The 72089-nt window shown below is 37.4% G+C and overlaps 1 protein-coding gene and 3 pseudogenes across 1 annotated transcript; 3 read left to right on the forward strand and 1 right to left on the reverse strand.

Annotated features, from left to right (window-relative positions):
* Window positions 1-9410: 9410 nt before the first annotated feature.
* Window positions 9411-37617, forward strand: LOC131769977 (relaxin receptor 2-like). The gene is made up of 21 exons (XM_066164804.1): window positions 9411-9499; window positions 17996-18067; window positions 18651-18722; window positions 19213-19284; window positions 19666-19737; window positions 20357-20428; window positions 20953-21024; window positions 24275-24346; window positions 25270-25341; window positions 25609-26608; window positions 26882-26966; window positions 27236-27304; window positions 27409-27468; window positions 27827-27895; window positions 27995-28054; window positions 28353-28421; window positions 28512-28571; window positions 29021-29083; window positions 30220-30280; window positions 30853-30948; window positions 37317-37617. The coding sequence occupies exons 1-21, from the start codon at window positions 9411-9413 to the stop codon at window positions 37615-37617; spliced, it is 2658 nt and encodes an 885-aa protein (XP_066020901.1).
* LOC131778455 (uncharacterized) lies at window positions 23115-24183 on the reverse strand (annotated as a pseudogene).
* Window positions 37618-37850: 233 nt separating the features above from the next.
* LOC136278118 (ficolin-1-like) lies at window positions 37851-38950 on the forward strand (annotated as a pseudogene).
* A 2210-nt stretch (window positions 38951-41160) lies between these two features.
* On the forward strand, window positions 41161-42770 carry LOC136280139 (uncharacterized; annotated as a pseudogene).
* Window positions 42771-72089: the final 29319 nt, after the last annotated feature.

Here is a 72089-nt window from a genome sequence, read left to right on the forward strand (position 1 = left end):
ATTAAAGAAAGACATGATCCTTGCAGGTAAGCTGCAATTTTACCAATTGCAGAAAAGGAAGACTAAAGGCCTATTTACACGGCACGACTTTGTCGCATGCGACAAGCTTACGACAGGCTTACGACATGACTTAAGAGTCGTAAGCGAGTTGTAGGTTTGATTTACACGAAACAATTCGTGTCGTAAGCCTGTCGTAAGCTTGTCGCATGCGACAAAGTCGTACCGTGTAAATAGGCCTTAAGAAAAATTCAGGCTCGGACGGGGTTTGAACCCAGGCCTCCCAAAATATTATTACCAACTGAGCTACAGAACTAAATGTCAACTCCTCCGCCCTTATGCCTATTTACTTTTATAGGACGCTTAATAGCCCTTTAATATTTGCTTCAGTTTTATTCTGGTCATTGTCCTTCAAATTTTTTTAAGTGCGTACAACAAAACATTTAGAAACATTTTATTGTCGAAATGAAGGCTCATTTTACTGCGCGACTTTTCGATATGAATTTGTGATGAAATAAGTTTCTTTTGACTTCCGGATTAAAATCAAATAAAGACATGATTCTCGAAGGTGAGCTGCAATTTTACTAATTGCAGAAAAGTTGACTAAAACAAAAAAAATCAAGCTCGGACAGGATTCGAAACCATGCCATTACATTTCAAGACTAATAGTGGAACAAAATTTTCCTAATTTCGGTTTTGTTTTTCTTGGACCTTAGCACTAAAATCCAAACAGGAGATGTGGACTTTTTTTGCCGTACATTTCCAATACACATCAGTAGATTCCCATGGGAAACGTAGTTTTCCGATAAAATGGGCAAAATTATATTCTTAAAGCCATAAAGCGAAACAGCTCATATCAAGCGCGAATGACTTACAGCGACTTACGGCGCTTTATTTGAGCAAATGCAGCAAGCGTGGTACATAGCTAAATATGCCTCGTTTTTTTAAAGCCATGAAGCGGAACAGCCCATATCAAACGCGAATGACTTGAAAGATACCTCGTTCTTCAGGCGCGGAAAACTTAAAATATCGTTTTTCAAGCCTTAAAAAAAAGAACGCGCTTAACACAAAAATATAAAGTACAGTATACGGGATATATGCCTCGTTCTTAAAGTCCTGAATTATTAAATAGCCCATTTCAAGCGCGAATGACTTGAAAGATACCTCGTTCTTCAAGCGCGGAATACTTCAAATCTCGTTCTTTAAGCCTTAAAAAAAACACTTAACACAGAAATATGAAGTACAGTATACGGGAAATATGCCTCGTTCTGAAAGGTCTGACGCAAAACAGCTCATAAACAGAAATCTGAAATTGCACAATGTCAGTTACCAGAGATCACTCTCTCAAACTATGTCTGCATTCTCCTGCATTCCTTTTATTTTACTGACAATTGATATGTCGAGTAGTTTGAGAATTGAAAATTTGCCGTCGAGTTACTCTTCCGAGTCAGCTGAGTGAACGGTATTGCATAAAAAAATAAATCAAAAACAATAAAAACGTTCATTTTCTTCTTTTTGGTCAATTTCACAGAATTCCGTCCATTCTGCATATGCTACAGGTCTGTTTCAAGAGGGGAAATTTGTCTAAATTGTATTGCGGGTATCTGTCTTTTTAACCTCTCGAGTTCGCGCCCCTTTTCATTCTGGCTTTGTTTCGGTTATTTATCTCCTCTGAATGTTTCATGATAAGAAATTGACCCCTTTATAATTATTTCCTTAAACCATACAATACAAAAGCGTTTGAACATAGAGTTGAGTTGAAATAGGTTTGCTTGTGAAGTGTCTTCAGCGGTCTCGCAGCCGAGGTTTAGTCAAGTAACCATTATCAGTACTTTTTATTCGGTTTATCAAATTCACGATCGTTGCGCGCTCAGGATAAAAACAAACAATATTACTGCTGTTTTCTATTTTTTCTTATTTTTATTCTATTATGCGATTCAAGGAAAATCCATTACCTGACTCGTGAATTCCACGTTAAATTGCACACGAAAACCTTGCTTCGCGATTCATGCGATGTCAGTTTTCGCGTGCAATTTAACGCGGAATTCCCTCGTCAGGCAATGAATTTTCCTAAAAATTGATTTAAGGTAGCCTAAACGGTGAGCATTTTAAAAATCACCTAGTTTTTTATAACCTTCTCTAACTCGTAGTCAAATAAAGGTTTTTTTTTTTCCCGTCGGATACACTGAAAGAATTATTTTATGCTCAACCTCAATGATATTTTGCTACATTTTTATCATATGGAAGTTAGGATACAACCAGCCAGAGAAGCTACCACCTGGAGTCTACAATAGCAATACTGAGTTGACCGAATTATAAATATAAATTATTATTAGTGATGTGATGTGCGATTTCTCTGGGGAGACCGATTTTTGAGCTTTAGCCCAAAAAATAATTTCATCCTTTAAAAAAAAAAACAGCTTGGTTTAAACAGAGTTAGAAGTGCCCTCTTCTAACTCTGGTTTATACTCTTCTCGTACAGTTCCATATTCGAGTAGAACGCAATCGCAAATTGACACGTTTAACGTGCTTCACTAGCTCCATGACTCATTAAATGTGTGTACTGAGACAATTGGATTCTTAATTATTCGTAAGATTGTTGACGAGCATAAGCTAATAACTGCAATTTATTGGGTTTCTTATGAATTAGAAATGCGAGTGTCGAGACTTCGAAGATTAACTTGCACTGCTTCCGCTTTCCCTAAACGGTTTCTTCCGATTGCATGAGTTGACTTGAAATCTGAATATACTGATTTTAAAATGAGGTTTTTGAAGAAAAAAAATTGTGAAGCGCTTCCCCGATCACAATCATTGATGCTTCGATGAAAAATTTTGATGTGCTTTTTAAAATTCGTTGCCAGGCGTGTCACCAAATTTTTCTTGATGTCTGTTCTCTAAATCTCAAATTCAGAACGCACAAAATTAAGTTGTTTGCGTGAGTGCTGTGGGCTAAATGCTCACTTAAATTATCGTTTTTACTTCTTAGTTAGATTTGGGTCGCATTAGATACCTCAGCCTCCTGTAACTGTTTTAACACGTATGTTATCCTGTCTAATCTTTGACCAAATTTTCATACACATCCATAGATCGTTAAGCATAAACGATATCAAGAAGTTGTCTAATGATTTGTTTTCTGAATTATTCAACCTGCAAACCTATTAGCTTTACTTTAACTGTTCCAGGATTTTACTAAAACGCATGTTCCTTCATGAATAATGAATATCACAAAGTTTCTAGAACTCTGAGCTATTGGCATAGCAGGTGGCGTAATACACAAACGATCGCAATGCTACATCAGTTAACAACTCAAGTTCGAGATAAAGACAAATATAATTGGAAACGAAGTGTTCTTAACAATATCAAGTAATCGGCAAATAGAGGCACTTTCATTCAAAAGAGCATTAAGGAAGCGTCTAAACAACCCAAAGTGGATAATGATGGATGGAAAAAGTCATAATATGATCCCCTCGCCTCCGTAGAGAGAAAAACAACAACAATAAGGACAACAAGGACAAAAACAGCAAAAAAAAAAAAACATTAAATGCTCATTTAAATGATCTTTGTATTCTTCTTATTAGGATTTGAATTCTATCCAGTTCTTTAACCTGCTGTAACTATTTAATCACGCTTTTTCATATACCTAATCTTTGTAGTTACTTCTCTGGCAACCAAATAGAAAATCTACCGCCTGGAGTCTTCGCTAACAACACCGAGTTGACTTACCTGTAAGTAAAACATTTGTAGCTTCATATTTGATACTACCGATACTAGTATTTTATTTCAAACTTTAAAAATTGTGTTTTTTACAACACTTATTGTTATATTTTGTAAGCAACTAATGTTGATTCCATTCCACCTATAATACAACACACGTTAAACTGTGAAGATCTAAATTCAGATTATTCAGAACATATTTTTACCCAGTCCAGGGTAGTAACATCATTAATAGCATTTCCAAAGTTATCCCTACCATTACTTTTTATATTGTCGAGAAGGACATGATTTATCTATTATCTTTAAATCACGTTTCTAAACTTCACCAGAGATCATATCTCGATTGTTCCTTATCTCGTTACATTTACCTAATTTTCTGTTCTGTTTTTCTTTGACCTAAGTAGTTAAAAAAAAGAAAAAAAAAGGTAGATATCGACTTTTTGACGTACATTACCAATATACACCAATGGGTAACGTAGTCTGCCGATGGAATTGGCAAAATTCTATTCTTAACACCTTCCAAGGGAAGCAAGATACGTTTGACGAGAAAAAGGTACCGGAAATCAGATGAAAATCAGAGACGGCACATAATGTTGTTCGATGGTATCCTTCGATACCTATTTGTCGAATGGAATCCGATGGGGTTTATGGGAATCCAACGGTGTCCATCCACGTTCACCGAAATTACTGGTCTTGTGGCTAACCTAACCTCAGACAAGTGTAGTATAAACGAAATACGCCTAGTTCTTAAAGCCATAGGGCGAAACAGCTCTTTTCAAGCGCGAATGACTTGAATTTATACCTTGTTTTTTCAGGCCTTTTAAGCAAAACAGCGCTTTACGTTAACAAATGCAGTATGCATGAAATATGGCCCGTTTTTTAAGCCATGAAGCTAAACAGCTCATATCATACCTCATTCTTAAAGCCCTAAAGCAAAACAGCCCATTTCAAGCTCGGAAGACTTGATATATATTGTGTTCTTCCAGCCATTTAGACAAAACGGCACTTAACGCGGAAAAATTGGATGCACCTTACGTAAAATTGCCTCGTTCATAAAGTCATGAAGGAAAACTACTCATTTCAAGGGCGAATCGCGTGAAGCATATCGTGTTCTTCGACCCATTAAGCGAGACCGCGTTTTGCACCAGCATGTGCAGTATGCGTGAAATATGCCTTTTTCGCCAGATCATGAAACGAGATTGTTAGATATTGAATTCGATAGAAGTAAAATCTGTTCTATTATCTTCTATTCGAGGTGAACGAAGCTGGTAAACCGAAATATGAAATTCCACAATGTCAGTCACAACAGATCACTCTCTCAAATTATGTCGGCACTTTCCTGCATTCCTTTTATTTTTATGACAATCAATATATCGAGTAGTTCGAAAATTGAAAAGTTGCCATTGCATGAAAAAAAAATGGCAAAGGTTCATTTTCTTCATTTGGTTAATTTCACAGAATTCTGTCCGTTTTACATACGCTACTACTTTGTTTCAAGTGGGGGAATTTGTTAAAATCGGATTCCGGGTATTGGCCTTTTTAACCTATCGTGATCGTGCCCCTTTTTGTCCTGGCTTTGTCTCGCTTATTTATCTTCTCTGGATGTTTCATGATAAGAAATTAACCCCTTTATAGTTACACTCTTGGACCAAAGTACAAATGCGTTTGACAAGAGAGATGAGTTGAAATAGGGTTTGGTTGTGAAGCGTCTTTAGCCGTCTTTCAGCCAAGGTTCAGTCAAGTAACCATTTAATCAGGAATTTTTTTCGGTTCATCGAATTCTCGATAGTGTCAAATTTGTCACTACCCTATATCACTCAAGGGGATCATTTCATACTGCCCAGAAGCCCAGCGCGTTCGAGGTTGCCTTCATCTGTCTTTTTCTGAAGAGACTTTTTATTTCCGTGTAGATCAGTTTTGCAAACTGGAGTAAATTAGTGAGTTAAAGGGAAGGATAGACTTCAAAAATTCAGAATACTCATTAAAAAAATTGAAAAAAATTGCTGTAAGGTACTTCCTGAAAATGTTCCTCGTTAGAGCTCGATGATCTCCAAGGGTAAAGGTCAGAATTCAGATTCCAATAATTCTGAAAACGATCGCCGGATACACCAAAAATGTAAGCCAGCGCCCTGAGTTAGATTTTATTTCAAAAGTTTTAGAAATCAATCACAGCGATGAATGAACATTGGGAAAACGCTAAGAAAAGAAAGGCCTAGGTTAATAAAATTGCCCTACGGAAATGTGATGTGCTTTTTCTCTGCGGAGACCCATTTTTTAGCTTTTAGCACAAAAACCATTGAATTGCGGTGTGCGGTGTAAAATAATTCTATCCTTAAAAAAAAAAAATATATATATATATATATATTTTAGGCCCTCTATTCTTCATACTATTAATCAACAATCTACCACTGCATGTCAGTTCACAAGTAGACCTCTGTGCTGATGATGCAGCATCTGCTCACTTTAATAATTTACCTGAACTTAAACTTTCTCTAAATATCTCTGCAAATGAGATACGTCACTGGGCCGACTCAAATAAACTCTCAGTCAATGAGTCAAAGGCTAAAGTCTTAACGATCACCGGAAAGTGCCTGGCTTCGAAGATCAATGATGAACTTGTTGTCACAATTGAGGAAAATAGGCTCGTAAATGCAAAAAGTGCAACTCTCACTCTCATTTTATTGTCATGTTGAAAACCTTTGCAAAAAGCTAACCTCGCGCATTAGTGTTTTAAGTAAAATTACAACCTTTCTGTCACTTAAATAGCAATTGTTGTTCTACAATGCCATTATTCGCCCAGTAATGAGCTATGCTGACGTCATTTGGCCATCATGTGACAAGGAACCACTTTACAGAGTCTTGAAATTACAGAGGCGTGCAGCTAGAATCATTTTATATGCCAACCGCCTAACACCCTCTGTGACACTTTTTTATAAGCTGGGATGGCTACCTTTTCATGAACAGAGTAAAATTAACCATTTATAAGCGCGTAAATGGCTCTCTTCTAATGAACACAACGATTAACAATACACAACATAACAGAAGCACGCGATATGCTGGCTACAATTCTATCTGTCCTTATTATAAGCGGGAGACTGAAAGAGGCCGTTCTTTTGCTGTATTAGCAACATGACTTTGGAATAATGTGCCTCTAAATGTCAGAAAATCAGACACCGTTAAGTCCGTAAAAACTCATTTAGGGTTTAACTTTTATATCTGTTTATATCTATATTTTGCAGAAGTTTTATTATTATTATTGTAATTCAACTATTCACGTTTCTCATGAATTTAGGTTTTTAACTTTTATTATATTATATTTGTATTCAAAGTTTAAAATTTTATTTTCCGAGGGCCACAAGTTTATTAGCCTTTGGCTATTAAGTGTTAACCCTCTTTAAATGAAGTATTTATCATTATTATTATAATCATCATAAGCAAATGGCACGTTCCTTTGTTTCTACCGCGCGAAGCAAGACAATGATTGCGATGTTAATGAGGCGAGTTACTGACACGCATCTAACGTGTTAAAAGCTAGTTCTTTTATTTTAGCGTGCTAGTGTACCGTGTGCGTGCGTTTATCTTATTCCCCGAAATCCCGTGGAGGGTCACAATTTGTTAAAAATGCAGTCAGTTAAAATTACTTAAAAGACTGCACGCGCGCAACACGCAAACTGCGTGTCCTACACGCACTTGCAAGTCTGACTGTGAGATGCGTGTAAATTACACGAAATCAGTCAATTACAATTCATTAAATGTGTTAACTGAGACAATTAGAATGAAAATTATTCGTAAGATTTTTGACGAGCATCAGCCGGTAACTGCCCTTTGTTAGATTTCTTATTAATGAAAATGCGAGTGTCGAGACTTAGAAGATTTAACTTGCACTGCTTCCGCTTTTCTTCAAACAGTTTCGTCCGATTGTCACGAGTTCACTCGAAATTTAGAATTTAATGATCATGGAATGGAGTTTTTGAAGTAAAAGCAAACCAAAATTGTAAAGTGCTCCCCCATCACAATCATTAAACAAATCACACAATATTGTGAGTCCTCAGGCTTCCCGTTTCATTGGTATGCACCACTTGCAGTTACTTGGCGTATTTTTGATGTCAGATTAAGTGCGCCAGACCACAATTCTCTAATTGTATCAGGCGTTTGAAAAACTTTTTGAAGTTTGCAATAGAAAAACTCTGGCAGATATTTCTACGTCAAGGAGGAAAACAGAATCCTCTCGCCTCTCCGATAGGAAAACAACAAATAAACTACAACCATAACAACAGCATAAAAGGAGTTGAATGATCACCTTAACTATCGCTTTATTCAATTCTTCTATTTCGATTTTGGATTCCTCGAGTACCTTAGCATGTTGTAGTCATCTAATCTAATCATTTTTAATTGATTTACGGCAGCCTGAACGGTAAGCTTTTTAAAATGTACCTAGTTTTGGATAACCTTGACCGATCTCTAATTCGTAGACAAATAAACGTTTTAGTCACCCATCGATACACTTTAAAATATATATTTTTTTGATACCTTAAACACTCAACCTCCATAAATTCATGCTACATTCTATTTCTATGGGACTTGTGAGACAACCAGCCAGAGGAGATACCACCAGGTGTCTACACTAGCAATACCGAGTTGACCGAATTGAAAAAAAATTAAATCACTATTCCAGGTTTTATGCGTAAAGAATGTCTACATTTCTATTTCTGTCGGGACACCTTTCTGTTGAGAGACTTCTTGCACATCCCCAATTCCCCATTCCCGCTTTCAACAACATCCCTCTTTCCACGGATCACCGCCGGTAGGCAAAATAGTGTATGATTGGAGAGTGGCCTTTACAGGCGTGAAGTGGAAACAAACGCCGACAACTCGTGAAATTCAAAGTCGCTTTTTCTTGCGCAGTGTTTTGGCTTGAATTCTGATCTTTGACGAGTTTACTCTCGGTCAACATTCAGACAATTTTTCATTCTCAAAAGAATGTCTGGGTTTTTTTGTGTTTTTCTTACTTCTGAGATACAGCGTTTACATGATTGAAAGCTTTGGTCATGAGCACCACTTTGAACTTACCAAACTATTTGAAAATAATGAAGCGTTAAAATGCAAATGTTAGACGCACTTTATGGTTCTACATGTGCAGATTATGTTCCGATCAAAACCAAAGGTGTTGATTTAAATGCATCGTCAAATAAACTCCAAATAAATAAGCTGCCATACTGTTAAATGGTCAAAATTATAAAAATGAATTAAATATGTGAAAACTGTGGTTATTAGGCCTTAAGAAAATGTCTACTTTTACAGGGATGGCGCAAATAATTTTCACGCCAGAGATTATAGACTACAAAAGCCGAAAAATGACAATCCAAAAACATTTTGCAAATCCGAAAAAAATATTTAGAATCGATATCGTTTAGATAAATCTCTTTTGAAAGGTTAGCCTACGTGTAGCCGTACCCTACGTCTACGCAAACCTGAAACTAATCGTGATCCGTGACATTACTCTTTTGCAAGAAAATGTATCATGACTTTTTATTGGTTAGTCCCTTTTGCAGATGCTTTCGTCAATTCTGATTGGCTAGAGTTGATAATTCATTTTCAAAATAGCGAACCAGACGGTTGACAAGATGCTTTCGTGGTCAACTTTTCAGGCAACAGTGATCCACGACGAGGTTTTAAAGAAAGTTTGCGCGACTTTTAGGATGGAGGCATTTGAAGAAGAACAGCAGAAAGCCATAGATATGTTTTTTGAAGGTATCGATGTCTTCGTTTCGTTACCAACTGGCTTAGGGTTAGGAAATATATCTGTAATATATTAAGCAGCGCCAGTGATCGATCGCCTCTCTCCTCTAGAAGAAACCGGTCACTATATCTATTGCGCCACCCGTTAAAGCTCTCGCAAAAGACCAGGTGCACTATCTTAATGGACTTGAGCCTAGAGGGTTGTCTGCCTTCAACCTTCTCTCTCTTTGCAAACGGTGCTGCGAAGCAATTAAGACCGTGTCTGCTGTACGTTTAGTCACTAAAACTAATGTTAGTTGTTTCTTGCAGTGATTCTTTCGACTGAGAAAAGACTCGCTTTTTCTTCGCGCTTGCAGCGCAACTATCTCTTAAAGAAATCTGTAAAAACCTTGAGACTCTGCAGCAAATTATCCATCTTCGTCGACCGTGGCACTGTTTACAAATGCAAGCAGAAACCGCGTGGACGTTGAAATCTAATTTTTCTTAGCGCGATGCTAATTGAACATCGTCCTCTTCTTACTCTATAGTCATTTCCTATATCCTTAAAATAGAATACATATTTGAAATCGGACGCTGAATTGCAAATTTACCCGAAAAACGGAAAAAGAATTCACTTCAGTATTGTCTTTTATCTCGATAACCTTCACACTAGCACGTGCTACTTCGCAAAAAGTATTATCAAATGACAGTATTTTGCATTAATTAGTGTGGCGTCATGGAACACGATTAGTGTTAGGTTTGCGTAGACATTCCCTCGCTTCCCTTTCACCTGGGGGGGGGGAGGGTACGGCTACACGTAGGCTATAAGATAACCGGAGATAATGACGCGAAAGAGTGTCGGAAGTGTTTGCTGCGGGCTAAACGCTCACCTAAATATCGTTTTATTCTTCTTCTTGGGATTTGGGTCGCACTAGGTACCTCAACCTCCTGTAACTATTTGATCACGTATGTTATCCGGTCTAATCTTTGAGCAAATTTTCATACACATCCGTGGATCGTTAAGCATAAAAAAATATTAAGAAGTTGTCTAATAAGTCATTTGCTGAATTATTCAGCCTACAAAACCTGTCACCTGTTACTTTACTTTAACTGTTCCAGGATTTTACTAGGTAGATATTGACTTTTTGCCATACCTTTCCAATACACACCAATGGGAACGTAGTTTTTCGATGGAATAGAAAAGATTCTATTCGTAACACCTTCCAACGGAAGTAAGATACGTTTGACGCCAAAGAGTAGCGGAAGTCAGATGAAAATCAGAGAGGGCCGGGCAGAAATGTTGTTGGATGGTATCCACCGATACCTATTCGTCGGAATCCGATGGGGTCCATGGGAATCCAACGGAGTCCATCCATTTCCATCGGAATTACTGGTCTTGTGATAAACCTAATCTAAAACAAGTGCAGTATAAACCGGGTATGCCTCGTTTTTAAAGCCATGAAGCGAAACAGCTCGTTTCAAGGGCGAATGACTCGAGCATATAGCTAGTTTTTCAAGCCTTTAAGCAAAACAGCGCTTTCCGCCAACAAATACAGTATGCACGAAATGTAGCCCGTTATTTAGACCATGAAGCTAAAAAGCTCATTTCAAGTGTGGACAACGAAACATACACCTCGCTTTTTTACTTAAAACACAGTCCAATGTAGTGTACGTGGGAAATGCCTCGTTTTTTAGGCCATAAAGCGAAGCAGCTAATATCGAGCGCGAATGACTTACAGCGACTTACGGTGCTTTACATAGGCAAATGCAGCAAGCTTGGTATATGGCTTAATATGCCTCGTTTTTAAAGCCATGGAACGAAACAGCCCATAAACGCGAATGACTTGAAAGATACCTCGTTCTTCAAGCGCGGATGACTTCAAATCTCGTTCTTCAAGCCATAGAGCAAAAATACGCTTTACACAGAAATATGAAGTCCAGTATACGGGAAATATGCCTCTTTCTTAAAGCCCTGAAAAAACAGGCAATTTCCAGCGCGGATGACTTGATTTATACTGCGTTCTTCCAGGCATTTAGTCAAAACGGTGCTTAACGCAGGAACATTGGATGCAGGTTACGTAAAATATGCCCGATGATTTCCGATTTCCTAACAATCGTCGTTCAGTCGACTATTTTTTTAAAATTCTCTTTCTACTACACAAGTTATTACAACGGGGAATAGCTCTGATCTCTCTAGGAAAGTGTGGGTCACCGCTTATAAAAGTGACACTTACAGAGCTGTCAATCTCTAACCTTCGTCATGCTTTTACGCTTAATCAGCGAATCACGCTAAGCTACGCAGAGCGGAGTTCGCATACTAAGTAGATACCTTCGCGATGTTTACGCTTTAGGAAATGTCTTTCTAACTTAAATCTCTTGGTCTTACGGTCAAGTTAGGGCAAAACAAAAAAACAAGATTGACAATAAAAATATTATAATAAGCTTACTGACAGAATTAAAATCATACTTGAAAAGATATCTTAAGAGAAAATAGTCCCTGAAGGCTGTTGCATAACAGCAGAATAAGCACAAAATTCGGAGAAGAAAGGGCGTACCCAAGGTACCGCCCCTAAAAGAGCTACGCAGAAGAGAGCAGAAGATGAAAAGTACTACATATTTACACCCTAAGTCACCCCTAAGAAAAAGAGGTGTCGAATGTGCTAAATTATAAATTAAAAACTATTCTCCTAATCGGGAATTCAACATGGATTTAGCCTAAAACGAGAGTGTTAAATGGGTAAAGTATAAAGGAGAATTATTTCCTGGAAATTCCTGCACGGAATCAATTTTTTATGAGGTAGAGTCATTTTCGCAACATAATGGAAATATACCCGCGATAACTAGCCGCAAACCGCAGTTTACGCAAAAACATCTGTCTCCATGTCAAATTCACGATCATAATAAGGAAAAGGTAGCCAAACTCTACCTGTAAGGTAAGACCACCAAAAGGAATAGGAAATAATCACCTGGCTTATTACAATGTTAACTGAATGGCTTATGCTAATATATTATTTCCATTTATTTTCACGTTCAAATAAGTCAAAAATCACCCATAATGAAAATTGTTGTTAGCTGACAATTTTGTCTTTTAGCAAAGATCAGAATTCAGATTTCGATGATTTTGAAAACGATCGATGCACACAAAAAATGTAAACCAGTGCCTTGAGTAAGATTTGATTTCAAAAGTTGTAAAAATTCGTTACAGCGATGCGTGAACATTGTGGAATTGCAAAGGAAAGAGAAGCCATGTTAACAAAATTGCCCTATGGAACTGTGATCTATGTTCTCAGTTTTTGTTTACCCGGCAAAGTCGCTAGGTTATTTTGGAAAACTTATAAAGCTGAATAGTGAGACATCAGAGATGTCTATAGCTTACTGTATGGCAACTATAATTTTGTATCCTTTAGAACTTTTAATAATGAAAAGCCGATTGAGGTAGCCATCTCGAGTAAGAACTTTGCACCTTATGCTACCTTGGCTCTCATACCTATGCATTTGTTATAATCGTTAGTGATGTGATATGAGTCTTCTCTGCGAACACCGATTTTTTTTAACTTTTAGCACAAAAACCATTGAATTACGGAGTAAAATAATTCTATCCTTAAAAAAACAGCTTATCCAGAACTTGTAGTCACCTCTTCTAGACCTGTCTTATACTTTGGTGGTAATTCTATTTAACAAATAGATTCCAAGTTGCCGTGCGTCTGTTCAGTAATAGATCATAGATGACGTCAAAATGTTGTAAGAACAAAAAAGTCGCACACGAGGCGCAGCCGAGTGTATCACTGATGTTCTTACCACATTTTGACGTCCTCTGTGATCTATTACTGAACAGACGCACGGCAACTTGGAATCTATTTGTTTTATATTAAAAGAATTAAAATATACGGAAAAAAGCCTTTTTATCTCAAATTTCCCCACTTTGACAGACACGAAAATAGCTTTTGACGTAATCTATTGTCTATACAAAATGAAGCGAACTGACTGGTTGCTATGCTTAGCAAAGAATTTTGATTGGTTCAAAGAATCACGCCACTGTCAAATTTGAATCGAGCGTCGCTTGTCCTGGAAGAGACAATCGCTTTGAAAGCTGAATCAAAACTGCGTAATCAACAATTCTGAAACAAAATGACGCAAAAAATCAAGTCACTTTTTGTCATCAGAGTGGCTCTGTAGGCCGAAAAACACCTGGACGTTGCCCTGAATATTACAGGAGTTAAAAAAGCCACTCGGAAAGCTTGCGGTTGCCTTCGACATCGAAACGTTGGAAGCCATTCGGTTCGAACTTTGCATGAGTGGAGCACTAGACTAAGGAACGGGCTGGCTCGAATTTTGGCAGGTCAGATGGTACAATAACTGGCTTATGTTGAATATTTTCTTTGCCAGCGCGGCGGTTGATTCTGAGCTTGGCGTCGAGAATTTTGTTGCTGTTTTGAAATACTTGGTTTTTTTGATATTTTCACTATAACACCGTTGTTGTTTAGGTGTAATTTATTGGAATTGCGAACACCGAGAAGAGCTGAACGACTGTACTCTTCGCCTTTTTTTCTTCTGGCTTCCACATAAAATCTTGCTAGGTTTTTGTCTAATTCCTTACTGTTTATTTTAAGAAGTGGTGTTGTGATGTTTCTCTCCTGACACCAATCTGTGTAAACAATTATTTTGACATTGAGAAAAGAATGTTTTTTTTTTTCCAAATAAATCAATCTCAGACAACTTTTGCTTATTGAGTTCGTTAATTTCGAAGCAAAGAAATGGCTTCTTACCGTAATTCGCTGTTGTGTTTTTGCCTTTCCATTTTAATCCATTGTGTGGCTTACCAAAGCCTCTTCGTTCTTCGCCTTTACTTGCAGTGAACTGCGATAATAACATCGTTGGCGAAGCCTTTTCTCACTCTTCTCCTCCTCTTTCATGTAATGATGTTAATGTTATTTTTGAGCCACATCTTAAACAAAACCTGTCGCCAGGATTGAGCCTATTACCTCACGCTGCGTAGAAATCCGCCATGTCTGACCAAAGCCTTCCACGGCCGGGCACAAATGTCACGTGACAAAACATTTTTCTCAATTTGGGAAATTTTTGGACTTAGGAAAGATTATTGGATTGTAGACTATTTTCGACTTTCGTGAAATTTATCAGTGGATCTATGAATTAAACCAGGATTTGAAATTGCTTTTTCGATTTGACAAACTTTTAAAAGCGATTTGTGTGTAAGATATTGATTCTAAATATTTTTTCGGATTTGCACAATATTATTTTTTGGATTGTCCCTTTTCGGCTTCCGTAATAAACTGTTTATAATATTTCGTTTTCACGCTACATCAGTTTGAATGAAAACGCTAATTTTCCTTCTGGGATACCTTAAGGTTGCCGTATCTTGTTCTTTAGATGTGCTTATTTATTAAAATGACAATTAGTCAAATTCTTTAAAACACTTATTTTGTAGATGGCTTGGCAGAAACAAGATTAAGAAGTTGCGTGGTGATTTATTTACTCCATTAGTGAAGCTACAGTCTCTGTAAGTCAGGAAGCTTACTTTTATATCGATCTACTTTAACTTGGCAGGATTTTAACTTTTGCTTCAAATTTTTTCAAGCAAGCTTTTTTTTGTTTTGTTTTATATCTTTGGTCCCTGGGGAGTTAAGTGCTCTACAGGAAATATGTTCACATATATCAAAATTCATTACATCCATTTTGAAATCCATTTTTATCCTTGCAATCTGGTTGGCTCTTATCGGTGCGATTTATTTACGAATCGCACCATTTTTTGCTCTAAATCGCAACTTTTTCCCAGTTCACAGGGAAATTTTCTAAAAAAAATAATTATCAATTCTATTTCAAGGCTTGATTTAAGAATTGAATTAGAAGAAAATGAAAGACAACTTTTGCAACTAAAAACAAACATACCCAAAAAAAGGGAAAACAACTGACTAAAAGTATAGCTTCCAAAAACAGATAAGAAAATATGAACCGGAGCCCTAGAGTAACGACCTTCTCGAGGAGTTTGACGCAACATTTCATAAGAAAGACAGAAGGAGATTACCAGAATGATGACTTTCTTGTGATGGTTACTGCTGTCGACGAATACCTAACAGGGAAAAAATACAAACGCTAAATTATTCTTGAGAGAGGTTTTACAAGTTTAAAGCAAGTTCTTGGGGCAAAACCCGACAACTCTGGCAACAAGAAAATGAAAGACAACTGTTGCAACTTTTTACAAACCAGCTTATTACTGGATCAATAAGATATTTTTTCAGAGTCGAAAAGCCTGTTTTTGAGCGACTGAATTCTGTGATTCCAAAATAGCTGCAATAAAGTGGCAATTGAAATTCGTTTCGTGCAATTTCGATTGAGATTGAAGGCAGAAAGTTGGGATTGAATTGATTGACAGGTAAGTCGCGGAAGCACAAGAAAAAAAATGGTGGAGGGAGTGAAAGAATGAAAACACGCAACGAAGCAAGAAAAAAGGGCTGAAACGAAAGTATTGAAGAGTACAAACCGAGGGCCTGAAAATAAAAATCGCGACAGTTCATAAGATCAGTTCAGAAGATTACGAGCGTGACAGCCTTCGTGTACTGGTTACTGCAATTAAGCGATACTTAACCGAGAAAGTAAGTAAACGCTCGATTTGTCACAACATAAAGTTAAGAAGTTTGAAGCAACTTCTTGGAGAAACACGCCGGCAGCAACGTGGCCGAGCAGCTGCTTAGTCTTTAAGGAACTCTTTGCCTTTAAGGACCACTACTGCTTCAAGATGTTTGAACAAATTTAAACGGAACCTGGAAACTCATTTATTTAGGACAGCTTTTTGCTAACTTGCTAATTTTTTTAACAAGAGTTTTTGTTTCTAACTTTTTAACTGTAGAGATGTATAAAATATGTCTTATGTACAGAGTAGGTCAAATATTTCTCTCTTTCATATTTTACAGCGCTTAGAGGCGTTCAATAACTGCTACATGAATTATATATATTATTAATCACCAAGCCATAACACGAAATAAACACGACTTAGAGGAAACAGAGTCAAATTTTGCATGTATATTAATAGAAAGTAAATTAACGATTTTTCGCATAATTCGCAAATTCTCGTAAATTTTTGTAAGACATTAAATGGCACTCACCCTACAGGCTAGTGCAATTTGGCTGGCCTTCGAAACATTTACTCGTGTTGATTTATCCCAAATTTCACTTGAAATCATGTAATAAGCTAATCCACTCATTTAGATCATTTAGAATTACTATTTCATATAAACATGTAAAGATTATGACAAGGAAACGGCACAAAGAATATGTAAATCCAAGAGAGGAATATATCAAATTGCTTAACAGCAACAGATCACAAGACAAAAGACTTTAAATTCAAATCCAGAGAAAATCTTCTCATAGGGACTTGAGTAACAACCAGATAGAGGAGCTACCGCCAGGATTCTTCAATAAAAACACCGAGTTGACTGAGCTGTAAGTAACACATTTAAAGGTCCATATTCGATACCATCGATTCTTATTTATTCTAATTAATAGTAACTATCACTACGCGTTTCGACATATTCATAAGCAGCTAGCTTTATAATTGGCTGCGTGAATCAGAGAATAGTAACCTGCCATAGTATATTGAGAGAGAAACCTCTCCCTGCTAGGGTTATGCGTCAAACCTTAAGATGATTGAGACAAAAAAAATTAAATTAACCAAAAAAATATATTTTACTCGTAAGACAGTGCTCGAGCTAATAGAGGGCGAAGTCAACCATGAAAATGGATTGTTTGTGGATGGACAGAGTTAAACAAACAAAAGTAAATAGACTCATTAAAGAATGCTTTCAGTTTCATTGTCAGTGCTCCTCGTTCTGTAAATCCCATTTCTATTCCCCCCCCCCCTCCCCCCTTCCTCTGATAAACGTGTTTTATTTTAATGCGCGTAGCCAGTATGCAGCCCTTTGCAAGTGTAGGTAAGGGTTCTTGGTTCTCGTAAGCTGGTTCCCTCTTAGACCAGTGCCTCAGTCAAAGAGAACGGGATTTAAATACCTCCCCATTTAATGACAAAATTTTCAACACGCATAGGTTTTTAGAAGGTAACAAGATCAAGAAGTTCCCTGACGATTTGTTTTCCCAATCAGTCAAGCTGCAGAAGCTGTAAGTGAAAGTGGTCCTCCATATCAACTATTGACAAGTGGCATAACACACATTTTAATGCAAATAATGCATATTCCATTTTCATCAAGCAGATCCCTGAACCTCTAAATATCTGCGTAGCACATAAACCGATTGAAAACGCCCACAATCAGTGACTGATTGAAAAGATGAATGACTAAATCTTAGGGGAGACAAGAAATGGTTTACAACATCAGGTGCTCCAAAGACCAAGCCAAATGTGTTATGCAGTAAAATTTAAACAAGGGTCGCACTGAAGTCGAATGAACTGAATTAGAAGTACTTTCGAGGTCACTGAGTACTTGTTAATTCCTAAATTATAAGCTTTAGACAGGTAATCGGTTCAAAGGATTTTGTTCCAACCGATTCAAATTAGATTAATTGTAACACTTTTTTTTTAACTCTTCTGTTCATACAGACAACTTAACAACAACAACCTGGAAAAGATACAGAAGGGTTTGTTTGACAGTTTAACAGCATTGACGCGCCTGTGAGTTTAGGAAGGAAACTTTCAATACAAAAAAAATAGTAGCTAAAATTGTTTTTTAAAATAAGCAGAACCTATGCAATGAAGGTGGAAAATTATGTGTTTTTGAGTAAAGAGGGAAAGCATGAAAACATATCGCTAAAGATGGCCGTACGCTATGGTGTAGGCCTCTTTCATAATGGCGGGCGTGATTGTAATTCATTTGAGTTATGCAAATAAGCCATCCCGGCTCCACTTTGGATCAAAACTTCTATTGATAGTGAACTTGTGGCGAAGGCCAGAAAGGCTCATTTACATTTATGCGTATTCTTATTGGATGAATGAGCGAGTTAATGCGCAGGGTGGTTGTTCCAAACACTAAAACAATTAATAACAGCAGTGTTGCACAAACAAAACACAGTAGGAAAACGAGGTTGTCAGCCTCAAAATTATCGAAAGCTATCAAAAATCAACTTAAAAAAAGTCAGGATGTTGATCAGTATTATACAATACTAAAGTAAGTATTGGAAACACACCAAAACCAGACGATGCAATGACAATTTAGCTAAATAAAATGGATTGTCGCATCATTCCAACTTTTATTCAGATGGCTGCAAGACAACAGAATTGAAACGCCACACAAGCAAGTTTTCAAAGATTTGACTAATTTGACGGAGCTGTGAGTTTAGTAGATACAATACAATGTGTTTCTAAAAGTGTTGGCTCTTTATCACTTTTTTGTAACCTATATCAGAGATGATAAAAGAGGCCAAGTGATTATGTCACAATCAAGTGCAACATAGCAATCCTAGGACGACTGTACATAATAAAATGCAGGTTTACCGAAAGCTTATAGCATCGAAATTCACTGGTCTCGGGTTCTGACCTGTAGGCGTTCCTCGGTAGTCTTGGGTTGCACTACTCTACACCATTTCCCTCCCATCAGTTGGTGTTACTTGAGTAAAGAGCATGAAAACTATCCACAGTAGCTTAGTGCACTTTCATCATAATTGTAATGTAACAGCAACATAGCATGCTACAAGTGCCTGTGAAACGCAGCGAAATAATTCAGAGTGTTTTCGCGTACTGTTTCACTTTTTATGGGATTTACATTTCGGCTGGCATTATTTTTTCTGAAAGACTAATGCATTTAACCTTGAAACTTTCAGGGATCTGTCTAATAATGAAGTTGAGGATCTCCCTCAAGAAATCTTCAGAACTCTGGCAAAACTCAAAATACTGTAAGTCAACAAGAAAAACAAATAAAAGAAAATTAAAAGCACGACGAGAAAGGGAATTTTCTCTCTAAAATTTTATCGAGTTGCAAAACTTTCCCCGTTTCTGTCTGAATTTCAACACACACATACACAAAATAGAAGTTTTGAACTTAAAATCGAGTTTTCATCAAATGTTATTACTCCATATGTCTTTCGAATTGATCTAATTAAACCTGTTCATTAAAACGTGTCTCACCGAATGAATGCAAAACACCTATATTTATACTACACAGATATGTAAGCATATCGTTATTGGGATCTTATCGGTTGCCATCATTATATACGGGAAACCAGTTCTGCTTTGCAGTTAAAGGTGGTGTGTGTTTAACTGTTTTAATGTTGCAGGCTTTTATCCAACAACCAACTAAGAGATTTACGGCCAACGATATTTGCTAACCTAACCAAGCTAAAGACAGTGTGAGTAGCGATGGATAGTTTAAAGGACTGAATAATTGTAAAGGAGGATTATCCTCTCTTGTTAATTAGTAGTCGATTGATAGATTGATGGAATGATGAATTTTTGGGGTAAAAAAAAAGGAAACGAAAACATTTACAGCACCTTTCAGAAGATACCCAATGTAAAGTACGAATATGTAGTTGTCTAGGGGGACATTCTAAGAATTGCTTTTGAATTCGATAATTCTGGAGCTTTTGCGGTCATAGACAGATTAATTCAGTAATTTAATAAATTGCCAAAAGAAATCGAAGATTTCTCTCGTTTTACTTTATTCCTCTCTGATCAATCTAAAAACCTGTGCCACCCTATCAACCAATCGGACACCAAACTTAAACCAAACGTTACTTGATAACTCGAATTTTCCGGCGCGTGAGGCTTTGTGCTTGAATTGTTTGTACTTTTAATGTAGACTGGCTTCTTCGTCTCCCTTTGCTTTGATTGGTTATTGTGATTACTCCGGCTCTTGCTTTTGGACATTCATTCAAAAGGTACTCTGAGTACCGACCACTGATATAACATTCAACGTTTAAATTAAAAGAAAACTGGCCAAGAACATATTCATGATTTGCAATTCAACAGAAAAATTGAAAAGAATGAGATAAAGGAGCTGCATCCTCAACAGTTTCGGGGACTGGTAAATCTGTATGACCTGTGAGTAGTTCATTAACATTTATGTATTCCACAAGTTTTGAATCCAGGCATCTATCAATAGTGAAAATATACTATCTACTATATACTACATTTATTAGTGCAAGCGGAATAATGCCTACTCCGATCCACACTTTCATGTTTTTTTAAGAAATCCTTTCATTTCTTGGAATTTCTGATTTTAAGTCATGACGAGGGTCTATATAGGACCTTTTTCTTGGTGCTAACGGTTCTTGTATAGGATGGGCCGGTTTGGCCATCATGCACGTGGCTTTTCAGTACCGAGTTTATTATGTTATACATCCTTGGAAATTTTGCGGTTCATGCGCTTACGATACTCCATAAAAGAAATCTCCTGATTCCCAAACTATCAATTATCTTTCTCCAAAAATTTCTCGTAATTATATTGCAAAATGTTAGTGAGTATTCTCATGATCCCTTTGATTCTTATGAAAACGATTACTAAGGTATCGTTCTTTTATCCATTATGTCCAACGTTCGTTTCATTTTCTTCCTTTCTTCACTAGCTATCTATCGGGAAATAAACTCAGATACTTCCCAAAAGGAGTTTTTAAAGGCTTAAAGCAGCTATTGATTATGTAAGTAGACTATGAAATTTGTTTGGTGAGTAACATAACCAGAAATCCCATACAAGATGGCTGCTAAATGGCCGCGAGCATGCGCTAAGCGCGAAAGTGCAAGTTAAATATCGATGCAAAGTATAAAGGAAATAAGGGGGATATAAAAATATTTTGCATTTTGTGCCATTACTTTCAGAAACTCAACGTTCCCCATCATCAAAATAGATAGAGTCAAGTTCAACCGTATTTAAATCGAAAGAAAAGTGAGAAAAAACTGGTTTAAGACGGTGCGTTTTTATTTTAGTAACCTCATATAATAGCCGTACTTTCCTCTTTCTCTCATCCCTTAAAGTAGGGCTTACCTCCATGGTTTCTTTCGTCTGCTACGAGGAAACGGTTTCACCGATTTGGTTCCCTGTCATCATTTCCGAAAGATAAGAAGTTTAACTCGCAAAGAAAACGTTTTTTTTTTTTTTTTTTTTATTATTTTTTTTTTTTATCCAAAAACTTCTCTTAACACGGTGCCTTTTCAATTTGTAAAGTGGCGTTTTCCAGAGATGCGAGATGTGAGGAAATGAACTCATTACTCAGGCAAAAATGTTCCTTCGAGCGGTTTGTTTTCTTTTCACTTTGCCTACCATTTTGTTTTAACACATTTTGATTACCATTTATGAGGTAACTAAAGATAAAAAAGCCGCTGTAGAAAATAATCAGCTAAAAATCGAAAAAAAGCGAGAATTTTGAAGGAAAATATAGCTAATATTAAATACTATGTCTGATGTCTGATATTCCCCAAGAACTTCCTTTCAACCTAATAAAAATATTTTAGTGGAGACCTCATTGAAATATGTTAGAGATTACTTAAAGTAGCAAATGTAGCCTAAACCATCTACAAGAATTGAAAACAGACAATGGTTTCCAAGAGAAAGAGAAAGAATGAACCCAAAGGAGGAAGGAGAAGGAGCACGAAGGAGCACGATCGAGACATTCGACTCGCCCGTACCGAGACCTCCGCCGTTTCAGAGCATGCCCACAACACCGGACACAAGCCACTCTGGAGCGAAGCAAAGTTTATTGATCGTGACTCTTATTACTACACCCGCAGGGTCAGAAAGGCAATTCATATAAGACTTCATCCTAACAACATCAACAGGGATAGTGGAATAGAAATTCCAGAAGCGTGGATACTCACGATCAAAAATCACAACAACAGGAGAGCCGTGCGACAGCAGACAGCCGACGCAGCAAATCACTGAGTGAACAGCAAGGATCGAAATGCTCCAACAGAGCTGTTGAAAAAACAACTAATCACAGCAGAGCATCATGCTTTATGAGATCACGCATGACCAGTCGACCTCATCGCCTGAAGAAGACTAGCAGTATGCAGTCGAAACGTCGCGATATACGTCACACTTGACTACATCGTGAGACAAACGAAAAACTTAGCTTTTATTGTTATTCACCACGATGAATAACCTCAAACTTTTCTACGAAACGAGCTCAAAGTACACCAAACATAATTGTCAATACTAGGAGCAAGAAATCAGTGTCAAGCGTGCTGGTAAAAAGAGACATCTGAAGCAAATGTCAGTACCCGACCTGGGAGGCAATGACTCACCAGATGCATCATCATCACAAGTTGAGAACGAACAACCCCAAGAGAATGACAGAGATCATGCAACAAAAAAACAGAAGGCGGCAGATGAGAAATGGAGGAAGAAGAAAGGGGAAAGGAAAGGGCAAACAAACAACAAATCTTAGTGAGAGCAGCTATAACAGTGATATGTACATAAACAGAGAAATTTTCACAACCAAACATGAATAACGATTTCGATGCTTCTATGTAACTTTCTGACCTAATAATACAAAATAATTTCTTGGGAGAAGGGTTAGTGCAGTGTTGACAGCTTGTACCTAAACCCATGTAGAGCATGTTATTGGCTAAAAAATTTCGCGCCACTTTTTCACCACGGGCTACATGTATTAGCCTCGAACTCTGATTGGTTCATTGGGTTGTTTACGACTGTCGTGATTGGTCAGAGTAATTACTTTGGTTTTACTTAAGTGCAAACTGCTCTAAAAGCATGTATTGACATTCTGTAATTCAATCACAATATTGCAATTGAACACTTGTTAAAACTTAAACTTACTTTTTCAAGATGTTATCTAGGCTTAGCTACAAGTTTTCCCTCCACAAGTTTATGTGTCCGTCGTCCCAAGCTCAAAAAACTTTTAGCTCTAATAGGGAATACAACCTGTGTACTATCTTCAAGGTTGTCTACACAAGTGTCCTAATCGGAACATTCTTTGAAAAATGAACAACGGTTATAGTCATTCTTCTCTAACAAGATGCAGCCATACTTAGAGTTGGGTTGCTCTCTTTCTCTGAAAATATGATTAAAGACGTAGCGTCTCATTTCTATCACAGTTGTGGGTGAGGCTGTCTGATGTTTACTCTTGAGATGCTGGAGAATAGCAATTGCCAGTAAATCAGATCCTTCTTTGATTCTTTCTTCTGTGGTTATGGATGTTCTGAATGCCCCGAGGAAAAGAGTTGGGATCCATTACTGTCTAACATACATGCGATGTCGCCAATAAAGCAGAAAATTGCCTTAAACGTGTATGATGTCTTAAAATTTCTGTCTTCACTTCTAGCCCCTCAAACTATTTTGTTTTAAAATCGAGTAGTAAAAAAAAACATTAAGTTCTTATTTAACTTTATGACTGAGTAGAGACATGCTTAAAGATGAGGTACCTTAAAGTGGTTTCATTGAGGTTCTCTTCGACTTCCCAGGTGTCGCTAAGGGAGCTGTACCCCTTTCAACGAATAAGGTACTCATTCTTAGGGAAAAAATACACACAGAACTTCTTGGTGTACGGTTGGAATCTTACGTATGCTACTCACTTCAAACAAGCGTCATATTTACCTTTCCTTTATTTTGTCTGCAATTCAACACTCTTTCAACTTGAAAATAAGGGCTTTTCCTTCCTTTCGATCTATTCTCCATGAAATCTGCAGAACTAAGAGAATTTAAGCTGCGGTAAAAGCCCTTCGAACGATTTTTCCTTCGTCCGTCCGTCCGCCATATTGAATACTGAAATTTACGCGCCCGCCGTTCAAGCCGCTGACTGTATACGATTTCTGGTTATGTGTTTTTGAAATAACATATTACGCATTTTACCTTAAATGATCATTTACAAATCAATGTCGAAACATTGTACCTTCCCTGTTACTCTTTATGATTTTGTTGCACTTTATTTTTGTTAGAGAAATTCTTGAAAACGAAATGACTCAGGTAACCATAGACAACTTCAAAGAAATCAAACAACTTAAAATTCTGTGAGTTTTATAATTAATCAAGTGATGATAATCAAGTTGTGAAACAAGCCTTGTTACCTTGAGGCGTCCAATCAATTGAAATATAATGAAAACACTCTAAATCGATGCTTTTATTGTAAAAACTTCTTACCTCATCTACAACTTACCGGAAAGTACTTTCCTGCCAGCAGATTAATTACTTGCTTAGTGGGAGAAAGTTTGTAAAGAAACTTTGGTGGTGCGTCAGTGTGGGGTATTTCAAGACATTTGAAGTCATTCGACATTAAAACTCTGATTTGTTGAGAGTATACAGTCAATATACAAAAGCGTGTGAAGTTGACATAATAACCGATATCTGCATCAGGTATTGGGTTATCATGTGGAGTTCAAAGTCTGACTAGTTGCCAAGCCCCTCGTCAGTGTAACGTCCTGAAACTTTTCCAAACTCAGGGAGAAATGTCTTCTTTTGCAGAGTGTTTTAAAAATATTCAATAAAACAGTCACTGAATTCGGTTTTCTCATGATGTCATGGATTCTAAAACCTTGTGTCTGCTTCATATGCCTTAGCCTTCGGCTTCGGCAGTAACTCAGATCTCAGCTTTCTGATAATATCATGGTCAGTCTCATGCAATATTCAATCATTATCAACTGAGTTGGTGATGTAAATTGGCCACCCTAAAGAGCCTCAAAACTGAACTCTTGAGCATTAGCCCTTCGTCCGAGAACACAGGAATTGTAAGTTTTAAGTGGTTTATATAAAGGAAAAAGACGTTTCGCGATTAGAAGGAACCTGGTAACGAGAAAAACAAGAATAAATTCGTTAAATGAAAAGACTTCGCTGACACTGTGGGGATTAAGAGAGCCTATTTTAAATATTAATTTTTATGGTGGAGTCTTGAGACTTTTGATCATAACATTTTTATCTACTAATTTTTAATTTCCAGGTATATGCAGTACAACAAGATGAGGGAGATTCCATATGGTTTTTTCGATATGTTGAAGGACATTCAGCGAGTGTAAGATTTTGATAAAGTTCATTCGCAAATTTTTCGTTTTTGAGCTAAGCTATATATTCTGAGTAGACACATCGTAGAGACATTCAAGCTAAGTTTTTTCAAAAATAATTGAAGACCTGGATTCTTAAAAAAATTATTTTGTATAAGTCACTTGATAACTCCAGCCATCAGTTTCTGATATATTCTTAGAAGCAAGTTCTTGTCGATAAGGTCTGTGAAGTTTTAATGAAATAACTTCCCTGAGTGGACGATATTTTACAATTGTAGGAGCTTCGACACAAATCTGATGTGTTGTCATATGCACAAGGAGGACGCTGACTGTGCTTTCACGTACAACGACGACTTTGCCAACTGTGAGAGCATGTTTAAGAATTCTGCCCCAAGGAAGAGTATCTGGGTGATAGGAGTATTTTCTCTGGTTGGTGCAGTGTTTGTTGTCACTTGGCGAGTGATCTTTAAAGAAAAGAACGTGGTTCAGTCCATCATGTTGCTCCACTTAGCAGTGTCCGATGGTTTGATGGGTATTTACCTGATCTCTCTTGGCACTAAAGATCTGTTGTGGAGAGGAGAGTATTACTTGCATGACTTCCAGTGGAGGTCTGGTTTGTCTTGTCAAATAATTGGAGCGATCTCCCTTCTGTCAAGTGAGGTTTCGGTTATGATGATGACACTGATATCTGCTGATCGGCTTAAAAATATTGTGTTTCCTTACCAAGGTGCTTCTCTGAAACCAAAGGCAACACATATCCTGTGCATCATCATATGGGCAATTGGCTTCCTTATGGCCTTTTTGCCTATGTTTGGTATTCAGTATTTTGAAGACCCATTCAGGTACCATAGTTACTATGGTAGAAGTGTGGTATGTCTGCCCTTGCAGCTTACTTCTGATAAGCCGGCAGGTTGGGAGTATTCTGTTGCTATCTTTCTCGCTTTGAATTTTGCTTTTTTCTTGTTCATCATGGGTGCTTATCTCATGATACTAGTCAAGTCTTACTTGTCTAGCCGGCGACTGGCCCGTCAGGGTACTGAAAGAGAGATCCAGGCCAGAAGAGCAAACTTTAGGAGGGAAACGGCTCTTGCAAGGCGGGTGTTCTTCATCATCCTGAGTGACTGTGTGTGCTGGATGCCTGTGATAGTGATTGGTATGAGGACCATCATCGAGAAGTCGTACAAAGCGCAAGGGGACCTCGCTGTCTGGATCGCTGTATTTGCCCTTCCGATCAACTCGGCCTTGAATCCTATCTTGTACACCTTGTCAACAGAACAGGTGCGTTATGCGCTTTTAATCCATTATAAGTAGTCAAGATAATAAAATCCGTAAGTAGACTTATAATGGCTAGGTACAGGAAGGGTAATGGTTTTCAGCCGACCATAGGCAGTGTATAACACTGCTCAAGACTGCTTTGTTCACTTGCAATGGACACTGACAATGTTTTAAAAGCATTGGAAAACAGAAATTCGTTAGTTTCTATTTTGTCATCGGAGCTCAGCTCAAGGCAGCTAGCGAAATCTCGATCACTTTTGGCTATTTTGTATCCAGGTCAGAGGCATTCTGAAGAACAAAATGGAAAAATTCTGGAACTACTTGAAGACCGTTTTCACCTGCTGTGGTTGGGATCAGGAAGGTGCGATATAATTATCAGCTCCTGATCAGAAATAAACCGAAAAACGATGTAAACTAACAGATTGCTGCGAATACAGTTTATTGATCTGTTGATTTATTCATTCAGTCACTCAGTCATAAATCAATTCACTCATGCATGCATAGAGACATTCATTTAATCATGTATTTACTCGTTCGCTCCTTCGTTCTTTTATTGGTCTGTTCATTTGTGGTACGAACTAAATATTTCTCGACTCGATCATTGACTTTTCTTCGTCGTTTTCTTTAAAGGCCAAGGAGATGGGGAACAACCGAACCAACAGGGAATAGAAGACGATGGACAAAATGGTGGCGAGGGAGGTAAATCCTAACTCGTATTTCTGGAAATATGGTGAAAACTGTAAATGGGGGAAAAAGGCAATCTGTGACTAAATATATATTCGTTATTTCCTCTTTATTTTAAGGAGAAGGTGGGTGTGAACTAATCGAACTGGTTCATGTTGGTGTGCATCATCCCTTACTAGGTGAGCTGCAGTTTTCTAATCCAATGTAATTCTTGTCTGGAAGAAAAATACCGTGTTGAAGTGTTTATTGCTAATCTGTTTGTTTTGAATGGTATCCCTGGTGATGTTATCGTGTCCTCTGCTACCGGAGGGATCTGTGACTGCTGGTTACTTTCATATACGCAGATAGGGTTTATTATTATCTTTACAATCATTCAACCTTCTTTGTTCATCACGTTAATCTCAAATTCTAGAACCCATTCCCCCGTTCGTTTGTTAGTACTTTCGTTATTTCTATTGTGTGTTTCTTTTTGATTTTTTTTTGTTTTTGTTTTTTTGTTTTTTTCATAAACCTCTTTTCATTTTTTTTTTTTTAAAGGCCAAGGAGAGGGAGAGCAAGTGAACCAGCACAGAATGGAGGACAATGAAGAACATGGCGGCGAGGGAGGTAAAAACCTTTTAGGTGTCACTTAACATATCATAAACATTTGAACTGAGAGCACAGGGTTAGTCTATGTACATTTTTTCTCTACTCTCATTTTTCAAGGAGAAATTGAGGGCGAAGAAATTGAACTGGCAAGTGTTGGTATGCATCATCCACAACAGGGTAAGGCTAGAGTTTCTATTTGAATGTCAAGTTTTTAATGCTATTCTGTTAGTTTATATTGTACCTCTGGTGATTGTGTCCTCTGTAACTGAAGGATCTTTGACTTTAGGATATTTTCATACACACAAATAAAGTTTATTATCATCATTTTTATTACCCAACCTTTCTCGTCTATTACGCTTTAATTGTTTAAAATTGTAGATCTCGTTCTGCGTTTGTTACAAAAAATCCCTTCGTTCTATCTCTTATTTGTTTCCTGACTCGTTCACGATTTTTTTCCTTTGGTTTCTTTGAAAAGGCCAAGGAGATGGAGAACAACTGAACCAACAGGGCATGGAAGACATTGAACAACATGGCGGCTTAGGAGGTAAGACATATTTTCCTTATAGTCAATGACAACACAGTGGAAATGTGACAACAACAGTGACTATATGTTTTATTTACTATTTTTTTCAAGGGGAAGTCAAGGGTGTAGTTATCGAACTTGCTCATGTTGATGTGCGTCATCCACAACAAGGTAGGCTAAAGTTTCTTCTCTGATGTCATCTTTATATAAATAAAAGATCTGTTAGTTTATATTGCCAAGACTCAACAATATGTTGTTTTAATGGTACTTTTTATTTTGTTCTCTACTTCTGGAGGGATCTGGGACAGATGGATATTTTCATTCCCACAAATCAATAAAGTTAATTTACATCATTATAGTTATCCAACCTTCATCGTTCATTACGTTAGTTTTAAATTCTATGGATCTCGTGTTCTAACACAGTTTTGTTAGGTTTAAAAGTTTTGAAACGTTTCTTTGTTTTTTTGTCTCCAGTCATTATCTGAAATAAAGAAAAACAAAATAGACTAACTTGATTCTGAAACAATCACCAATACTAAGATACATAGAAAATAAGGTACAACATTGTTGATTAGTTCGAAACACAAAAGAATGACAGTATTTACCTTTCTTGTTTCAAGGAGGACTTGATGAAGCCGAAAGAATCGAACCAGCACCAACTGGGTATGCTGATTCAAATCAAGGTAACTTGTCTTACCTTTATGAAAAATCTATAGCTTATCAATTGGTCGCTATTCTTTGTTTGTTTGACAACTCATCCAGTGTTACTGTATTAGAAATGGACAAACCTTCTAAGGACTGTTAAGTTCTCCTGCGTATCGATCAGTTCAGAATCTCATTACCTCCCTCAAGCATTGCCAAGCTCTGAATGAAGTAACTTTAAATTTCTCAGCTGCTTTCCTACCACTACTACTGGTGGTAAAATCAAAGAATTTCAATTATCCTCAAACAGAACTAAGAGATGAAATTTCTTATGCAAATGAGCGAAATTTGGCCGTAATAAATTGAGATTTTGCATAACAGGTTGCGGCCAAAATGAACGGCAATAAGTATGAAAACATCAAGTTAAGTATAGATTCAAATAATTCTTATTTGCGAGCTTTAAAATTCTTAAGCAATTTTTCAAGTAAACGTCGAACAAAAAATAAAAAAACAAACGAACAAACAAAACAAAAACATTTAAGAAATCCTTAAGTTTGACATCCATCGATTATGTGTCGTATTACAAGTGTTTAATGCCTTGCCAAAGGCAATTTCACGACCACGAAAGCAGCGTATTTCGGGATTTTTTACCCGTTTTTAATTTGGCTTTGGGTTTGTTTCGAGAAGAGCAATGTTCTGTTGCAAATTTTGATGAGCCTCGACAGAAAAGAGGAAGTCATCAAATATGCCCGATGCCAATTTTTTTTGGCAAAAAAATGTTTTTCCATGTAATAATTACTTCGACTTTATTATTCTATCCTCTTCGTTTCGCCTACGTCTTGGAAAAATTTTTAAATTTTTTGGCTTTTTTAAAAATTTTTTCCTTTATTTGCTGTTTCATCAAATGAAAGAATTTTGTTTTGCAAATTTATTAGGAATACCTCAGTAAAAAAAACAGCAACAACAAAAAACCAACAAAACAAAACAAAACAAAAGCAGCTGATTGGTTTTATTTCTCCAGTATTACCTCACGGATTAACCTAGAGTTCTCTATTTATTTGTGTCTTTCTTACATTTAGAGTGTCGTTAACCAGTTTCATCAAGTTAAGCAGTTGCTACAGCGCTTTTAGTACCTAATCAAATATGTAATTTTTTTACTTTTTTCTATTAATGTTAGGAAAACGGAACAAGAGTTTGAAAAAAGGGGACGGTAAATTCAGGCATTCCACCGAAAAGAAGTAAGTGGTGAGCAGCGGGATATACACAGGTTCAAATTCCTAGAGAGATAGAAACTGTCCTTATAACAAAGTTGACGGACGTTGTCAGTGACGAACTAACCACTGAATTATTTGAATTACTGGTTTATTTCCAAAGTAGTTAGCTTCTCAACCTACTGGCTAAAAGGTTGAAAGAGTAACTGTCGCTAGCGGACTTACCTCACTGACTAACTGACTCACTAACATCCTTACTCACTGATTAACCAGCTGACGGACTGACTGACTGAATTTCTGACAAAAATGACTGAGCAGCTGATAAACCAACTAACTGACTACTTGACCGACTGACTGAACGAATGCTGATCAATCGCCAGAACAACTGATTGACTGTTTCACTGACTGGCTAACTGTGTGCCCAGCTGAGCGGCCATTCGACAGATTGTTTGATAGTTTGTTTCACTGACTGATTGACTGATTTATTACATGATAGAAGTGGAATTTTTAAATAAATAATTGTTTCACAAGATAATAGCGATTGAGCATTTCTTTTCTTTTTCCTTGTCTCTCTTTTGTTTTGTTTTGTTTTTTTGCAGAAAAAGGCGAAAATCAAGATTTTCAATGCGTCGAAAGTCACCTTCGGCTACCGAGGCTGTCCATGAAGAACACACTTTTGAAGAGGACACAAAACTGTAGGCAGTTTAACTCGAGGAAACTACTATAAATTCTAAGCAATTTAACAAGAAGAAGTGGTAATTAGAGATCGATAATCTCGTCATTGTTTTTTATTACGCGTATAAGATACTTCAGATAGAAACAGCTGCTTTGCTAATTTTGTGTCTATTTAGATGTAAAGGAGGACTTAGTCAGTTATACTGAACCAATTGGTGTGCTTTGCCTGGTTAAATTAAATTTCACTCGATCTTTGGTTGTCTTAAAAAAATCCCCACCAAAACGATTTTTTTCAAACGATAAGTTATGTTTTCAGACCAAGACAATTTAATTGACGTTTTAATGGTTTATGAGTTAGTGTTTCATATTCATGATTTATATGGTCTCCATGGCAACTTCACATAATCGGTGACATCATCTTAAGGATCGTGTTTACAGTCACAAGAAGTTTCAGCTTTCTCTTAACTAAACAAAAACACCCATGCGGTTGATTGGGATCCTTTAAGACATCTGCTACGAGGAGTCTTTTGGGGGCAGATTAAGTCAGCTTGAGATGGGAAGCACATTGAAGGCAGAATTAACTAATTGAGTTGTGTTAACTGACTTAAAACGAGAGGATGTAATACCAAAAATTTTTTGGGGAGTCGTCATCATATACTAGTTTCTAGAATACCTTTTCACAATGACTTGGAGGTTACGTAACTATGATGCCATTCTACCAGAATTTTAGTGTTTTAGGCTTGCGGAATGTTCTAAAATACGTTTCAAGAATTCAATAATCTAGGAGTAATTATGCTTCTCAAGCTAAAATGAGAGAGAGATACTGTGATGTACATCAAAGATTGTGCACTTAAAAGAGATTGGGTAAAAACGGTGAGTTTGTGTCAGTGGAGAACTAAGGTACAGTCTGGAGTGGTTTGTAGAAGATAATCACTATATTGCCTAAAGGAGTCGCTTTTTAGTAAGCATTTTCACACATTGTTAGCAACGTAATTCGGTTTGTAGTAGTGTAGGATTCTTTCTGTCTTAGAATATACCGTGACAAGAGATACAAAAGTGGTTTTTAAGAGTTTTGATTTAATGCTTGCTCGTTTTTCCTGCTTGATTATGTGCTTCATTATTAGAACAATACCAAGCTTTTCTTTATATTTGCTGCAGGGTTCAGAAAATGCATGCTTTCTGACTCATTGAATTATCTAACAAGTTGACCCTTTTAAAAAACAAAAATAGTAACCTATGTGCTTGTATAGGATATACATAGAGGTTGATTGAAAAAAATTTTTGTTAGTAATTTGATAATAATATAAATGCTGTATTCAATTGGATTATTACTGTCATTAATATAATAAAAATAAAAATAACGAGAGGGATCAATAACACCTTGGCTATTTGAAGTTGTGTTTATTTTATGTACTTGGATATTTTGCAAATGAAGCGAGTGCATCCGATGTCTCACATCAACTACAGCGACCAAACCAATCATGCAAATGGTCAGGCTCATCATATTCATAAAAATAAATGGAATCATATACATAAAAATAAAATAAAAGAGAAATGAAATTCATATTTTTTTTATTTGTTTGTTTTTTTTTTCGGTCGAAGAGATCTTTTAAAAAAATAAAGAAACATAGAAAGAAAAAACCTAACAAACAAAGACGCTTTCCAAAACAACTAACTTTCTATCTCCCTTTTCCCGTGCTCACCCTGAATAGATTAAATAATAATTAATAATTAAAATTTAATAATTAAATAATAGATTAAAATGCTCCTTCTCTCTCACTCTCTCTTATAAGCCGATTCCCTCCCCTTTCTCTTAAAAACTCAGGTAGTAAGTTTTTCAATCAGAAAAAATGTTTACTGGTGCGGTATCTTTCAAAGCAGGACATTCTTATTGATTTTTTTAAAACCCTCTTCTTCGTTTTTTTTTTTTTTTTCACGAGGAGAGGGAATTTTTAGAAACCCAGCATGTGTTTTTCGCAAAAGTCTAGACACGCTATTTTACTTTCTCATTTTCTATATAAGTGTCACCTTTTCACTACTTCAATGTTACCTGCTGTTAATAAAACTTTCTATAATTTCTTGCAACATTGTTTAAGGGAAAGAAGCCGAGAGGACTTTCAAGTAACTTTTGATGGATGAACTTCAAGATATCTGTTTATTATGTTGGATAATCTCTCCTAATAAGGAGAGTCGGGGTTAGGGTTGTTGAAGGCCTAAATGTAATAACTGTCCTAAATGTAATAAAGTCCTAAATGTAATAAAGTCCTAAATGTAATAACATTTAGTCCTATATGTAATAAGCTTCCAATGCAATCATTTAACTCCTTCGGTGCATTGTTGTTATGGCGGACATCCACATTGGGATGTTAAAGTGACAGCTGTTGCACCAAAAAAACCGCTGACCAGTATACATGTCACATTACGGGCTCGCTGATATCAATCAGCGTCTTTTTACTTGCTAGACATAAGAAATATCAGCAGTCGAAGTATGGTCCTTAAAGCGGTTTATTGATCGAGTTGAAAATCATTTCCAGCCCAAAGTGGGCTAGTGCTTGGCTGGAAACTCATAGGATGGAATCGATTGGTACGTAATCATTAAGAAAAAGAAAAAAAAAGAGAAAAAGAAAAAGAAATTGACTACAATTGATGATGAACTAGCATGCTATTGTTGATGTTATCGTTCGTCACATGTTAATCCAAAAGAAAATTATTATTATCAGATGTGTTCCTGAAATTTTGCATATCAATGATATTCAGTGTCAACTGATTTTAATGAAGCATTTGAGTTCATTTTTTAGGATGACTATCCTGATTTATTCAATTTTGCACCTGGGATATTGCATTTCTAGCCCCCTATAGATTTACTCCACCTCAGTTATCAGTTCATGTACCATATGACTATAAGTGGAAACTGCTGAGCTTTCTTTTTTTCATTCATTTATTTATCTATTCATTTTCTCCCCTCACGGTGGGCAGAGGAGATGAAGACAAAAGATGAAATATAAACATTAGTTCAACTGTAAAATATCTGTTTTCCCAATATTTCGGTTCGGGAACTGATGAACCTGTCATAAGGGGCTAAAGGAAAACAATGAAGGTACATTAGACCATCAACTGACCATCGTGTTGAATGTTGTCGCTCAATGGTTCAATTTGACTCTTGCGTGGAAAAAAGGCAACATGTCGGGACCTGTGATCGTGAAATGGGATAACATATGATTGGTCAGTAGATATCTTGCTCTGTAAGACACTTTTTCATATAGCCAGCAGCGCACGCGGGAAAGATGAAGAGAATCCTGTGTTCTGATTGGCTACCTGAGCGGGCATGATGGGCCCACCTTCGTCCGCTCGGGATTCCCCGTATTGATCCCACGCAAGAAAACTTACAAAGTTCGTAACTTTTGGACAGTGTTGGCATATACATAGAAAAAAAAATAAACGAGCCTCTTGGGTTTATTGTGCTGCAAACACAGTTGGCTTTCACTATCGGCTCTCGAAATAAACGGCCATTCTTGATTCTTATCTAAGCGAAATCTTTTGCTATACAATGAATCCTTTAATGATTAAGCCAAGAGAATATAAACTCTCTTGAACAAGCTTGTATGGTCAAGATTACTTACACTGATGACAGAAGTATATCGTCAAATTCTGTTACACTTAAGAGTCTGAGCCAATGGTATAAAGAGAGCTACTGGTCAGCGTTCTCATTGCTTTTGCGTCCGTCAATTTGATGCCAAAAGTACATCAGTATCAGTATAAGGTTTTGTAGCCAATGCTTCTCAACGCACATCTTTAGCAAATAAAAAGACGCTGAGTAATATCAGTGAGCCCGCAATATGCCGTGAATATTGGCCAGAGGATTCTTTTGTGCAACAGCTGTCACTTTCACGTCTCAATGTTAGCGCAGTTAAACGATTGCATAGGAGCCTTATTACATTTAGGACCAAACGTTATTACATTTAGGGCTTTATTACATTTAGGACCAAATGTTATTACATTTAGGAATTTATTACATTTAGGACAGTTATTACATTTAGGACTTCAACAATCGCCACTTAATATGTATTTTTAGTTGGAATTTCGCGAATGACTGGATGTGCTTACCATCCCTCGCGGCGCCGCAAATTGACCTTAGCTTAACGTATGAGAACGGCGTTGAGTTCCAAATGGAATCTTAAGTCACTCGCCCTCGGGGTTTCTTTTCTCAGACCACGCAAATTTTCATGATTTCATGTTGTTATTTTGCAGAAGACGGTTGAAATCCAACATTCAACGCATCAATTTGACGAAGTACACAACATGGTAAGGTGCGATTCCTGATTCTAATTTCATGATACCTCGCTCATTGTATAATCGCCTTCGTGATATTACGCTAATTCAGCTTGATTTCTGCTTTTGTGCGCCTGCCTTTTCATGTTTTTGTCTGAGCAAGTACTAGAAGTCACCTACCATAGAGCCCAGATGCAACTCCAAAGCGACTGATATAGGACCTCGGTATGGGAGAGATGTATGCGATTGGATGCGTTTACCGGCACAACTGATAGCCTGATCTCAGTTTTATGACCCAACCTGAGTTGTCTACTTTCTTGCGAGTAAAGTTTTCTAACTTTCCGACTGAGATTGCTCTGATTGGCTCGAGGAATAATACTTCTGTCGTCCATTCTTGGTTAACCCTTTAACTCCCAATATCTGATTGTTAATTCTCCCCTCTAGCTCCAACACAATTCCTTGTAAATTAGTTGCTAGAATTTGGTGAAAGATCAAGATATAAACTTCTACCTAATAAGTTTGAATACTCTCCTTAACCGTTTGCTGGAAATAGTGTGGAAACTATAGGGAGAAGTTACATGTCAGTCACTTCTGGGAGTTAAAGGGTTAAATTGTTGTACCGGAAGCCAAGAAAACTCATAAACGATGGTGACTTTTATTACTTTGATACCGTGTTTCTGCCCATATATAGAAGAATTATGCGAATTCAGCCGCTGTCTTTGAATATCTTGTTTATCGTCGGGGCAAGAACTGGAGTTTAGCTGCCATACAGGTCAATGACTCCAAAACGACTGGAGCTGGGCTGTAGAATCGGAATAAAATCATTGGACTGGATATGTCTACTGACACAACTGACAAGCCGATGTTAATTTTATGACCCAAGCTGTTTTGTTACTTTTCTTCTGAGAAAAATGTAGTAGTTTTTAGATTGAAATTGTTTTGATTGGCTTGAGGATACTTTAGTAGACACTCTTGAATAAATTTGATGACCCAAGTGAAAAAAGTATAAAAACAAATAGTAACGTTATAAAGATTGCCTGATATTTTTTAAGAGGACACCTATGTAATATTAAATAATTTGTCAAAGGGGATGAAAACTTATCATAATTATAGTATACAAGAAAATGAAAGTTCTCATAACATTAGATTGACCAGACGGTAAATTTAAGAATTGCAAGCTGTGTCGAAGGCCGCATAAATGAACATGTACCTATGGGTCTTTGCAGCGTTTAGGCTACTCAAGGCTATCACACAGGGGTCAACTCACTTTTTAGAGCCTGATTTTAGGGCGGTTAACTTCGCAAAGGTGATAGAAGATCGAAAACTCAACGGGACAATCTTAAGAGAGCTTGAAATGGCTTCTGAGATCTCTTGCCAGTTTGAATGTTTTTCTGAAGACCGAGGTATGTCATACAACTTCCTTTCCATCCATGGAAATGAGACAAGTACATGCCAAAATGCAACTAAGTGATCTGACCGATTTGTTAGTCGAGTTAATTTTACCAAAGAACATGGAGCACTGTTTAAAGGAATACAGGTTATAATACTGGTTGATGTTAGTATTAGAGAGCTATGAAGCATTGAATTGAATTGAATAGAGTGGGAGGGCTGGAGAGTGAATATATTTAACTCGGGGTCATAATGTAAAGACTGAGCGCAGCGAGCTCCTTGAGTCTTCGTCACGAGCCGAATATATTCCAGTATGGCCCTGTCAGTCAATAAGCACTTTAACACATGACCACTACTTCTCGAAACTTTCGAAAATTTTGTTTCAGCTTAAGTAGGACCCGAAAGATGAGTGCACGCGGTACAACCACAAGAAAGATCCTACTTTAAAAACTGTTCTCTTTATTTTTTTTGAGTCAGAACAAGAAAATCAGAATTCATCGAAAAACGGGTCTTATTTTCTCACTTCTTTATTTCCACCGAGTACAAGTCCACAGGTAGAAGCTTTCTTTGTGATTGCGCATGGGGTGTCAGGCGAGTCATATACGTTATATGTTTTCCTACTTTTGAGCGTGCAGGCCAAAAGGTTATGACGCCATTAATTTTTATTTTCATTACAGACAATAACGTTGATACTCTCAGTGAGTTATATCCTCAGATGTTTAATTCATAGATTGCCCCAAAAACACTATTATCAAGATGATTCCTCAACTGACGGTGAGTACTGGGTTTACCCTGATGAAGAAGAACCATTTCAAGTGCTGTGTGACATGAAAACTGATGTTGGAGGATGCACCACCTTTCAAAGGCGCATGGATGGCTCTGTAGACTTTTATGTCGGCTGGGATTCATACAAAAAGGCTTTTTGTACTTTTGGAACAGAATTTCAGATCAGCTTCTTAGTGTCACTATTACTGGACTCAACAAAAAGAGTTCTTTTTCTTCCATGTAAAGTGATAAAGATTAAAAAGTGAAATTCTTGACATAATTTTTTCCGCTGGCTTTGTTTCTTTCCGATGGAAATAATTGGGGGACAAATGCAGACGTAGACGGGGGTTATTGTGTGATAACTGTCCGGTGAGTTTACAACACATGACTAACTATAAAGTAGCTAATTTAATTGCGCAGAAAATGGAAAGGTGGGTTATAGAAGTCGGTAACTTTATACTATCAAAGGATTACACCTTTGGGTTTCTATTCTAAAGATTGTCCTAGGAACTGTCTTGACCATTATCAAAATGGCTCCACTTCCGACGGAGTGTATTTGATTTACCCTTATGAAGAACAACCCTTCCAAGTACTGTGTGACATGACAACTAATGGTGGAGGATGGACCACCTTTCAAATGCGCATGGATGGCTCTGTAGACTTTTATGTCGACTGGGAATCTTACAAAAAAGGCTTTGGAAATCTGGGAAGAGTTTTGGCTTGGGAATGACTACCTTCACCGTCTCACTGCATCTGCCAACATGGTGTTTCGAATTGATATGGAGGATTACGAAGGCGACCGAAGATTTGCCGAGTACACGACCTTCTTTGTGGCCGAAGAAAGCAATGATTACCGGGTAACGATCGATACATACCGAGGCACCGCAGGCGATGCATTACTATCTCTCAGTAGGCCTATCAGGTTTGTTTCAGACATTTCAGTTTTTCGTATAATGCTTAGCGAATAGTTATATAAAGCTAACCCTGAGAGCTCTGCGCAAGAACCGAGAAAAGTATTCATTACCCGCTGAAGATGAAGATCTCTACACTTATTCAAGTTAAACATCTCTTTTTGAGAATGTACTGCTACAGGCAACATTGCTGATCAAAAGATCCAACTTATATCTGACGCATATTGCTGACAATTACAGCTCCTTTTGAATTGGTGCTAGTACATTCCTCTACGCTACATTATTAACCATAAAATGCGTTTTGTTGATTCCTAACGTTACCATTTGTCTTTCACGTGCCTGATGGGGGAATATTCTCTTTCTACACTTTGCTGATAATGCAGCCTTATTGCTGACCATACAATGTTATCAGTAGCATTGTTGTTCAGCTCTTCCTCAGTTTCTTAAAAAATTCTTTTTTCATATCAGAAATATGAAGTTTACAACCAAGGACAGAGACAACGACGTCGCTAACAGTAAGAATTTTGCCTTGTACTATAAAGGCGCCTGGTGGTACAACTATTGCCATAACGCAAATCCAAATGGTTTGTACCAAGGTGGAGGTAACGCACAAGGAATTACATGGGAACCATTTCGGGGACAAGATTATTCGTTAAAGCACATCGAGATCAAACTTCGACCAGCATAATTTGTATCTTAGAAATTGCGTGTTGAAGCCTTCAGCGAACTACTAGTGATAATAATAATGAAAATACAGTGTAATAACAACAACAATGATAATGATAATAAGAATTACCATAATAATTATAATAATTATAACAATTATAATAATTATAATAATTCTAAAAAATTCATTATAATGAAAATGCACATCAAGATGTTTCATTGCAAATAAATAGAAGGTCTGAAAATTAGAAAAAAATATGAGAAAACGAAGACTTCATATTAATGACGAAATCATAATTAAAAGTGAATTTATTAAAACAGCTTTGGTCCTAAACAGGATCTGCTTCTGAGATGAACCTATCTTTTTATTATCTTTATTATTATTATTATTATTATTATTAATATTTCTTTTTAAATAAAGCGCACAGATGATTCTTTCACAACTGCGATAGAAAAAAATTAAGTAAATAATCCTCATGTTTTAATCAACTAAGATTAATCTTAAGGTTCGTGAATAACATAATCAACTGATATGTAGCTTTTATTGCAAAACTTTTTTATACACTTTGCATGGTTTGGTAAGGTCACAAATACTAGCTGCATAAACTGAAAGGCCAAGAAACATTTTTGAAAGCACAATCGCACGAAAAGATTACCTATTTACTTTTAGGGGACTCTTCTTTGCGCAGGCTTTTGACTATAATCAAAATATTTTGGCCTCATATAACTTCACCTTGACATGTAAACTAAACTTGCAATTAATTTCTATCGTAACTCCTTATAAACGGAGGCTGCCATACTGCTTGATATTATATTATATGAAGAAAGGTACTAGTACTTGATTTACCTCGATTTCTTATGTAGGAATAGGGATCAACTCCCTGCAGTTACTGTTGTTGCAGAGCAAGTCGTTTGCATCACTCTAGTCCAATATAGACAAAGAAATGTCAGACAAATCTAGTGAAAATCTTCACCTATCAAGAGATGGATATATCTTCCATGTGATTAATAAGTTTGTAACAGTTATAATAAAGCTTTTAGGTTAATAAAAATTCCCTCATACTTTTCCCATCAAACCCTTGCTGTTATTTGATAGAATTATATCGATCTAGCTTGTTTTGTTTTTGTCTTTTTCTCATTTTTTGTCCGAGCACGTTCCAGCATTTTGCTGCTCTAAGGTTCATTGTCATTAAGCACGACTAGCGGAGGGCTGTAATATCTGAACAAATCGTTTGATTGGACGTGTCAACGGACAGTTTCGTCTTAATTTTATGACCCAAACTGTTCTGTTTGCTTGCTTCTGAGAAAAGTTTATTAGCTTTCCGTCTAAATCTTTCTGACTGGCGGGTAAAACAGTTTGTTCGCCCCCGATAATTGTTTGATCGAAAGCCAAGAAAACACCCAAACAATGCTGACTTTACACCTACTGATTGACAGTTTTAAGAACGGTCGCGTGATAATTCAACGGCGTACTCTATTTTCATTCTGGCACTTTCCTTGTACCTGTTAGCCTAGTTTGGCAAAAAAAAAATTAAACATTCAATCACTTTTCCTCGTCATAAACTTTCTGAAGGTGAAGAAAAACATGCATCTTAGCATAATATTTCTTTTTTGTGTGTGTGTACGGCATAAGCCGTATTTTAGAAGCAGACCTCAAAGCTGTTAACCTCACTTAAAAGGTAACAGGGCAAAAACTGAATGGAAGAATGATAAAAAAAATGGATTCGGAAAGTTCCTCTCAGTTTGAGTGAGTGGATGGAGAGCGATGTCAATCTTACAACTTTGGAACCGTTAATGGCTACCAAGAGATATTCAAATGCAAACTATGCGACTCGGATCGATTTGCTGAATTTGCTAACTAACCAGAGGATAAAAATCTCATTCACAGAGGAATGATGGTAAGCTAAATCAGTCTTAGTGCATCAAAAGTTACTAGTGGCGCAAAGTTTAAATCTTATTATCTAAAATTGTAGCTGGATCTCTTAAAATGTTTTCTAACTGTGATAGATCAACCTTACTCTACCTAACATAAATTATGTCGGTAAAGTTAATAAGAATTTTTAGAGTACTATCTAAGGATTCTGCGACAATCTGGAGAGAAAGTTGCTGATGTTTTCCATAAGGAAAAAAGCCCGGAAGAGCGCTAATAAACAACAACAATAACAACTTCAAAACAGGTGGGCCACAAGAAAGAAAAAAATTTAAAACCACTTTAAGGACATCATTTTTGCAATGAAAAGTTAGTAATCAGGAAAATAAACCATGCCCCATTTATGACATATATCCTGCTATAAAAATTCCGGCGTTATCCTAACCGTATATCGGTCGATGTATAGTTTTGAATGAGAATTTAAGTTCCTGCATATAGCATAGATAATGTAATTGAAATTAAGATATATGGCGGTTGTCATTTTCCCCTATAATTTCAATTAAGTGAATTAGTATTTCAGGGTATTGTCAAAGTCAAGCAACATTTTCACCAAACCAAATGTTGTCTGCATAAATTCGACTTTATGAACCTATTCTCATCACAATTTTTTTTCTTTTAAGACGAAAAAGACAAAATCGTTGGAAAACGTACAACGAGTGTCGCTAACACTGCCAACGATACTTCCCGAGAGGCCTTGGAATGGTGTAGTGGTAAAGTTTGGCTATCAGTGGTGATTGGTTTGGTCGCTTCTGAAGTCACAGTATCCATATTTTAAAATCAGGTGAGTTTGAGATAAAGCGAATAAATAACTTGATAAAAAATGATAATAATCGTAAGATGATAATGTGACCTTGGAAAGAAAAAATAGAAGCGTCAGCTTTTCCCTTCATAGCGACATCATTTGATTTAGGTCAAATTTTAATGTAATATCAGGTGGCTTGTAAATGTTTATTTTCAAGCTAGAATGCACGCGCATGCTATAAACACCAAACCAATAGAGGATCTTTTCTTTCTTCATTCCTTTTTTCTGTTCCTTGGAGCGTTGTTATATAGAAGCGGTCAACAACGTTCGCGGGTCTTGATTACTTTACCGAGGATTAGGGTCTAACTTGTCTTTTATTCAAAAACGATCTTGATCACACGGGGTCTTATCCTGAACTGAAACGCTAACTATAATTTTTTCTCTAAAAAGAATTAGTCACGGAGACGACAACCTAGCCAGGAAATATTTCGCGGCTTCTCTTGGAAATGGTAACATTTAGCGGTTACATCGCCTTCATGCATTCAGGTAAAAGACGTGGTGGCTGACTTTACTGGATCAATCCAAACGGTGGTTCAACAGATGACTCTTTTCAGGCTTTTTTCGATATGCAGATTGATAGTGGAGGCTGGACACTATTTTCTACGAAAGTGTCTTCGTCAAAGTAGCGTTCCGGGAATAGCAGCAAAAAAAACAGACGCAGATGCAGCAAGTCACATTCACCCTGACATGAGGGGACTGGGAATAAGTTATGTTCTGGTTAAGTGACGTCAATACCATTCGGGTTAATAAAAACAGGAAGGCAGGTGCTCCAAATAAGAACAAAACAGACTTCGACAAGTTCTTGATGGGGACAACATACAATATAATGTGATGTAATGCAATCCAAGGTTTTTACAAGTACACACGGTAGATCGCAAGGAGAGGAATCCCCCTTCTGGTTTGTCACCTTATCAAATTTCCACTTCGATTCAAACGGAGGGATATCTGAATTCCATTTTGACACGGACAAGTGACTTAAAATGTGGAATAGCACTAACAGCTCAAACAGCTACGTCGTTTCCGACGGGTTACAGGTCGCGGGTTACTGTTATTTAAACATTCGCATCTTGGGTGATGGTGCGATACAGGCAAACTGAAGTTGAAAACTGAGATTTTTTTATTAGGATTTTACTCTCACTATTGGAATAAAAATAAAAATAACGAGAGGGATCATTAACACCTTGGCTGTTTAAAACTGAGTTTTATTGGTACACTGATATATTTGCAGATAAAGCAAGTGTATCCATGCGATGTCTCAAATCAACTAAAGCAATAAAAAAAAGCATGCAAAAGAAAAAAAAAAGAAACTGTTCGCATAGAATAAAATAGAACCAGTGAAAATGATATCCCTTTGGCGGTCAAACAGATCCGGAAAAACTAATAAATGCCTAAGAATATCACATGAGAAATTATAATCATCTCCTCAGCTCTGTGTTAATAAAGCTAGAGTTAGTAGGCAAAAAATACGTTCAACTTGAACAGCAGTAAAGTTTTGTGACTTCACTTAGAACTTCAGTGAAAAAAACAAAAAAGAAAAAGGAAAGTAATTTGAGAAAGTTATGCAAAAGTTCCCGATTGCTTTTATAAAGCATTCAAGTTTTTTCCGTAACACGAGAAATGAAGGAACATAGCGTTTATTTACTTCTTGATTAATATAGATTTTCTTAATACATGATCTGAAAGATAGCTTTTCCTAATAGTCAATCAGGCGTTGATATTTTCAGTCTTTCATAAGAATTTTCATTTTAAGGTGATGATCTGAAAAAGCTGTATTCAGCCGGCTTTCTTTATAAGACGTCATCCTGTTTTAAGGCATTCGATCTGAATCGAAGTGAGGGAACAGCGAAAATATATTTCAGGTATTTACTCCTTTTTGTCACTAAAAAAGTCGATACAAGAAAAGAGAAGATTAGACGTCAGTGAAATTTGACAGAAAAAGAACCCAGTGAAGGGCAGATCTTTCGACTCTAAAGGAAGAAACTGGTATTTTTGCAATAATTACATAAGCGTTCTTCAAGAGCCGATGTAAAATTCATAATTACTCAGGTCTGCCATCAAACACTGCGCAGCCTTAAAAAGGGAATTAAGAATAGAAATTTTTTCACTGATTCCTGATATTTTCCATATTACTTGTTGATATTTGTTTAGACATTCTCCGCTGCGATTGTAACAATAACAACATTTTCATGTTTTTATATCCGGTGAACTGTTTACAGCGACACGTTGTCTCTGGCTCCTACTCAGAAGCGGAAAAAAAGAAAGAAAAACTGAAGAAAAAAACCTTCTTAAGAATTACGTCATTGGGGAAAATGTGATTGCAAAGGTAGGAGAGAAGTAAACATAAAAATAATTTATTTACAACCCTTCGTTTCTAGCATAAGGGTAATTTCATAATATTATGATAATTCAAATTGTTCTTATTGTCAAATGTGTAGAAAATAGCTCAGAGAAGTTTCAATGAAAGTGTCAGTCAAACATAGTAGTTTCTAAAAAAATAGTATTTGTCATGATAATTATGATATAAATGGATCTTGTGGTTTTCTGAACAGCCTTGGAATCTGAGGTATGTAATGAGATTCCGTGAACATACAAGGGGATTTTCCCGGATGAATTAAATGCATTCTCGATCATTTTACTTTATTTGAGTATATTATTTAAACTCAACTCAATCTTCAAACTTCCCCTCAGCCCATCAGCCGAAAACAGGACGATGGTGTCCAGAAGGACTTTCTGGGGTTTCATTATTGCTTTCTGTAAGCACTGTTGTCTTTATTCCCTAGAGTGTAATTTTAAGCGACTAAATATTTTATTTAAACCTATTTCAAAAGATTGGAAATAGCTACTTTTAGACTTAAAGTATGGTTCTTATGAGAGTACCTTATGTTTTCCTCAAATATTATCGCTCGAATAACTGATCAACTCGGGCGAAAGTAAGTGACACGCGCTCGGGAGAGACACACTGTGGAGAAATCTTGCTAGAGGAGAGTACAAAAATAGAGTTACTGCCCCCTGAGAAATTATAAGACAACACAGCACCGAAGTTTATTTTCGCCTCTCTCTCGAGTCCGATCGGTTACGTTCGCTGCAGACCATGTTCGTGACTTAATTTATGCAGGGCATATGGTCGACAAAACAAAATACTTAATAGAAAAAATAGAAAATAAAGCAGAAAAAACGAACTTTACCACGGTGCTCAGAATCTTTTACTTTTCGTTGTTCGGCAATGAATGCGCTCTCGCGTAATTATGACATTTGCATTTCTTATGGAAAAAACCTGTCCAAACGGCGCTTGATTAGAAAAGTTCAGTCGACAAATTTTGAAAGAAAACCGAAAACCAAAAGAAAAGAGCAATTATCTAACGAAAAGAAATATTTTAATAGCGGTGTAAATTTATCGTGCGATGGTTAATTTCAATCGACATGCGATATCTTTTTTATCAACTCTTTTTTACGTTCGCTGCGCGATGCATGATGCTGAAATCGGCATATTAAATTTGATTGCTTAAAATTCTAATAATATACATGGAAAAATTACTCAGTTCTGATTGGTTAAGATAAATGCAGTTTTCAGGTAATTCTGTGCAGAAGAGGGTTAATCCAGTGCAAAGAAAGTAACAAATCAGACATTCTGATTGGTCAATAATCAAAGAAACTCACAGATAGCCAATCAAATGCGAGCCTTGGATGTCGCAACAAAATTTGAAAATTTATAATTCGCGAGCGAAACAATGGCCGGCTTTTTTAGTAGGTTTTCTTTCGCCACCACAACTGAAAAACAGCTCAAACAACGAAAACACTGTAAGAAGCACTGCCTTTTGGTTGTCGGTTTGGAAAAGGTGGTGTTTAGAGAGGGGAAAGGAAATCGAAAATTACGAGCCGACTCAGCTTAACACTTTGCTCTAGCGATCCAACGCCGAAATTAAAAACAAACATGGTTAAACCTCGGAAACGACGATTCCATTTCATCGAAATTGATTCGGACACAGACTGAACAATTCCTTGAACTGTTTAGCGGGACTTTGAACTTTTTTTCGCCTTAAAGATGTGAAGATATCATTGCATAGTATTGTTTTGATCGTACGCAGTTGTTTTGACCGAACGCACGGTTGGAATAAATTATTTTTGCTCTTGATGCGTGCACTTTGCTTATGCTTAATTATGATAAGCCATCGCGTATTTTTCCATGTATGTTGTTAACACGTAATCACATGATTTTTCTCGTGCAATTTGGGATAAACAAGCAGTTGTCAATTTTTTGAAAGATCACAAAATTGCACGAGCCCTGGGCTCATACAATTTTGTTAGTCTATAAAAAAATTTACTCGTGCTTATTTATTCCAAATTGCACTCGAAATCATGTGATCACCTATACGAAACAAGGAAGTTAATGAAGTCTGTGCCGTTTAGATATCTCTGAATATCTACAGATCATGTCAGGTTTCAAAGCATCAGCGAGTAATCCGCTTAAGTTACAAACGTTATCCTTTCTTGTCCAATTTTTCAATCGCTATAAGATGTAATAATCTCGAAATATTGACCTTAAACTTCTACAAAACCATTCGGAATTCTAATATAGACCACATGAGGTCTATATTAGAGCAAGATGTATGTATACACGGGAAGGGTGAAGTCTAAAGCTTCATTAATTCTTTGGAATGTGTGATACTGATGATACAGTTTCCTCTATTGTTCCTCTTTTACTCCTAATCAGTACTATTGTTATATCTTTCCAGCTGTGATGTCTATTCCACATAGTTTTCATATAACCAGTCTCCGCGTTGTCTAACGTATATAGCTTTTCATAAAAACGTTATTTCAAGTTAAGCGTTTCCTTAAACGTCTCTGAAAACAAGCTTCCATTCAAGATGCTCTGTTTCAATAGCTTTGGTGAAGTGTACTCTCATTTTGTCTTGGTTTTTCAAGCAGTTGCACTAATAGTGGAAGTACGCCTTCAACGAGTTGTCCCATCGTTTCACGCAACTCAACTCTTGCAAGCTCCAAAAGGACATTACGTGGAACTGAATTTCACCTTGAAAATTTCAAATCCAACACCATGCATTGATGACATTTACCTTGAGGTTCGCGATGGCAACAACGAGTCTTCCAATCTTCTTGGCGTATTTTGTGGGAGTAATATTTCTGGTATTGTGCGATCCAGTGGACAGAACTTGTGGTTGAGAAGATTAGATAAATTCAATCACTGGTTGTTCCATAACAATTTCAGCGGTTCATACAGTAACAAAACAGCTAATACAACAGGCAAGCATTGACTAACTGAATTTTTAATAAGCCACTGAAAGACAATGCGTATTTTGAGAGTTTTACACTTCTGATGAAAGGAAAATGGCCATAGCTAATGCTTCTTTTTTTTTTTCTAGTCAAACCCAACCTTGATAAAGTGGTCGAGACTCAGTTCGTTCTTTTCAATCATTTCTCATCTCTTTGGTGTCCGGCACAAGGTGCACCAGCACCAATCATTGTTTGGAGAAAGAACGGCATTCTGGTACAGAACAGTACAAGTGTACTATATCAGCTGAACATTACTGGAGAAAACAATGACAATTACAGCTGTGAGGTGAACACACAGGATGGTTTTGACAAGAAACGAATCCATCTTGTCATCGAGAGTGAGTTCTAGTTACAAAAATGTGATTCTTAACCCAATCAGACTAAGAGGGAAATATATCGGAAATTGCAGAGTTTCTATACATTGCTGGTAAAATTAACAAATCCTTACGCTTTTTAACCTGGCTTCGCATCTAAGAGGCTGACAAAATACTTTTGTTGATCCAGCACTAAATTATCTTTCCTTACACTGGATTGTCATTGACTGTTACAGGGCAATTCAGTATTATCAACTGAGTTGATAGCGTAAACTGGCCACCGTAAAGAGTTTGAAAGCTGACGTCTCGAGCGTTAGCCCTTCGTTAGAGCGAAAGACACAGCGCCAGAGTTTCATTAGAAACTAACCCCCTTTAGTATTGAGTGTTCACGAGACACCTTGAAGCTTTTTCAGAGGACTCAAATGCACTCTTTCAGCAATTCCGACAAATAAGAGTTACAGTTATTATCATCAACGATACGATATTAACAGCATATCTTCTTTTTCTAGGGTGTCCAGATCCCTGCCGGTGTACCACGGCAGCTGGAATTATGCGCGCAGTTACCCGCATTGAATGTAAAGGAAAAAAAATACAGTCTGTTCCACGTGGCTTGCCCTGCTCTACAGAGAAATTGTAAGCATATCAGCTCTTCTTTTGGAAGGGTGGGTTGGGGGAAGGGGGAAGGGGGGTACACAAAAACAAGAAAAGGTTTGAAACGTTCGACTTTAATCAAGGATACTGATCCCCTATTCAGGGATTTGGAAGACAACCAGATAGAGGAGCTCCCACCTGGAGTCTTCGAAAACAACACCGAGTTGGCCGTCTTGTAAGTAGACAATATATATGAATGAAGGGGTAAGTTTCTAAAGAAACTGTGGTGCTGCGTCGGTGGGAGAGTATAGCAGGTAATTTAGTGTTAACAACTGGGTTGAAAACGTAAATTAGCCACCGTAAAGAGTAAAAAAGCTGACGTTTCGAGCGTTAGCCCTTCGTCAGAGCGATTGCTTACGTTGATATTAACGCGCAATTATTTACGCATTGCTAAATGTCTGACGCTTAGTGAGATAAAATGAGGCAGGGAGAATACGAAAGGTGACCTTCCTTCCAAATTTCCTCTCTATAGTTGTATAGCTTCGCCCACCCCTCCTGCCTCTTCCCTCTCTTTACCAATACAGCAGTGATACTCTCCTGTGTGATTGCTAAACAAAGTTTCAACTCTTCCAGATGGCTACATTCCAACAAGATCAAGAAGTTGCGAAATGATTCATTTTCTCAGTTAGTCAAGCTGCAATGGCTGTAAGTGCAAAGTGGCCATCATATCGGCTAGTACACAGCCTTCTCAAATATGAAAAAAAAGCTATAATGACAAAATATAGATGAACTTTTACTCTCTCTAGCATTCATGATTACAAATGAAAGAAAGATCTTACTGAATTCAGTCCATTTCTTAAGTACTTAATTTACCAAATGCCGGTTTCAAATTTTTTATAAAAATCCCATCTTATTGTTATCAATCCCACTGCTTTCAAAAACATGGTTGGAGGGATGCATTTTATTTTATATTTATTTGACGTATTCATCCCAAATCATCACCTGGTCTAATGTCATAATATCGATCCAATCTGATAAACTTTTTACATTCTCTTAACCAATGCCAATACATTTAAAATTTTGCAGAAGGAAAAATTGACCTTTATCTTCAAATCGGGGTTCATTTTTTACCAGAAATCCGATCTCGGTCATAACTTATCACTTAAAGTTTCAAAACAAATCAGAGGAACACCTTTCATGGGGTTTTCCCTGACGCAAGCAATATAAAAGATAATCAAATTAGACTTTTTGAATAGAGAAACTCAGCCATTCGGAAGGATGATCTTTTAAGACTTCTCAAAAGAATCATAGTTCTCCAAACTCTAGCTCCATGCAGCTTCAGTTGCATGGAAGGACTTCAAAATACTTTTTTAAATGATATTTAGGCGTACTACTGTCCTTCCGCATCAGGAGGTAACTTTTTTTCCTTAGTTCCTAGATTCGCTCTTTTCCCGTGCAAAATAAATAAACCTCAGCCACCTTGCCCCAATCCATATTTACTCTCTCAGGACACTCCATAACCAATGATGACGCAACTAATTAAGAGAGGTTGTCAGTAATTTTCAAGAATCCGGCGACAGAAGCAAAAATTCAACTTTTTTTTATTTGCTCCAAAAGACCCTTTTGGTGAACTGTTTTCAAAAATAATATTCAAAAGTTTCAGAGAGTTTTTATTTTGGCAAAAAATACGAACGTTCGAAATCGGCTAAAACGTACCTAATTTGCATAATTTATATCGGGCTTTCAGCGCATTTTCACAACGCTCGTACAAGACAAAGAAAAACTATCTTGGATTCATTTTTTTCATAAGTTGTTTTTCATCCCTTGGAATAGCTTTCCCACTATATTTCATCTCTAACTAAACTTTCTTTCGTTTGTAACCACCCGCGTAAGGTACACTATGTTTTGTATTCCGTTTGTACGCTGAATTTTACCATATTTCAGACGACCATAACACCGGGGGTATACGAAGGTACATAAAATAAAAAATGCTCTTTTAAACCAGCAATTCTTTGTGTTTATCATGTAAAAATATTATTTTTGGTCCGTGGAAAGCGAGCGCGCCAGATCAAAATATACAGCGTGCATTTTCACGGAGTTCGGTCATTTTCTTTGCTGTACTCCTATTGCAAATCACACGCTATTGGGACAAAACTCGACGTGTTTGGTCTCTACTTCTGTTTTGATTCATTTAAATATATCAGTTTAACTTTAAAATTACCCTGCCTTTATTGTTAAGTGAACAAACCACCGTTTTAGGTAAAGTTTTTTAGTTTATTTTTCTCGAGTGCTAAATAAACAAATCGCTGTTTACAAAGCTACCAGCTCTGTCGACGTCTTTTTGGCTGAAATTGGCCCGTCGCTTATATTGTTCTTTAATTTATAATCTATCCCACTGGCATAACTTTAGAGCAAATTACATGTAACTATAAATTTTGTTGTAAATACGTGAGTGTGAGCCAAATAAAATCCTCGCACACATAAAATATTCGAAATAGGTAGTTGTCGCAAGAAAATACTCGCTTGTGCATGAACCTCGTGTATACATTCGGTGTTTTGCTCGGTTGCTTTTATAGATTTCCACCACTGTCACTTTAATTGAGGGCCTGTTTATATGGAGGTGGGGGACCCCAGCTAGGTGAGGTAACCCGCCCAGCCGTGGTCGAAAAACAAAACGTGTTTAGATACAATCTTACAACCCCGGGGTGCTGGGGTGAGGTTTATTGAGGTTGTTGTTTCGCTTGCTATTAGGAAGTTTGAGCATAGGCGTTCCAAGCTTGCGTCTCGATAAAGATTAAATATTAATTCTTGGACTCATATGTATTTATCCATGAAAGCGTCACGCGTTGTGTTACGCGGTGTTAGGTTACGCGAGGAACCATTGACTTAATACGTTATAAGGAATAGTTTGAAATATGGTCGATTTGCCACGCTTAATATTCCGAAATGTGAACGTTTGCTCTCCTTGTGTGTCCGTTGCGGTTTTTCGTGATTTCTGCCATGAGACGGTTAGCAAATGTACAAAGTTTTAAAACATACGTGTTTCGCTTTTGAGCTTTTTGCCGTGAACGCGACCCCGGGTAGGCGGGTTACCCCACATTGAGACGTTAACATGGCAAATTGTCACCCCGGCTGACAGAGTTACCCTACCTGGCAGACCGGGCAACCCGCCGAGGCGGGTCACCCCACTTTTCATGTAAGCGTGATCAAGATAAAGTAAGAAATTACTTCCTTACTTAAATTACTTACTTACTTACTTACTTACTTACTTACTTACTTACTTACTTACTTACTTACTTACTTACTTACTTACTTACTTACTTACTTACTTACTTACTTACTTACTTACTAAAATCACTTGGATGTTTATTTGGACCCAATTCATTGACCAGCTCCCTGTTGGCTTGTTAGCTCAATTGGTAGAGCGCTGCACCGGTATCGCAGAGGTCATGGGTTGAAATCCCGTACAGGCCTGAAATTTTTTTCAGGTCCTATTTACAACTACTCGTTTCAGAAGTGTTCTTAGCTGCGAGGATCTCCTAATTTCATCTTTCCACCGCAGCGCAAATATGTGAATTTTGATATATCTAAAATCTTCATTCACTTGGATGTTTATTTGGACCCAATTCATTGACCAGCTTCCAGTTGGCTTGTTAGCTCAATTGGTAGAGCGCTGCACCGGTATCGCAGAGGTCATGCGTTCAAATCCCGTACGGGCCTGAAATTTTTTTCAGGTCCTATTTACAACTACTCGTTTCAGTAGTTTTCTTAGCTGCGAGGATCTCCTAATTTCATCTTTCCAACGCAGTGCAAATATGTGAATTTTCATATATCTAAAATCTTCATTCACTTGGACAGGCGTGTTACCTCACCTGCCTGAGGTCCTCCAGGTGACAATTTGCCATGTAAACGTCTCAAGGTGGGGTAGCCCGCCTAGCCGGGGTTGCTTTTATGACAAAAAGCTTGAAAGCGAAGCACTCATGTTTTAAAACTTTGTACATTTCCTAGCCGTCTCACGGCAGAAATCACCAGAAACCGCAACGGACACACAAGGAGTGTAAATGTTCACATTTCGGAATATTTAGCGTTGTAAATTGACCATATTTCGTTTCCCAAACTATTCCTGAAAACGCAACAAGTCAATGGTTCCTCGCGTAACCTTAACACCGCGTAACACAACGCGTGACGCTTTCATGGATAAATACATACGTGTCCGAGAATTAATCTTTCGTCTTTCTCAAGAAGTGAGCTTAGAACGCCTATGCTCAAATTCCCTAATTGCAAGCGCAACAACAACCTCGAGAAACCTCACCCCAGCACCCCGGGGTTGTTAGATTGCATGTAAACGCGTTTTATTTTTCGGCTACGGCTAAGCGGGTTACCTCACCTACCTGGGGTCCCCCACCTCTATGTAAACAGGCCCTAAAATGGCACGTTTGTGTAGTCCACCTGTTTTCGACTGGTGCATCAAATTTCATTTGTCACGCAATGAGATGCTGAGGGCCTGTTTACATGGAGGTGGGGAACCCCAGGTAGGTGAGGTAACCCGCCTAGCCGTGGTCGAATAAGAAAACGCATTTACATGTAATCTTCCGACCCCGGGGTGCTGAGGTGAGGTTTCTTGAGGTTGTTGTTGCGCTTGCAACTAAGGAGTTTGAGCAGAGGCGTCCTAAGCTCACATCTCGAAAAAGACGAAAGATTAATTCTCGGACACATATGTATTTATTCATGAAAGCGTTACGCGTTGTGTTACGCGGTGTTTGGTTTCGCGAGGAACCGTTGACTTAATACGTTATACGGAATAGTTTGGGAAATCAAATATGATCGGTTTACAGTGCTAAATATTCCGAAATGTGAAATTTTACACTCCTTGTGTGTCCATTGCAGTTTCTGGTGATTTCTGCCACGAGACGGCTAGGAAATGCACAAAGTTTTAAAACATACATTTTCGCTTTTGAGCTTTTTGCCATAAACGCGACCCCGGACAGGCAGGTTACCTCACCTTGACACGTTTACATGGCAAACTGTCACCCCGGCTGACAAGATTACCCTACCTGGCAGACTGGGCAACCCGCCTAGGCGGTCCACCTATCATGTAAACGTGATGAAAATAAAATAAGAAACTATATGGACACCTACCCGGGGTCCCCTACCTCCATGTAAACAGGCCCTACCTGTATTTGCGTTGTGGAAACTGATTCAGGATACCTTTAGCTGGGGAATCTGAGGTCTGCAGATATAATCTACTTCAAAAACATGGACTACATATACGTAAGTGCATTTCTCTATATGTTGCATGAGAATTATTTCTCAGCAGGGTTAGAAAGTGGTCTACTACGGTAATCCATGAATCAGAGTGTATGTTGCATTATTTCTCAGATTTCTTCGACAATCTTTACAAACAGAATTCCAACCTAGAGTTGATTTGAAAATGTATCTAAACAGCTGGACTACACAAACATGATATTTTAATTACGGTGACATTGGTAGCAATCTATAAAAGCAACCGAGCAAAACACCGAATGTATACACGAGGTTCATGCACAAGCGAGTATTTTCTTGCGACAACTACCTATTTCGAATATTTTATATGTGCGAGGATTTTATTTAGCGCACACTCACTTATTTACAACAAAATTTATAGTTACATGTAATTTGCTCTAAAGTTATGCCAGTGGGATAGATTATAGATTAAAGAACAATATAAGCGACGGGCCAATTTCAGCTAAAAACATGTCGACAGAGCTGGTAGCTTTGTAAACAGCAATTTGTTTATTTAGCACTCGAGAAAAATAAACTCAAAAACTTTACCAAAAACGGTGGTTTGTTCACTTAACAATAAAGGTAGGGTAATTTTTAAGTTAAACTGATATATTTAAATGAATCAAAACAGAAGTAGAGACCAAACACGTCGAGTTTTGTCCCAATAGCGTGTGATTTGCAATAGGAGTACAGCAGAGAAAATGACCGAACTCCGTGAAAATGCAAGCTGTATATTTTGGTCTGGCGCGCTCGCTTTTCACTGGCCAAAAATAATATTTTTACATGATAAACACAAAGAATTGCTCGTTTACAAGAGCTCTTTTATTTTATGTACATTCGTATACCCCCGATATTATGGTCGTCTGAAATATGGTAAAATTCAGCGTACAAACGGAATACAAAACATAGTGTACTTTACGCGGGTGGTTACAAACGAAAGAAAATTTAGTTGAAGATGAAATATAGTGGGAAAGTTATTCCAGGGGATGAAAAACAACTTATGAAAAAAATGAACCCAAGATAATTTTTCGTTGTCTTGTACGAGCGTTGTGAAAATGCACTGAAAGCCCGATAGAAATTATGCAAAATAGGTATGTTTTGGCCGATTTCGAACGTTCGTAATTTTTGCCAAAATAAAAACTCTCTGGAGCTTTTGAATATTATTTTTGAAAACAATTCACCAAAAGGGTCTTTTGGAGCAAATAAAAAAAAAAAAGTTGAATTTTTGCTTCTGTCGCCGGATTCTTGAAAATTACTGACAACCTCTCTTAATGACCTACATCAATACATATTGGGATTCAAATCCAATATCTCAGCTCGCGTACTTACTAAATCTTGATTTCAAATTTTAAATTTTATGCGTAGCAGAAGGGCCAGTTTAGAATTCATGATGGTAGGATCCAACTCCTACATCCCAGCTAGTATATTTACCAATTCCCAGTTCCTAATTCTAATAGAAGTTGCATACCGAAAGATGGAAAAGGCATTTGAATTTTAGTATAGAAAAATAAACAAATTTCAACTGCATATATCTTTTGCTTTCTAATCAAAAAGAGACACTTTTTGATGAGAAAACTAAAGGTGTATGTATAAGCAATAAGTTTGCACTATTTAACTTGGATAACGAAAGTTTATTATGGACTCTTAAATCTTAGCAGTTTTTAATATGCTTAGTTTTAAAAGCTCAGAATAGAATCAGGAACCTGGTTTTTACTAGCGCAGAATAGAACTTATATGCAGTGTATATCCTTTTTGTAGTGATTTGAGGTACAACCAAATAGAAGAGCTACCACCTGGAATCTTCACTTACAACACCGAGTTAACAGTATTGTGAGTAACACATGTAACACATTTATACCATCATATTTGAATACTTGATACAACTGGTTAAAGAGACGCATTTTACCGACTAATGAGGAGTTCAAACCTCAGCCATTCAAAAGGAAATTTTAATTTAACAGTTATAGACAAAAAGATAAACTACCACAACCCCCACGGACCATTAAATATCAGCGTGCCACACAGACCTATGACTTGAACCTTTAAGGTGACTACAAACCTATCTGCAGACAAAACTGTTATAAAATACCGGTATATGGCCAGTGTCTTCCATTAGGAGGACAAGTGGGAACTAGTGGGACTGGTACGACTGAACACAATTAGTGGCAAGAATCAAAGTAGTAATGGTGCTGTAAAGGATCACATTTATGCTAAACATAGAATGGCTCTCGAAATGGATCGGGTGTCCCAAACATTTTACGGAAAATTATTGCAAATTTTTAAATTTCCCCTGACCAGATAGAAAATGCACAACAAAAATACACGAGAGGTGAGATTTTTAACCAAATCCAGGATATATCCTTGATCAGTAGACTCGATACGACCTGTAGAAGAGCGATCACCTGAAGTCTCCCAAAACACAGGGATTATTAGTTATTTTTCATAAGAATATGAAAATTCTCCGTTATTCGTCCACTATGTTCAAGGACAAGTATCCAGGCATATTGTTAAGTCAAACAGTTATATTCTGTTCGTTGTACTTTAAATGTTTTTTAAGTGCGTATGACAAAACATTTGCTACCATTTTATTGTCGAAAACGAAGGTTCATCTGAACGACTTTTCGATGTGAATTTGTAATGAAATAAGTTTATTTTAACTTGCGGATTACAATCAAATAATGATCCTAGCGGGTGAGTTGCAATTTTACCAATTGGAGAAAAGTTGACTGAAAAAGATTCAGCCTTGGATGGGATTCACTAATTTGCTAATTTGCTAATTTTTTGTTCAGTAAGGGACTTCACAATAGTTTATGAATATTTTTTAGACTCATTCCCAGTTTAATTTATCCAACCAAAGAGTCAGACTTTGAGTTGAACTTCTTTTTAACGTAAAAAAAAAGAAAGTAATAACAATGATAAAAAAATACCTATGGGCCTACGTGGAACTGAAGAAATAATAATTTCTACATGACAAGAGTTAAAACTCACTTCTCACAAAATTTATCCGCAAATTTCTTTAAGCTAGAAAGTTACCTTGTTATTAAGAAAGGAAAAAAAAAAGAGGTCAGGAATAATTTGAAAATGACAGCGTTGAACATAAATAAACCGTAGGACTCTTTTAACTTTACTGTTTTTAAGCAAAAATTCACTGCATAATAGTTAACTAGAGCTACAAATCGCACAGTTTTGTGCGTCGCCGGATTTCCTGTTTCAATGGTATACACCACTAGCAGTTGATTAGCATTTTTTTTAAAGTCAGGTATTCGAGATTAAGTGCGCCACACCATTATCCTCTAAATGTACATGTACCAAGCGTCCAAATATCTTCCAAAGTTTGGGCACAGAAAGAGATTAGCCATATAAGGAGGGAAAGCAGACTCCTCTCGCTTCTCCTGGGGTAAAACAACAAATCTGAACTTTCATAACAGAAGTGAAAACAGCAATCATGGTGAACATCACCCACACTACTTAATTTAGAATCTCGACACCAATTATTTTTTATAGAAAAATAAACAAAGAGCAAAAATGAAATTAAAAAGAAAAAGAAAAACATAAAAAAAAAAAAAAAAAAGATTTATGGTAGCCTAAACGGTCAGCATTTTAAAATCCCCTAGGTTTTTACCATTTCTAACTCGTAGTCAAATAAATGTTGTAGTCGCCCGTCGGGTACACTATAAGGATTATTTTATGATACCTAAAATTCTACAAGGTCTCTACTTAATTCAGAACCTCGACACGAATTATTTACTATAGAAAAATAAACAAAAAGAAAAATTGAAATTAAAAAAAAACAACAACAACAAAGAAAGAGAAGAAAAGATTTCACACAGCCACAACACCAAACGAACTGAATATCGAACTGAGCTGATGTATCGAGCAATGGAATGGATTCGCATTGCTGCAGCAAGAGTTTAAACGTGTTATGCTAGAATTATCATTAAATGAATTTAAAATTGATTTAAGGTAACCTAAAGGGTGAGCATTTTAAAAAATCACTTATCTTTTTATGACCTTTTCTAACTCGCACTTAAATAAGCGTTTTAGTAGTCCGTCGTATACACCATAAAATTATTTCATGCTCAACCTCGACGATATTTGCTAAATTTTTGTTATATGGAATTTGGGAGACAACCAACCAGAAAGGTTACCACCTGGAGTCTACTATAGCAATACTGAATTGGCCGTTTTATATAAAAATCAAAGCATAAGTTTATGTTTGATACTTAAAGAATGTATTCGTCTCTATTTGCGTTCAAACACCACTTGCACACAATTTTGTCAATTACCGAATGTGATTGAAATTATACTCACACCGGTTGTCGTCAGTCTTGAGGCTAATTAATTGCCGGAATAAGGTTAAGGTAGCCGTATTTTTGCTTAAGATGTAATTATTTATTAAATCAATAATGGACCAGGTACTCAAATCTTATTTTCCAGGGTGCTTTGGAGCAACAAGATTAAGAAGTTGCGTGGTGATTTATTTACTCCATTGGTGAAGCTACAGTTGCTGTAAGTCAGGAAGCTAAATTTTATATAGATCTACTTTAACTTGAAAGATGTTAGCTTTTGCTTTAGATTTTCCCACGCAAGTGACAAAAGGAATGACTTGCACTTCGCGCCCAACTCGCGCTTGCTTCCGTTCGCCTTAAAACCCACAAAATCCCGCCGGTTCTGCAGGCTAAATGCTCACCTAAATATCGCTTTATTCTTGTTATCGGGATTTGGATTGCATCCAGAACCTAGAGCCTGATGATTTCCGAGAGTAAAGATCAGAGTTCAGATTGCAACGATCGATACACCAAAGAATGTAAGCCAGCACCTTGAGTATGATTTGATTTCAAAAGTTGTTGAATTTAACTAACTCTTGTCTACACTTTTCTGATTATTCCATATTCGAATAGGGCGCGACCGCAAATTTACACGTTTAGCGTGCTTTACGAGCTCCATGACAAAATAATTAGTTTAAAATGCATGAAGTTAAAAGGGATGTAGTTACGAGGCTGCACCAGCGCAACACGCAAACTGCAAGTGCGAGTGTGAAATACGTGTAAATTACACGAGATCAGTCAACTACAACTCATTAAATATGTTTACTGAGACTATTGGATTTACATTTATTCATAAATATTTAACGAGCATCAGCTAGTTACTGGACTTTGTTGGGTTTCTTATTAATCAAAACTGCGATAGCCAAGACTTGGAAGATCTACTTGCACTGCGTCCGCTTTGCTACAAATGGTTTCTTCCGATTGCCACGAGTTCACTTGAAGTTTTGAATCGAATGATTATGGAATGGATATTTCAATTAAAAACAAACCAAAATTGTGGAGTACTCCCCCGATAAAATCATTAGAAAGAAAACATATGTTGTGAGACGCCGGGCTTCCCGTTTCATCGGTATGTACCACTTACAGCTAATTGGCACATTTTAAATGTCCAGTACTCGAGACTAAGGGCCTCTTCATATGAGCCCGGTTGACCGGGCTGGCCCGCTTACCGGGACGAGTTTCGCCTTGGGTTCATATGAGAAAATTCAGCCCGGTTTCCGAGATGAGAAAAGGCCGAAGATCCTGGAGACGAGTTTTGGCGCGAAATTAGCAAAAACAAAACAAAGATGGCGAAACGCAACCGAGTTATTACTTTCGTGCCTATCATTGCTTTGGTAACCCTTTTAGCTGTATCACTGCAGTTTAAAGGGTTGCCAATGATGTGGAAAATTCCGCAGGCAAAGCAAACGACGCCAATTGGGCTGCCTTGTTGCGGAAACGAAATTATTCGTTGTGTGATGGAACTGCGCTGCTTTGTCATCGACCGTTTAACGCATGCGCTATTGCGAAGAATTCATTCCGGTAACCGGGATGAAGTATTCATATGGCAAAAATTTCTAGCCCGCTTACCGAGATCCCGATTGGAAAAACCGAGATCTCGGTAACCGAGCCAGGTCACCCTCTCATATGAACACATCGAAAATCAACCGGGCTCATATGAAGAGACCCTAAGTTTGCCAGACCACATTGAATAAGTGGCAGAAATAAATTCCTTTTGTTTGAGCACAGATTTCTGGGATCGCCATGGGGCAAACATTGCAACTGTTAAAAAAGAGAGAGATTATCGCTTTTTTTCTTTTTTTTAAAATCCGAATCCGTTTACTACTTGTCACGTGGAGAGGTGAAAAACGCACCTTGACGGGAAAATCTTGATTTCCTTCAACTTTGTTTCCAGCAAATATCTGAACTCTTCCCTCCTCGTCAATTTTGAAGAGACTTGCTTCTTCTTGATCTGTCAAAAGGATTCCTCTCTGAACTGGCGCAACGGTGCATCGAGCGTTTTGTGATTTTTAAACGACTTGGCTTTCACAGAAAGCGACTTATAATAGAGTTATGACTTGATTGTGTGAAACAAACAACTTGTTGTTGTTCACACAAAGGCTGACAACAAAATTCCAATCGTCCCCATAGCCCGTTGGACATTTATCGCACATAACCCCATACCAGTCTTACTTGAGCTGTGCACCATGTATTCTCTTGGAACAAGATAATACATACTACAAGCTCACGGTAACTAACGCGATCGCCTGAATGTGCGCTTCGATAGCATTGTCCAAGAAGTTTACTTGGTGTTTGGTCCAAGTGATACATATTCTTCCTCTGTCCTCTTGCTGGCCACAGTGCGTAACTATTTCACTGATGCGTGCCATGCAGAAAGTCTCGTCTGTGACAAAAAAATATATAGTCATACCCAGAAACAACGTATTTCTGACGATCGTTCAGATCCACGATCTGAACTTCCTCACGAACAAATTAAAATTTCGCTCTGAATCCTTAATCCGGGCAAAATAATTTTCAGAATCCACTGACGCGTTGGCCCATTCACCCCCTCCTTGAAGTGTTATAGGCAACTCCTTAGACTCAAAAACATGAGCTGAAGATATGTAAGCACTATGTTTGCCCAGACGCGAGTTTGCATTAAACAAAGCTAATAAGGGTATGTTATGGTATGCTATGGTCTCCTAAAACGTATCAGTTTTTAAAAAACCCAGAATAGAATCAGGAACCTGGTTTTTACTAACGCAGAATAGAACTTATATGCAGTGTATTTCTTTTTCGTAGTGACTTGGATGGCAACCAAATAGAAGAGCTACCATCTGGAATCTTCACTTACAACATCAAGTTAACAGTATTGTGAGTAACTAATTTATTCTTTCATATTAGATACTATTGGTTAGAGAGACGCATTTTACCCTATGCTGAAGGGTTCAAAACTTAGTCATTGGAAAGGAAATTTGAATTTTACAGGTATAGAAAAATAGATGAATTCCATCTTCCTCTTACTCTCTACCCCTATGGACTCTTGAATATTAGTGTTGCACAAAAACTCATGACTTGAACCTTTAAGGCGACTACAAACCTAGCCGCTAACAAAGCCGTTGTAAAAAATAATAATGCTTCAGTGTAAGGTGATTCATAACGTGCTTCCAACTCGCGCCACTCTTTACCGAGACGGCATTTCAGAGAGCCCCTTATGCAACCTATGCAATACAGAAAAACAAACGTTGCATCACCTATTAATAAACTACACACTAATACTCGACTTCTGGATTCTGTTTCAAGACTGGTGGCACCAAAAAACAAATGAAACAATAACGTTATCCACAAGTCATATACTCTATGGCTGGCATTATAGGACAAAGCATTGGCAAGCCCTAAATTATTGCCTATTGTTAGCCAAATATCACATTTTCTGCACAAGCCTTTGCGGAGACATCTTAGATTTTCAAATCTTCCTACTGTTCATCACGGGAAAACTTGAAATCCTAAAAGAGATCGCGACCGCAAAAAAAAGAACTTCCGAAATTTTATCGCACGTGGGCTTTTTTACTTTAATTTTTCATACTGCTGTTGTTTTTAGGTTAGACTTATACTTAACTTCATTTTTGAGACCTGTATGTTTACTTGTGATTGTCTTTTAATTGAAAAGAAACTTTGTAAAGACGCCAACCGTAAATTAAATTAATGTTAATAGTAATGTAATACATGTATCGTAATGTAGTGTATGCATAATTTGTGTAAGTATAAGTGTCAGTATTGTTAGTAGCAAGTACAATGTAAGTGTAATTAATGCTGTAAGTAGTGTAAGTGATCGTCTTGTAAATAAAATTGTTTAACCACAGATAAAAAAAATTTAAAAAAATTAAATTAAATTAAAAAAACAAACAAACAAACAAAGCCGTTGTAAAATACCATGTGGCCAATGCCTTCCTTTAGGAAGACAGGTTGGAAATGGCGGGACGCAGGTTTTCTATCAACATAAATGCGTGTATGCAAGATGTGTGTGCGTGCGTGTTTGTGCGTGCGTGTGTGCGTGTATGTGTGTGTGTGTGTAGGCACCTAGTTACCCGGGTGAGAGTTTGCACTATTTAACTAAGATAATGAAGGTACGTTGTGATCTGAAGTATGTTGGTGAAACCAGAAATCGCCCTAAACAAATTTAGGCTTGGGCGGGATTTGAGCTTAGGCCTCATATATATCAATTAAGCGCTTCTACAAACTGAGTTACAAAGCCAAACGTTGAGAGTAAGATAGGTTTTAGAAGAGGAGAGGAAACTAATCCAATTTGTTATGAAATTAATTTCATTTGATCCGCTGAATTACAAATCAAATAAGGCGAGGATACTTGCGAGTAAGCTAAAAGTTTAGCAGTTGCCGAAAAGGAGTCAGAAAAAAAAATTATACGACCACCTAAACTTTCCCTTGCTCACAAATTTGTCACACATTTGCTCATTAGGGTATTTCACAACATATTTTGAATGATATTTTGACCCATACCCAGTTTAATTTAACTAACTCTAATTCAGCGAAAAAATGGTTAAAAGGACACAATGACACAGACTCACCTAGGAATTATGATAACCCATAAAGGTGAGATCATATATTCAGCTATATGTCCATTTCGTAGGTACTTAAATAGAAACCAAATCAAGCAGCTACCACCTGGAATCTTCAGTAACAACTCCGAGTTGACTAAACTGTAAGTAGCACATTCATAATTTTTTTTTTAACCTCCAAGAAAAAAGGCATTTATGTTAATGAGAACAATCGCATTAGTAATCATCATCCACCTATAAAAAAATGCTATTGTCTCTGCTCTATGTCTAACCCAGAGCATCTTCTGATGTCAATATATATATCAGTTTACAATTCAGATGGCAGGATCCAAATCCCATATCCCAGTTGGTATATTTAACGATTCGCGGTTCCAAATTTTAAGAGAAATCGTATCCCCATTGTTATAACTCCAACAAGCTTCCAAAAAGGCTTAAAGAGACGTAATCTACCAAAAAGATGGACAAGAAATTTGAATTTAATATGTGTAGAAAAATAAACAAACTTCAATTGTATATATCTTTTGATTTCTCATCAAAAAGAGGCACTTTTGATGAGAAAACAAAAGGTGTATGAATAGTAAGGAAGGACTTGAAAGATACCTCGTTCTTCAAGCGCGGATGACTTCAAATCTCGTTCTTCAACCCTTAAAGCAAAAATACGCTTTATACAGAAATGTGAAATCCAGTATACGGGAAATATGCCTCTTTCTTAAAGCACTGAAGCAAAACAGCCGATTGCAAGCGCGGATGACTTGATTTATATTGCGTTCTTCCAAACATTTAAACAAAACGGCGCTTACCGCAGAAACATTGGATGCAGCTTACGAAAAATGTGCCTCGTTTGTAAAGCCATGAAGCAAAAGGACTCATTTCAAGGGCGGATCACGTGAAACAAATGGTATTCCTCGACCCATTAAGCGAAACCGCGTTTTGCACTGGCATGTGCAGTATGCGTGAAATATGCCTTTTTCGCCAGGCAAGGAAACGAAGTTGTTAGGTGCTGAATTCGATAGAAGTAAAATCTGTTTTACTATTCCCTTTTGAGGTGAACGAAGTTGGTAAACAGAAATATGAAATAACACAATGCCAGTCACAAGAGATCACTCTCTCAAAGTATCTCGGCAGTTTCCTGCATTCCTTATATTTTTATGACAATCGATATGCCGAGTAGTTCGAGAATTGAAAAGTTGCCTTCGAGTTACTCTTCCGAGTCAGCTAGGTGGAAGGTATTGCATGAAAGAAAAAAAAAAAAAAAAAAAAAAAAGAAAAGAAAAAGAAAAAAAAAGAAAAAAATGGCAAACGTTCCTTTTGTTCATTTGGCCAATTTCACAGAAATTTGTCCATTCTACATACGCTACTAGTCTGTTTCAAAAGGGTAAATTTGTCAAAATCATATTGCGGGTATTGGTCTTTTTAACCTCTCGCGATTGCGCCCCTCTTCGTCTCTTCATCGGAATGTTTCATGATATGAAATTAACCCCTCTATAATTATAAAAAGCGTTTAAAACAGAGTTGAGTTTAAGTAGAGTTTGGTTGTGAAGTGTCTTCAGCCGTCTTGCAGCCGAGGTTTAGTCAAGTAACCATATAGTCAGTGCTTTTTTTCGGTTTATCGAATTGACGATCGCGTCAAATTTATCACTACCCTATATCATTCAAAGGCATCGTTTCATACTGCCTAGAAGCCCAGAGCGTTCGAGATTGCCTTCGTCTGTATATTTTTTTGAACAGACTTTTTACTTCAGTGCAGATCGGTTTTGCCAAGCCAGCACCTTGAGTAAGATTTTATTTCAAAGTTGTTGAATGAACCATAGCGTTGCGTGAACATTGTGAAAACGCTAAGGAAAGAAAAGGCCATGTTAATAAAATTGCTCTATGGATCTGTGATCTGCGTTGTCAGTTTTCGTTTACCCGTCAACATCGCTTGGTTATTTTGGATTCACAATTATTCGTAAGATTTTTGACGAGCACGGGCATATATAGTGAAAACGAATTTTGGGCGACTTGCCACAATATTTCAAATTTGTCTGATGGATGCTGACATCCTCTCTTAAGAACCCACTCCAGCGTGATCGTAGCAGGGCGGGATGGAAACGATATGTTTGGATGCAAAAAAATCAAACATGTGTGGTGCAAGTATCGGTTCCGGTGGCAAAGGGATGTCTCGGGCGTGCGAGATCTCGGCTGTTGGCAGCTGTTCTGAGGCTTCAGGATGGGAGTTTGAGAGTGTACCATATGATGTTCCACGCCAATGGACTTCATCTGCAGGGATCTTAACCAGTGCCAGCTTTGCACAGTCTGAGTTTGAAAGGTGAAGTGGCCTGCCGTTTACCTATAAGTTTGAGCTAAGAGTTTAGGTGAATAAAGTTGCTTTTCTGTGGGTGAGATAGTTTTTGATCGTCTGCCCTAAAGGGATCAACAATTGAGCAATTTCATCCGGTGGTGCGTTGCATGTGGAGGCAGTATGTAACTGCAACCTTTGATTGATTTGTTTATGACCCAGTTCCAAGGGGCCAGACAATTTACGCCCGAGGGCCGCGCCTTTTGGATTTTATAAAGTGCTGTCGACAGTTTGGGCATTTATTTCTTGTTTGATATCAGCTGCAAAGAGATCAATTTTCATACTCTTCCCCTGAACTGGCATCAAGATGGTGTGCTTGGATTTTGGTGCCTTAGAGTTTGGTGCCTTAGAGTTTGGTGCCTTAGAGGGTATGGCTAAAGAGGGTACTCTCATTTGACATGCACCAGAAAAGTGTACGATTCTGGCACAGTGCTCCTTAGAGCATCACCTCTGTGAAGCTGGGCATACAGGGCAGGGATGTGCTGACCTGCCCAATATTTACAGGTGTCAGCCTTGCGCTGGCGGATAGACTGATCTTGACCTCATTTTTGCTCTGACTTTGGGGTGCCTTTGTGTTAGTGTAGTTTACTTGCTCTTGAGGACTTAAGCTTGCTGCATTATTGCTTAACCTTCTCCAATTACCAAACCGTCTTAGCTACCTGTAGCATTGTCTTAAATGAGACCATGCCCTTCGTTGTTTTATCTCTGCGGTCCATATTTTGTAGTTTTGAAATCAGTCCTTCGTTGTTGATCCCTGATATTAACCGGTCTTGACATTTATTACAGTACTCTAGGCTCCTACTTCTTTTTTTGTTTTGGTCCGATCCAGACTGTGACATATTCTCTCCGTGAGAACTCTTTCACTAAGCTTAAAAAAAAATAAAGGCTCGGACGGGACTCGAACCCGTGCCTCCCAGATAATATATAGATTTAGGCAAGCCTAAAAGCGGAGCTCGCATTTTTTCTCCCGCACGTCTCTTCAACAAAACTAGAAGACTGATTATATTATGGATGCTATAGGGTTAAATTTAAAGTATATGGTTACTAACAGTTTATATGCTATGGATGGTTATCACGCAATTTTGGGGGTCTCCATAAAAAAAGCTTGCAGCGAGAAGTTGAAAATTTTCAAGAACAGGAAAGAAAATTATGGTAACTGTTAAAAAGGTTTTCCCAACAAAAAAAAAAATATAAGGACTCGTTTAATTTTGAGCACGTATGGTCACTTGCGATAAAGGCTCGGACGGGATTCGAACCCGTACCTCCCAGATATTAATTAAGCGCGCCATATTATCCCCCAGTCCAAGATGATAATATTAATCTCAAAATATTTTACAAAAAGTAATATTTAGAAAGTTTTGCAATTCAACAGAAATCGATTTCAATCGTTCAAAATTCCATTTAAATTCACCTTTCATGGATTTTTCCCCTTACACAAGACCATATTTTTTGAGATCGGGCTTTTCTTCATACAATGAATGCTCAAAATAAACATTCCCACCTCTCCCCTCCCACTTTGAGAACACGTTGTTAGGTCAAGAAAGGATATTTTTTTTATCACATTTGAATCATTTACCAACAGTATGTTGTCAAAACTAAGGTTCTCTTCTTTGCGCAAGTTTAAGCTATGTATTTCTAAAAAGAGTTATTTATTTGGAGCTGCCAATGTAAAATCACAGAAAGGCATGATCCTCGCTGGTGAGCTGCAATTTTACCAATTTCCAGTTGGAATCTCACTTCTGATTCCATGTTGTAAAAGGGGAAACACTACGAAACCAGAAATGGGCGCCGCATCTATTTGACACCCCCCATGCTCAGGGGAGTCTATAACAAATTGAAGGTGTAACACACATCGAAGTATTTTGTTGGGTCAAACAGGAATATTGCGCTCATTACACTGGAGACTCGCTAGGGCAGACGTAACCACCAGTACCTGCCAAAAGGAGTGTGAGAGATTGTGGCTAAGCTTCATTAGAAACCAGATATTGCATCAGCTACCACAAAATAATTTGTACCATTCAGTTGTGGCAAAATGTTCTCAAAACGGGAAATTTACCTTTCTGACGTTCGATTTCACGTGAATGTCACGTGACTTTTGTTGTAAACAAACCGCGAAAGTTCGGACATTGGGTCAACTACCCACGACCCGTGAACGGACTTCGACATTTTATTGTAGATAATTTCCATTGTCGCTTCTCTATACTCAAAATTGATTCCTTTGTTGTGTAATATGTTTGATTATTTATCAAGCAAGTTGTTATTTCACTACCGCCAAAGTAGATGTGAAGAATGCAGCAAGAAGCGTAAACAAAATTGGAACCGATTTCAACGCTATCAATGTGGCAGAACTTTAAAAATATTTCGAGGAATCGGGGGATTTCAGCGAGCAGATAGTTGAAAACTTCAATCGTGGAAATTGCCTCTGCAGTTGAAAAATTGGTTCCACCTATGGATCCAAATTTCGGAAAAGACTACACTACCTCCTCAAACCATTCAATAAATTAGGAGATGCAAATTCCCAAATCATCTTTCCTGAACATTGTCAACAATTTGAACGCGTCGCAGCCGTTTAGATTGTACGACATTTTTAATCATTTAAGAACCACTCAACCGATTCGGCAGGGACTCGCCGCTTATATATCACTTTAAGATAAATGCCTATTCATTGACGGTGATGTGAATCTTTGTTAACAACTCGGTTCAAACAAGAGGGTGTTCATTTATATGTAGCTAAAGTGCAGCCTTTAAAGAAAGTCAAAATGGACGAGGTAAAGGAATACTAAGATCTCTCTTTTATTCTGTCCTTCGTGTACACGAACGACGCACCTCGATAACGTGACTCTTTCCACCTTTGGCTTCTCAGCTTTTGTCTAACTGCTCCAGGAAAATGGAAAAACTTGAAGGAACCGCCGTTTGCGTTTATTAGACAGGATTGCGATATAGGTAATCGTTTTTGCAAGTATCATAAACGCCTCTCTTTGTCGTAACCATTCTGTTAGTATACTTGGGGAACTGAAATCGTACTCGTTCATCACGTATGAATCGGTTTTAATTTAGGGAAGTCAAGGCTTGCTGGCGTTTCAAAGCGATTCGAGAGCACTAATTTCCCATCACACATACCTCTTACTAATCGAGTTCGAGGGCCGTAGGGTAAGATACGGACCAAGCTTTTTCCGTTCGGATTTATGGCACAAGCGCGAAGTGCGTGGGAAAAACGAGGTTCCATAACTTACTTTACGGACCGAGAAAAACAAGGTTAGTAAGATATTTATGATATCTCTTGATTCAAATTGGAGGGAAAAAGATTTTAATTCAAGCGGAACGGCCATCGATGATTAACGCGCATCAAATCCTAAGCACGCGAACATTTCATTGGCCTCCAATAAAAACTGAACTTTGAGGCGTGAAAAGTTCAAAATATTCGTTTAATACCCATAGTTTAGAATAATGTAAAATTACACGAAAGCAAAAGTTTAAGTATGCTAAGGTTTTCTGTAAGACAGTGAGATAAGACTGTTATGTAAGTGACAATGTTGTCGAGAGTTGTTTTGCTTGTCCTACTCAAAAACTTGAAGAATCCGACTCGAAAGTTTGGGATATCTGCTTCTGAGTTTTACTCGTTTTCCTCGCTAGTCTACTATTCCTTAAGTCTGTTCGAATTTTTCTTGAAGAGATATTTTGGCGATCAAAACAAAATAAATACGGCGCGCTAAATGGACTAATCATAACGCACGTTCTACTTGAGAGATGTAACGAGGGGTTTTATTTGATAATCTCAGAGCTTAACGCCCTGAAAATACCTGATCAGATACATCGCCGTATGCACACACAACTAGTTTGATTATTCCAGGCCAAAGCGTTTCCTGCTACATTCTTCGCGTCCGCTTTAGCGGTAGCGAAATATCAACTTGCTTGCCAAATAATAAAACATATAATACAACGAAAAAACTCAATTTCGAACAAAGAAAAGCTTGACTACAGTGGAAATTATCTACAACAAAATATCCAAGCCAAAATTTGGGTCGTGGATATTTGAGCCAATGTCTGAACTTTCGGGGTTTATTTACATCAAAAGTCAAAAACTGAACTTTGAGGCGTCAAAAGTTCAAAATGTTCGTTTAGTACCCATAGTTAATATAATAATGCAAAATTGCACGAAAATAACAGTTGACGTAAACGAAGGTTTTTTTTTGCAAGAAATTGAGATAAAACATGTTTTAAGTAACTCTTTTTCGAGAGTTTTTGAAATTCCCGAAATCAGCAAAGCACAACGTGTTTCTGCGTAGAAAGTTTGAACTAACGGCTTACTTTGTTCAATGTCAATGTCAACGTCAAACGAATGAATAAATTTAATCAATGCGATCGAAAACAGCACAATGATCTTTCTAACGATTAGCATCCGATTATTGGTGTTTTGTGGCGTTTCCAGGGAAGTTGCCTGGTAGATTACTCGGTGCAGACAGAACAAAAAGATTAAAGACAGGTTGAGATTGAGTCGATGTTTGTTGACGCGATGAAGAAAGGACATGTAATCGCTTGGGAGCTGGACCTACCTTAGAGCTTTTGGAGGAAGACAAACGGCAGAAGTCTGTTCAAAATTCTTCTTGAAAAGACATTTTGGCGCTGAAAATAAACTTTTGAATTTAGCTAGCCGAAGAGTGAACTGCAGCGCGCTAAATGGACCAATCATAGCGCACGTTCTAACCGAGAGATATAACAAGTGATTTTATTCGATAATCTTTGCGTTTAACGACCTCAAAATACCTGATCAGAAACATCACTGTGCGCACGCACAATTAATTTAATTATTTTATGCCAAAACGCTTCCTCCTACATTCTTCGCATCTACTTCAGCGGTAACAAAATATCAACTTGCTTGATAAATAATGAAACATGGTACAACGAAAAAAAATCAATTTCGAGCATAAAAAAGCTTGACGACGGTGGAAATTATTTATAACAAAATGCCGGTGCCAAAATTCGGGTCGTGGGTAGTTGAGCCAATGTCCGAACTTTCACGGTTTATTTATATCAAAAGCCATATGACACTACACGTGAAATCTAACACCGAAATTGTGAATTGGATGCTTGGGGCCTCTCATTGCTTTTTTTAATGGTGTTTGATGGGTTTAAACAGATTCTAAATTCGTCCTTGGCCTCCTTAATTGTCATGTCACTGCACTCAAGCTTTTGGCACGGACTTTCGCCATATCTTTCCTTCGCATTTCATCTTGTCCAACTGCTCTTTGATTTTGGCATGTCTTGCTAGCGGCTGCCTGTGGATAGCGTCATGGTCTAGGGTGACTAGCAGGTCCAACTGGTATGCATATCAGGAAATGCTTTAGGAACCCACTCCAGATTGATCGTAGCAGGGCGGGATGGAAACGATATGTTTGGATGCGAAAAAACCAAACATGTGTGGTGCAAGTATCGGTTCCGGTGGCAAAGGGATGTCTCGGGCGTGCGAGATCTCGGCTGTTGGCAGCTGGTCTGAGGCTACAGGATGGGGGTTTGAAAGTGTTCCGGTACCATGTGATGTTCCACGTCAATGGACTTCATCTGCAGGGATCTTAATCCGTATCAGCTTTGCACAGTCTGAGCTAGAAGGGAGAAGTGGCTTGCCTTTTATCCATAGGTTTGAGCTAAGAGTCTTCATTGGTGAATGAGGTTGCTTTGCTGTGGGTGAGTTGCATGTTTTTAATCGTCTGCCCTAGAGGGATCAACGATTAAGCATACTGAGCATGGGTGTGCAGAACTGCCCAACATTTACAGGTGTCAGTCAGTTTACTTGTTCTTGGGGACGTAAGCTTGTTGCATTATTGCTTTAGCCTTCTCCAATTGCCAAAAGTTCTTGGCTACCTGTAGCATTGTCTTAGACTAGACCATGCCCTTCGTTGTTTCATCTCTGCGGCCCATATTTTGTAGTTTTGACACCAGTCCTTCGTTGTTGATCCCTGATATTAACTGGTCCTGAAATTTATTACAGTACTCTAGGCTCCCATTTTTTTTTTTTGTTTTTTGTTTTTTTTTTTTACTGGTCCGATCCAGGCTGTGACATATTCTCTCTGTTGTAACTCTTTCACTAAGCCTTAAAAGGAAAGGCTCGGACGGGATTCGAACCCGTGCCTCCTAGATATTAATTAACTGCGACCATATCATCTCCCATGTTTTACCAAAAATTTTGTTTAGAAAGACAAGTATACCAGTTTTTCAATTCAACAGAAATCCCATTTCAATAGTTCAAAATCCCATTTAAATTCAACTTTCATGGATTTTTTTCATTTTTTTCAAGATCATATTTTTTAAAGTCGGGCTTTTCTTCATACAATGAATGCTCAAAACAAACATTCCTACCTCGCCCTTCCCACTTTGAGAACACATGATAAGGTCAAAAAGGGATATTTTGTTATTACACTTGAATCCTTTACAAACAGTATATTGTCAAAACAACGGTTCTCTTTTTTGCGCAAGTTTAAGCTGTGTATTAAAAAAAATGATTACTGTGGAGCTGCCAATGTAAAATCACAGAAAGGCATGATCCTCGCAGGTGAGCTGCAATTTTATCAATTGCCAGTTGGAATCTCACTTCTGACACCGTGTTGTAAAAGGGGAAACACTGCGAAAGCAGAAATGGACGCCACATCTATTCAACACCCCCCATGCTGGGGCTATCTATAACAATTTCAAGGTGTATCACATTATCTGTTCCGAAGAAGAACGGAGAGCCGGGCACGAGCTGAGAACAAATGTGACCTTCAAAAAAACAACTTATGTTCAAGGACAAATATACAAGCATTTTTTAAAGTCAAACGGGAATATTGTGCTCATTATACTGGAGAGATTTTTTGAAGTGCGTCCAGTAAACCATTTAAAACAATTTATTGTCGAAAACGAAGGTTCATTTTTCTTCACAATGAAATTTTTTGGACCTACGGATTGGAAATAAAATAAAGTCATATTCCTTGCATGTAAGCTGCAATTCAGCTGATGGAAAAAAAGAAGCCTTAAAAAACATAAAGGTTCGGACGGGATTCAAACCCGTGCCTCCTAGATATTAATTAACTGCGACCATATCATCTCCCAGTCCAAGATGATAATATTAATCTCAAAATATTTTACAAAAAATGTTGTTGAGAAGGACAAGCATACCTTTATCTTTAAATCACAGTTTTGCAATTTACCAGAAATCTGATTTCAATCTTTCAAAATCTCATTTAAATTCACCTTCCATGGTGTTTTCCTCTCACACAAGAGCACATTTTTTATAGTGACTGACACAAGGGAATCAATTAAATTTTATCGCAACACATCTCAAATCCTCTGACTCCTCCCCTACGCCCACTTGGGCGATAAATTATGACCAGTAACCAAGGTATCGAAGGATTTGGCCTAAATTCCCAAGGGCTTCCTCAGTAGGAGAGATGTCTGGAAAAAAGTTGAGAGTTAATTTCTATTCCCACAGATGTACTTTGCAAACTCTGTAGGTCTGTTAAAACTTTAGGAGATGATTAATTTGCTTTATTGTCTTTCTTAATATCGTTTACCTAGGTATTTACATGACAATCAGATAGCAGAGCTACCACGTGGAGTCTTCAGCTACAACACCAAGTTGATTATTCTGTAAGTAAACGACATTTCTTGCTTATCTCATGGGGTTGATTTTTAAGAAGCTTATACAGACCCAGTCACACGTGTATCGTTTACCTAGGTATTTACATGACAATCAGATAGCAGAGCTACCACGTGGAGTC

This window comes from Pocillopora verrucosa, chromosome 1 (assembly GCF_036669915.1).
Source record: "Pocillopora verrucosa isolate sample1 chromosome 1, ASM3666991v2, whole genome shotgun sequence".
NCBI classification, from domain to species: domain Eukaryota; kingdom Metazoa; phylum Cnidaria; class Anthozoa; order Scleractinia; family Pocilloporidae; genus Pocillopora; species Pocillopora verrucosa.

Bases quoted from the DNA above. Each gene is read 5' to 3' on its own strand.
- LOC131769977 (XM_066164804.1), top strand. From the start codon at position 9,411: ATGGAGGCATTTGAAGAAGAACAGCAGAAAGCCATAGATATGTTTTTT. The intron at 9,500-17,995 runs GTTAGGAAATAT...CTGTTCATACAG, and splicing joins TCGTTACCAACTGGCTTAGG to ACAACTTAACAACAACAACC. The intron at 28,422-28,511 runs GTAAGACATATT...ATTTTTTTCAAG, and splicing joins ACAACATGGCGGCTTAGGAG to GGGAAGTCAAGGGTGTAGTT.